The sequence below is a fragment of the Arachis ipaensis genome, chromosome B1 (assembly GCF_059453495.1).
Source record: "Arachis ipaensis isolate K30076 ecotype BB chromosome B1, ASM5945349v1, whole genome shotgun sequence".
Classification (NCBI taxonomy): Eukaryota; Viridiplantae; Streptophyta; class Magnoliopsida; order Fabales; family Fabaceae; genus Arachis; species Arachis ipaensis.
The window spans coordinates 41,082,090-41,154,178 of NC_142436.1; the positions used below are offsets into that span (position 1 = coordinate 41,082,090).

The 72,089-nt window shown below is 38.9% G+C and overlaps 1 protein-coding gene, 1 non-coding gene and 1 pseudogene across 2 annotated transcripts; 1 reads left to right on the plus strand and 2 right to left on the minus strand.

Moving 5' to 3' along the window:
• The first annotated feature begins 14,030 nt into the window (after positions 1-14,030).
• LOC148576319 (uncharacterized) lies at positions 14,031-36,869 on the plus strand. Its single transcript, XM_088502701.1, has 2 exons — positions 14,031-15,673; positions 36,764-36,869. Exons 1-2 carry the CDS (start codon positions 14,031-14,033, stop codon positions 36,867-36,869), a joined length of 1,749 nt encoding a protein of 582 aa, XP_088358827.1.
• On the minus strand, positions 14,163-14,270 carry LOC148576320 (small nucleolar RNA R71). The gene has a single exon (XR_015902902.1). It is a non-coding gene; the product is annotated as a small nucleolar RNA R71 (small nucleolar RNA).
• Positions 36,870-71,550: 34,681 nt separating the features above from the next.
• LOC148576321 (uncharacterized) overlaps positions 71,551-72,089 on the minus strand; it is a 1,315-nt pseudogene continuing 776 nt past the window's right edge.

Below are 72,089 nucleotides of genomic sequence, written 5' to 3' on the forward strand. Positions count from 1 at the left end.
GAGAGGAATCCTGTGAGTAATGGGACGCCTATGAAGAAGGGTGTTCTTGAAGTTGATACTCTGAATGCTATATTGGCTCAGAACAAAATATTGACTCAGCAAGTCAATATGATTTCTCAGAGTTTGAATGGAATGCAAGCTGCATCCAACAGTACTCAAGAGGCATCTTCTGAAGAAGAAGCTTATGATCCTGAGAATCCTGCAATAGCAGAGGTGAATTACTTAGGTGAACCTTATGGAAACACCTATAACTCATCATGGAGAAATCATCCAAATTTCTCATGGAAGGATCAAAAGCCTCAACAAGGCTTTAATAATGGTGAAAGAAACAGGTTTAGCAATAGCAAGTCTTTTCCATCATCCACTCAGCAACAGACAGAGAATTCTGAGCAGAACCCATCTAGCTTAGCAAACTTAGTCTCTGATCTATCTAAGGCCACTGTGAGTTTCATGAATGAAACAAGGTCTTCTATTAGAAACTTGGAAGCACAAGTGGGCCATCTGAGTAAAAGGATCACTGAAATCCCTCCTAGCACTCTCCCAAGCAATACAGAAGAAAATCCAAAAGGAGAGTGCAAGGCCATTGACATAACCAAAATGGCCGAACCCAATGAGGGAGAGGAGGACATGAATCCCAAGGAGGAAGACCTTCTGGGACGTCCAGTGATTAATAAGGAGCTTCCCTCTGAGGAACCAAAGGACTCTGAGGCTCATCTAGAGACCATAGAGATCCCATTAAACCTCCTTATGCCATTCATGAGCTCTGATGAGTATTCCTCTTCTGAAGAGAATGAGGATGTTACTGAAGAGTAAATTGCCAAGTTTCTTGGTGCAATCATGAAGCTGAATGCCAAATTATTTGGTATTAAAACTTGGGAAGATGAACCTCCCTTGTTCATTAATGAACTAAGTGATCTGGATCAACTGACATTGCCTCAGAAGAGACAGGATCCTGGAAAGTTCATAATACCTTGTACCATAGGCACCATGATCTTTAAGGCTCTGTGTGACCTTGGTTCAGGAATAAACCTCATGCCCCTCTCTGTAATAGAGAAAATGGGAATCTATAGGGTGCAAGCTGCTAAAATCTCATTAGAGATGGCAGATAATTCAAGAAAACAAGCTTATGGACAAGTAGAGGACGTGTTAGTAAAGGTTGAAGGCCTTTACATCCCTACTGATTTCATAGTCCTAGATACTGGAAAGGAAGAGGATGAATCCATCATCCTAGGAAGGCCTTTCCTAGCCACAGCAAGAGCTGTGATTGATGTGGACAGAGGAGAACTAGTCCTTCAATTGAATGAGGACAACCTTGTGTTTACAACTCAAGGATCTCTCTCTGTATCCATGGAGAGGAAGCATAAAAAGCTTCTCTCAAAACAGAGTCAACCAGAGCCCCCACAGTCAAACTCTAAGTTTGGTGTTGGGAGGCCACAACCAAACTCTAAGTTTGGTGTTGAACTCCCATATCCAAACTCTAAGTTTGGTGTTGGAGAGTTTCAACAATGCTCTGAACATCTGTGAGGCTCCATGAGAGCCCACTGTCAAGCTATTGACATTAAAGAAGCGCTTGTTGGGAGGCAATCCAATTTTTATTTATCTAACTATATTTTTCTTAGTTATATGTCTTTGTAGGTTCATGATCATGTGGAGTCACAAAATAAATATAAAAATTGAAAACGGAATCAAAAATAGTAGAAGAAAAATTATACACTGGAGGAAGCACCTGTCTGGCGTTCAACGCCAGAATAGAGCATGGTTCTGGCGCTGAACGCCCAAAATGGGCAGTGTCTGGGCGCTGAACGCTCAAAATGGGCATCATCTGGGCGCTGAACGCCCAGAACAAGCATGGTTCTGGCGTTCAGCGCCAGAAATGGCCAACAAATGGGCGTTGAACGCCCAAAATGGGCACCAACCTGGCGCTGAACGCCCAGAGTTGTGTGCAAAGGCATTTTACATGCCTAATTTAGTGCAAGGTTGTAAATCCTTAAACACCTAAGGATCTGTGGACCCCACAGGATCCCCACCTACCTCCACTCACTTCTTCTCACCCCTCTTTCACACAATCCCATCCACTCTTCCCCATAAACCTACCTCATAAACCCCACCTACCTTCAAAATTTAAAACCAATTTCCCACCCAAACCCACCCATATGGCCGAAACCTTTCCCCCCCTCCCTTCCCTATATAAAGCCCTCCATTCTTCTTCAAATTCACACAACACAACCCCTCTATACCCTTCTTGGCCGAAACACATCACCTTCTCCCTCTCCTCCATTTCTTCTTCTTCTTCATCTATTCTTTCTTTTCTTGCTCGAGGGCGAGCAAAATTCTAAGTTTGGTATGGTAAAAGCATAAGCTTTTTGTTTTTCCATTACCATTGATGGCACCTAAGACCGGAGAATCCTCTAGAAAGGGGAAAGGGAAGACAAAAGCTTCCACATCTGAGTCATGGGAGATGGATAGATTCATCTCCAAAGCTCATCAAGACCACTTCTATGATGTTGTGGCCAAGAAAAAAGTGATCCCCGAGGTCCCTTTCAAACTCAAAAGAAATGAGTATCCGGAGATCCGACATGAAATTCAAAGAAGAGGTTGGGAAGTTCTAACAAACCCCATCCAACAAGTCGGCATCCTAATGGTTCAAGAGTTCTATGCCAATGCATGGATCACCAAGAACCATGATCAAAGTAAGAACCCGGATCCAAAGAACTATGTTACAATGGTTCGGGGGAAATACTTAGATTTTAGTCCGAAAAATGTGAGGTTGGCGTTTAACTTGCCTATGATGCAAGGAGACGAACGCCCCTACACTAGAAGGGTCAACTTTAATCAAAGGTTGGACCAAGTCCTTATGGACATATGTGTGGAAGGAGCTCAATGGAAGATTGACTCCAAAGGCAAGCCGGTTCAACTAAGAAGATTGGACCTCAAGCCTGTGGCTAGAGGATGGTTGGAGTTCATTCAATGCTCAATCATTCCCACTAGCGACCGATCTGAAGTTACTGTGGATCGGGCCATCATGATTCATAGCATCATGATTGGAGAGGAAATAGAAGTTCATGAAGTCATCTCTAATGAACTCTACAAAATAGCCGAAAAGTCATCCCCCATGGCAAGGCTAGCTTTTCCTCATCTTATCTGCCATCTATGTTACTCAGCTGGAACTTTCATAGAAGGAGACATTCCTATTAAGGAAGAGAAGCCCATCACTAAGAAGAAGATGGAGCAAGCAAGAGAGCCCATTCATGGAGCTCAAGAGGCGCAAGAAGCTCATCACCATGAGATCCCAGAGATGCCTCAAATACAATTTCCTCCACAAAACTATTGGGAGCAAATTAACACCTCCCTAGGAGAATTAAGTTCCAACATGGGACAATTAAGGGTGGAACATCAAGAGCACTCCATCATGCTCCATGAAATAAGAGAAGATCAAAAAGCAATGAGGGAGGAGCAACAAAGACAAGGAAGAGACATAGAAGAGCTCAAGGACATCATTGGTTCCTCAAGAAGGAAACGCCACCATCACTAAGGTGGATTTATTCCTTGTTCTTATTTCTTCTATTTTTCGTTTTCTATGTTATGTGCTTATCTATGTTTGTGTCTTCATTACATGATCATTAGTAGTTAGTAACTTTGTCTTAAAGTTATAAATGTCCTATGAATCCATCACCTCTCTTAAATGAAAAATGTTTTAATTCAAAAGAACAAGAAGTACATGAGTTTCGAATTTATCCTTGAACTTAGTTTAATTATATTGATGTGGTGACAATGCTTCTTGTTTTCTGAATGAATGCTTGAACAGTGCATATGTCTTTTGAAGTTGTTGTTCATGAATGTTAAATATGTTGGCTCTTGAAAGAATGATGACTAGGAGACATGTTATTTGATAATCTGAAAAATCATAAAAATGATTCTTGAAGCAAGAAAAAGCAGCAAAGAACAAAGCTTGCAGGAAAAAAAAAGGCGAAAAAAATAAATAGAAAGAAAAAGAAAAAGCAAGCATAAAAAGCCAAAAGCTCTTAAAACCAAGAGGCAAGAGCAAAAACCAGTAACCGTTAAAACCAAAAGGTAAGGGCAATAAAAAGGATCCCAAGGCTTTAAGCATCAGTGGATAGGAGGGCCTAAAGGAATAAAATCCTGGCCTAAGCGGCTAAACCAAGCTGTCCCTAACCATGTGCTTGTGGCGTGTAGGTGTCAAGTGGAAACTTGAGACTGAGCGGTTAAAGTCAAGGTCCAAAGCAAAAAAAAAAAGTGTGCTTAAGAACCATGGACACCTTTAATTGGGGACTTTAGCAAAGCTGAGTCACAATCTGAAAAGGTTCACCCAATTATGTGTTTGTGGCATTTACGTATCCGGTGGTAATACTGGAAAACAAAGTGCTTAGGGCCACGGCCAAGACTCATAAAGAAGTTGTGTTCAAGAATCATCATACTGAACTAGGAGAATCAATAACACTATCTGAACTCTGAGTTCCTATAGATGCCAATCATTCTGAACTTCAATGGATAAAGTGAGATGCCAAAACTATTCAAGAGGCAAAAAGCTATAAGTCCCGCTCATATGATTGAAGCTATGTTTCATTGATAGTTTGGAATTTATAGTATATTCTCTTCTTTTTATCCTATTTGATTTTCAGTTGCTTGGGGACAAGCAACAATTTAAGTTTGGTGTTGTGATGAGCGGATAATTTATACGCTTTTTGGCATTGTTTTTAGTATGTTTTTTGTAGAATCTAGTTACTTTTAGGGATGTTTTCATTAGTTTTTATGTTAAATTCACATTTCTGGACTTTACTATGAGTTTGTGTGTTTTTCTGTGATTTCAGGTATTTTCTGGCTGAAATTGAGGGACTGGAGCAAAAATCAGATTCAGAGGTTGAAGAAGGACTGCTGATGCTGTTGGATTCTGACCTCCCTACACTCAAAGTGGATTTTTTGGAGTTACAGAACTCGAAATGGCGCGCTTCTAATTGCGTTGGAAAGTAGACATCCAGGGCTTTCCAGAAATATATAATAGTCCATACTTTGGCCAAGAATAGATGACGCAAACTGGCGTTCAACGCCAGCTCTCTGCCCAATTCTGGCGTCCAGCGCCAGAAAAGGATCCAAAACCAGAGTTGAACGCCCAAACTGGCACAAATACTGGCGTTCAACTCCAAGAAGGACCTCTACACATGTAACACTCAAAGCTCAGCCCAAGCACACACCAAGTGGGCCCCGGAAGTGGATTTATACATCAATTACTTACTTCTGTAAACCCTAGTAGCTAGTTTATTATAAATAGGACATTTCACTATTGTATTTGACATCCGGAGTTTTATCTTCGGATCATAGAGTCTTGGTTACTCCGGTTCCCCTTTGGGGCCGAGACCAATGAACTCCATTATCACTTATGTATTTTCAACGGTAGAGTTTCTGCACTCCATAGATTAAGGTGTGGAGCTCTGCTGTTCCTCAAAGATTAATGCAAAGTACTACTGTTTTCTATTCAATTCATCTTATTTCGCTTCTAAGATATTCATTCGCTCTTCAACCTGAATGTGATGAACGTGACAATCATCATCATTCCCTATGAACGCGTGCCTGACAACCACTTCCGTTCTACCTTCGACTGAATGAGTATCTCTTAGATCTCTTAATCGGAATCTTTGTGGTGTAAGCTAGAATGATGGCGGCATTCAAGAGAATCCGGAAGGTCTAAACCTTGTCTATGGTATTCCGAGTAGGATTAAATGATTGAATGACTGTGACGAACTTCAAACTCGCGATTACCGGGCATAGTGACAGACGCAAAAGGATAGTAAATCCTATTCCAGCAGGATCGAGAACCGACAGATGAATAGCCGTGCCGTGACAGGGTGCGTTGACCATTTTCACTGAGAGGATAAGATGAAACCATTGACAAGGGTGATGCCTCCAGACGATTAGCTGTGCCGTGACAGGGCATTTGGATCATTTTCCTGAGAGAAGACCGAAAGTAGCCATTGACAATGGTGATGTATCCCATAAAGCCAGCCATGGAAAGGAGTAAGACTGATTGGATGAAGATAGCAGGAAAGCAGTGGTTTAGAGGAACGAAAGCATCTCTATTCACTTATCTGAAATTCTCCCCAGTGATTTACATAAGTATTTCTATCCCTATCTTATTAATTATTTTCGAAAACCATATTACTATTTTATATCCACCTGACTGAGATTTACAAGGTGACCATAGCTTGCTTCATACCAACAATCTCCGTGGGATTCGACCCTTACTCACGTAAGGTATTACTTGGACGACCTAGTGCACTTGCTGGTTAGTTGTGCGAAGTTGTGAACCATGGTATTGGCATCATGTTTTTGGCGCCATTACCAGGGAAAGAAAGAGCGATGAATTTTACATAATTAAAGTGTAATCATAATTTCTGCGCACCACTTCTGCATGTCATTTATTATGCTAGCCGTGTTTTAAATGATGCCCAGAAAAATTACACAACCACAGAAAAAGAATTGCTTGCAGTGGTTTATGCCATTGACAAGTTTAGATCATACTTAGTAGGATCAAAAGTGATTGTGTACACTGACCATGCTACTCTTAAATATCTACTCACAAAGCAGGATTCAAAACCCAGGCTCATAAGATGGGTGTTGCTTATGCAAGAGTTTGATATAGAAATAAGAGACAGAAAAGGGACAGAGAACCAAGTGGCTGATCATCTGTCCAGGATAGAACCAGTAGAAGGGGAGTTTCCCCCCTCTATTAAGATCTCTGAGACCTTTCCGGATGAGCATTTGTTTGCCATTCAGGAAACACCATGGTTTGCAGACATTGCAAACTATAAAGCTGCAAGGTTCATACTCAAGGAGTACAGCAGGCAACAAAAGAAAAAATTAATTACTGATGCAAAGTACTACTTGTGGGATGAACCCTATCTCTTTAAGAGATGTGCAAACGGAATAATCCGTAGGTGTGTGCCTAGAGAACAAGCACAGAGGATCTTATGGCATTGCCATGGATCACAATATGGAGGCCATTTCGGAGGTGAGCGAACAGCCACCAAGGTCCTCCAATGTGGCTTCTACTGGCCTACACTCTATAGGGATTCCCGAGAGTTTGTACGTAACTGTGATAGTTGCCAAAGAGCTGGTAATCTGCCTCATGGTTACACCATGCCTCAACAGGGAATCTTGGGGATTGAGTTGTTTGATGTATGGGGAATTGACTTCATGGGACCTTTCCCACCATCATACTCAAACACTTATATTCTGGTGGCAGTCGACTATGTATCAAAATGGGTAGAGGCCGTTGCCACACCCACCAATGATACTAAAATAGTGCTGAGTTCCTCCAGAAACATATCTTCAGCAGGTTTGTGTCCCTAGAGTACTAATCAGTGATGGGGGCACTCACTTCTGCAACAAACAGCTTTACTCTGCCATGGTCCGGTATGGGATTCGCCACAAGGTGGCGACTCCATATTTTTTTTTTTCAAATGGGCAAGCTGAAGTTTCTAACAGAGAACTAAAAAGAATCCTAGAACGGACTGTAAGTACCCGTAGAAAGGATTGGGCAAGAAGCTTGGATGATGCTCTGTGGGCTTACAGAACAGCATTCAAGACTCCTATAGGGACCTCTCCATACCAGCTTGTGTTTGGTAAGGCCTGTCATCTGCCCGTGGAACCGGAACATAAGGCCTATTGGGCAACCAGATTCCTAAACTTTGATGCCAAATTAGCTGGAGAAAAAAGATTGCTCCAGCTGAATGAGCTAGAGGAATTCAGATTCACAGCTTTCGAAAATGCCAAGCTTTATAAAGAGAAATAAAAAAGGTGGCATGACAGAAAGCTGTCATCTAGAGTCTTTGAACCAGGACAAAAGCTTCTGTTGTTTAACTCTAGGCTCAGGCTATTCCCCGGGAAACTGAAATCCCGGTGGAGGGGACCATATGTGATTACAAGTGTATCACCATATGGTTATGTGGAGCTTCAAGACATTGATTCTGATAAGAAGTTCATTGTTAATGGACAGAGAATCAAGCACTATCTTGAAGGCAATATTGAGCAAGAGTGCTCAAGGCTGAGGCTAGATTAAAAGCTCAGCAAGGTCCAGCTAAAGACAATAAAGAAGCGCTTGCTGGGAGGCAACCCAGCCATTAGCAAAACTTTTTTTGTTATTTTATTTTATTCTTTATTTTATTTATTTTTAAAATATATGAGCTTAATATTAACAAGGTAAAGAATCAATTGCATAAGTCCACAGGGTTACAGAAGAATTCAGAGCACAAAACAGGGAAAAGGAGTTCACTGGCAAGAAAACGCCAGTAAGAGGCACAATTGGGCGTTAAACGCCCAAAAGGAGCATCTACTGGGCATTTAACGCTAGTAAAGATAGCCATCTGGGCGTTAAATGCCAGAAAGAAGCAGCTTCTGGGCGTTTAACGCCAGATTTACAGCATCCTAGGCATTCAGAAAAACGCCCAGTGACAAAGGGGTTTCTGGCGTTTAACGCCAGCTAGAAGCAACAGCTGGGCGTTAAACACCCAAAACAAGCACCAACTGGGCGTTAAACGCCCAAAACATGCAGCAGTTGGGCGTTTAACGCCAGGATTGTGGGGAGTAGGCAATTTCGTTTTCAATTCAAATTTTTTTCCATTTTTTATGTTTCAATTCATGATTTCTTGCACAAACATGTTACAAATCCTAATTTTTCAAATCCTTTTTTCAAAAGATATCAAATGTATCTTAATTCATAAACCCTTTTTCTTAATCCTCTTCAAATTATTTTCAAATCCTTTTCAAAACAAATCTATCTCTTTTCCTTCTAAAATCTTTTCAACTCATCAATATCTTTTTCAAATCTTCACATCATCTTTTTCAAAATCCAGATTTATCTTTTTCAAATATCTTTCATATCTTTTCAATTTTAAATCACATCTTTTCCTATCATACTTATTTTTTCCAAATCACTTTTTCTATCATATCTTTTTCAAATAATTTTCGAAACCCACCCCTACCCCTTAAATATTGGTTCGGCCTCTCCCCCTCTCCTCCACAAGTTGCGCTTGGCTCTCCCTCTTTCCCCTTCCTTTCCTTTCTTTTGCTTGAGGACAAGCAAACCTCTAAGTTTGGTGTGTTTATCCGTGATCACTAAACCAATACCCACTAAGATCATGGCTCCTAAGGGAAAACAAACCGACTCAAGAGGCAAGAAAGAGAATATTCCAAAACCACTTTGGAATCAAGGGAAGTTCATAACCAAAGAACATTCAGACCATTTTTACAAAATAATGAGTCTAAAGTCAGTGATCTCGGAAGTTAAATTCGATCTGAAAAAAGATGAATATCCGGAGATCCAAGAGCAAATTCGAAACAGGAGCTGGGAAGTCCTAGCCAATCCTGAAACAAAGGTGGGAAGAAACATGGTTCAGGAATTCTATGCTAATCTATGGCAGACGAACAGGTAAAGGATAGCTGGAACCGTATTCTATGACTATAGAACTTTGGTCAGAGGGAAGGTTGTTCACATCCACCCTGATAAAATAAGGGAGATCTTCAAGCTGCTCAACTGCAAGATGACCCAGACTCCTTTAATAGGAGAATGATGAGATCAAACCTGGGCTTGGATAAAATCCTAGAGGACATATGCCTCCCTGGAACTAAGTGGACAACCAACACAAAGGGTGCCCCGAACGAACTCAAGAGAGGAGATCTCAAACCAGTCGCCAGAGGCTGGCTGGACTTCATTGGGTGCTCTATACTGCCCACTAGCAACCGCTCTGAAGTCACCATCAGAAGAGCAGTGATGATTCATTGCATTATACTGGAAAAAGAAGTGAAAGTTCATCAGCTGATTGCTTGTGAGCTTTACAAAATTGCAAACAAGAACTCCAAGGATGCCAAATTGGCCTATCCAAGCTTAGTTTCTCTGTTATGTAAAGATGTTGGGATAAAGATGGGAGTAGATAAGTATATCTCAGTTGAGCAACCAATCACCAAAAAGTCTATGGAAGGACAACAAGTGCAGGACGACCCCATCAAGAGAAAAGCAGAGGAGTTCCTCCCGGAAATCCCTCAAATTGAATACTGGGAGCGCCTAGAAGCATCTATCACCAAGTTGCAAGAAGCTGTGGATCAACTGAAGGAAGAACAGCAAAATCAAAACAGCATGCTCTGCAAATTGCTTAGAGAACAAGAAGAGCAAGGGCGTGAACTGAAGGAATTAAAGCGTCAGAAACTATCTCTTGAAGGGCCAAGCACTCCACAGACTAAAGAGGCATCCACCTCCCAAATTCAAGGTTGTTGAGTTCTAATCTTAGCCTTAACTCTATGATAATTGTTCTTATTTGAGTTTTACCTTAGAAGTTATATATGAGTAGTAGTAATTAGTATCTATATTTTGATTTTATCTCTAATTAAGCTATAATTTATTTTTCTCATCATCATTAAACATGAATAAAATAGCAGATTTTCTTTAGAATAAGGAGGCAATATTTTTTGAGTTTTTAATAAGAAAAATTCTAATTATTTACATGTGGTGGCAATGCTTTTTGTCTTCTGAATGAATGCTTGAACAGTGCATATGTCTTTTGAATTTGATGTTTATGAATGTTAAATATGTTGGCTCTTGAAAGAATGATGAAAAAGGAGAAATGTTATTTGATAATCTGAAAAATCATAAAAAAAAATTATTCTTGAAGCAAGAAAAAGCAGTGAATACAAAAGCTTGCAAAAAAAATGGCAAAAATAAAAGAAAATGAAAAAAAAAGAAAGCAAGCAGAAAAAGCCAATAGCCCTTAAAACCAAAAGGCAATGGTAATAAAAAGGATCCAAGGCTTTGAGCATCAGTAGATAGAAGGGTCTAAAGGAATCAAATCCTGGCCTAAGCGACTAAACCAAGCTGTCCCTAACCATGTGCTTGTGGCGTGAAGGTGTCAAGTGAAAACTTGAGACTGAGCGGTTAAATTCAAGGTCCAAAGCAAAAAGAAGAGTGTGCTTAAGAACCCTGGACACCTCTAACTGGGGACTTTAGCAAAGCTGAGTCACAATCTGAAAAGGTTCACCCAATTATGTGTCTGTGGCATTTATATATCCAGTGGTAATACTGAAAAATAAAGTGCTTAGGGCCACGGCCAAGACTCATAAAGTAGCTGTGTTCAAGAATCAACATACTGAACTAGGAGAATCAATAACACTATCTGAATTCTAAGTTCCTATAGATGCCAATCATTCTGAGCTTCAATGGATAAAGTGAGATGCCAAAACTGTTCGGAAGCAAAAAGCTACTAGTCCCGCTCATTTAATTAGAATCTGAGCCTCACTCAAAAACTCTGAGATATTATTGCTTCTTGACTTATTTATATTCTATTTTATTTGTCTAGTTGCTTGGGACAAGCAACAGTTTAAGTTTGGTGTTGTGATGAGCAGATATTTTATACGCTTTTTTGGGTTAATTTCATGTAGTTTTTAGTATGTTTTAGTTAGTTTTTAGTATATTTTCATTAGTTTCTAGGAAAAATTCATATTTCTGGACTTTACTATGAGTTTGTGTGTTTTTCTGTAATTTTAGGTATTTTCTGGCTGAATATGAGGGAGCTGAGCAAAAATCTGATTCAGGCTGAAAAAGGACAGCTGATGCTGTTGGATTCTGACCTCTCTGCACTCGGAATGGATTTTTTGGAGCTAAATAAGTCCAATTGGTGCGCTCCCAATTGCGTTGGAAAGTAGACATCCAGGGCTTTTCAAAAATATATAATAGTCCATACTTTACTCAAGGATAGCCAACGTAAACTGGCATTCAACGCCAGTTCCATGTTGCAGTCTGGCGTTAAACGCTAGAAACAAGTTACAAGTTGGAGTTAAACGCCCAAAACAGGTTACAACCTAGAGTTTAACTCCAGAAACAGCCTAAGCACGTGTAAAGCTTAAGTCTCAGCCCCAACACACACCAAGTGGGCCCCAGAAGTGGATTTCTGCACTATCTATCATAGTTTACTCATTCTCTGGAAACCTAGATTACTAGCTTACTATTTAAACAACTTTTAGAGGATTATTTTTACCTCATGACATTTTAGATCTAAACTTTGTACTCTTTGACGGCATGAGTATCTAAACTCCATTGTTGGGGGTGAGGAGCTCTGCTGTGTCTCGATGAATTAATACAATTACTTCTGTTTTCCATTCAAACACGCTTGTTTCTATCTAAGATATTTATTCGCACTTCAATATGATGAATGTGATGATCCGTGACACTCATCACCATTCTCAACCTATGAACGCGTGCCTGACAACCACCTCCGTTCTACATTAGATTGAATAAGTATCTCTTGGGTTCCTTAATCAGAATCTTCGTGGTATAAGCTAGAATCCATTGGCAGCATTCTTGAGAATCCGGAAAGTCTAAACCTTGTCTGTGGTATTCTGAGTAGGATTCAGGGATTGAATGACTGTGATGAGCTACAAACTCACAAAGGTTGGGCGTAGTGACAAACGCAAAAGGACCAACGGATGGTAGCCATTGACAACGGTGATCCACCAACATACAGCTTGCCATAGGAGGAACCTTGCGTGCGTGAAGAAGAAGACAGGGGGAAAGCAGAGATTCAGAAGAAAAGCATCTCCAAAACTCCAACATATTCTCCATTACTGCAGAACAAGTATTTATTTCATGCTCTTTTATTTTTCGCAATTCAAACTGATAAATATAATTGATATCCTGACTAAGAGTTACAAGATAACCATAGATTACTTCAAGCCAACAATCTCCGTGGGATTCGACCCTTACTCACGTAAGGTATTACTTGGACGACCCAGTGCACTTGCTGGTTAGTAGTACGAATTGTGAAAAGTGTGATTCATAATTCGTGCACCATCCTCCAACTGAATGAGGACAACCTTGTGTTTAAAACTCAAGGATCTCCTTCTGTAACCATGGAGAGGAAGCATGAAAAGCTTCTCTCACTGCAGAGTCAACCAGAGCCTCCACAGTCAAACTCTAAGTTTGGTGTTGGGAGGCCACAACCAAACTCTAAGTTTGATGTTGAACCCCCACATTCAAACTCTAAGTTTGGTGTTAGGAGGTTCCAACAATGCTCTGAATATCTGTGAGGCTCCATGAGAGCTCACTGTCAAGCTATTGACATTAAAGAAGCTCTTGTTGGGAGGCAACCCAATGTTATTTAATTATATCTATTTTACTTTATTGTTATTTTATTTTTTTAGGTTGATGATCATGTGGAGTCACAAAAACTACTGAAAAATAAAAAACAGAATGAAAAATAGCTTTAAAAATAGCTCACCCTGGAGGAAGAACTTACTGGCGTTTAACGCCAGAAAGAAGCATCAAGCTGGCGTTAAACGCCAGAAACAAGCACCAGACTGGCGTTTAACGCCACAACAGAGCATGGAAGTGGCGTTAAACGCCAGAAACAGGCTACATTTGGGTGTTTAACACCAAAAACAAGCAGCAAGCTGGCGTTTAACGCCAGACATGCATGCTAAGGGCGTTTACACGCCTAATTGGAGCAGGGATGTTAAGTCCTTGACCCACAGGATCTGTGGACCCCACAGGATCCCCTCAGGATCTATGGACCCCACAGGATTTCCACATTTTCTTCTCTCCTCTTCACACCTTTTCATAACTCTCTTCTACAAATACCCCTCACCAATCACCTCAATCACTCTTCCCCATCACCTCTTCCTCTAAAAGGACTCTGAAAAGGAAGCTAAGGGAAGCTAAAGCACAACTCTCTGGAGAAAATCTGGCAAAAATTTTCGAAAAAAAATGAGACATGGCCGAAAATAATAACAATGCAAGGAAGATGCTTGGTGACTTTACTGCACCAAATTCCAATTTACATGGAAGAAGCATCTCAATACCTGCCATTGGAGCAAACAATTTTGAGCTAAAGCCTCAATTAGTTTCTCTAATGCAACAAAACTGCAAGTTTCATGGACTTCCATCAGAAGATCCTTTTCAGTTCTTAACTGAGTTCTTGCAGATCTGTGATACTGTTAAGACCAATGGGGTTGACTCCGAGGTCTACAGGCTTATGCTTTTCCCGTTTGCTGTAAGAGAAAGAGCTAGAATATGGTTGGACTCTCAACCTAAAGATAGCCTGAACTCTTGGGATAAGCTGGTCACGGCTTTCTTAGCCAAGTTCTTTCCTCCTCAAAAGCTTAGCAAGCTTAGAACGGATGTTCAAACCTTCAAACAGAAAGAAGGTGAATCCCTCTATGAAGCTTGGGAGAGATATAAGCAACTGACCAAAAAGTGTCCTTCTGACATGCTTTCAGAATGGACCATCCTAGATATATTCTATGATGGTCTATCTGAATTATCTAAGATGTCATTGGACCATTCTGCAGGTGGATCCATTCACCTAAAGAAAACGCCTGCAGAAGCTCAGGAACTCATTGACATGGTTACAAATAACCAGTTTATGTACACTTCTGAAAGGAATCCTGTGAGTAATGGGATGCCTCAGAGGAAGGGAGTTCTTGAAATTGATACTCTGAATACCGTATTGGCTCAGAATAAAATATTGACTCAGCAAGTCAATATGATTTCTCAAAGTCTGAATGGATTGCAAGCTGCATCCAACAGTACTCAAGAGGCATCTTCTGAAGAAGAAGCTTATGATCCTGAGAACCCTGCAATAGCAGAGGTGAATTACATGGGAGACCCCTATGGAAATACTTATAATCCTTCATGGAGAAATCATCCAAATTTCTCATGGAAGGATCAACAAAAGCCTCAACAAGGCTTTAATAATGGTGGAAGAAACAGGTTTAACAATAGCAAGCCTTTCCCGTCATCCACTCAGCAACAGACAGAGAATTCTGTGCAGAATCCATCTAGCTTAGCAAATATAGTCTCTGATCTATCTAAGGCCACTCTAAGTTTCATGAATGAAACAAGGTCCTCCATAAGAAATTTGGAGGCACAAGTGTGCCAGCTGAGTAAAAGAGTCACTGAAACTCCTCCTAGTACTCTCCCAAGCAATACAGAAGAGAATCCAAAAAGAGAGTGCAAGGCCATAACCTTACTTGGTGTGGCCGAACCCAAAGAGGAGGAGGAGGACGTGAATCCTAGTGAGGAAGACCTCCTGGGACGTTCAGTGACCAATAAGAAGTTTCCCTTTGAGGAACCAAAGGAATCTGAGGCTCATCTAGAGACCATAGAGATTCCATTGAACCTCCTTTTACCATTCATGAGCTCTGATGACTATTCATCTTCTGAAGAAGATGAAGATATTGTTCAAGGGCACGTTGTCCAGTATTTAGGAGCAATCATGAAGCTGAATGCCAAGCTATTTGGAAATGAGACTTGGGAAGATGAGCCTCCATTGCTCATTAATGAATTAAATATCTGGGTTCAGCACACTTTGCCTCAAAAGAAACATGATCCTGGTAAATTTCTGATTCCCTGTAACATAGGCACCATGAGCTTTGAGAAGGCTCTGTGTGACCTGGGGTCAGGAATCAACTTAATGCCACTCTCTGTAATGGAGAAACTAGGGATCTTTGAGGTGCAAGCTGCCAGAATCTCATTAGAGATGGCAGACAACTCAAGAAAACAGGCTTATGGACAAGTAGAGAACGTATTAGTAAAGGTTGAAGGCCTTTACATCCCTGCTGATTTCATAATCCTAGACACTGAGAAGGAGGAGGATGAATCCATCATCCTTGGAAGGCCCTTCCCAGCCACAACAAGAGCTGTGATTGATGTGGACAGAGGAGAGTTGGTCCTCCAACTGAATGAGGACAACATTGTGTTTAAAACTCAAGGATCTTCTTCTGTAACCATGGAGAGGAAGCATGAAAAGCTTCTCTCACTGCAGAGTCAACCAGAGCCCCCACAATCAAACTTTAAGTTTGGTGTTGAACCCCCACATTAAAACTCTAAGTTTGGTGTTGGGAGGTTCCAACAATGCTCTGAATATCTGTGAGGCTCCATGAGAGCTCACTGTCAAGCTATTGACATTAAAGAAGCGCTTGTTGGGAGGCAACCCAATGTTATTTAATTATATCTATTTTACTTTATTGTTATTTTATTTTTTTTAGGTTGATGATCATGTGGAGTCACAAAAACTACTAAAAAATCAAAAACAGAATAAAAAATAGCTTTAAAAACAGCTCACCCTGGAGGAAGAACTTACTGGCGTTTAACGCCAGAAAGAAGCATCAAGCTGGCGTTAAACGCTAGAACAGAGCATGGAAGTGGCGTTAAACGCCAGAAACAGGCTACATTTGGGTGTTTAACGCCAAAAACAAGCAGCAAGCTGGCGTTTAACGCCAGACATGCATGCTAAGGGCGTTTTACACGCCTAATTAGAGCAGGGATGTTAAGTCCTTGACCCCACAGGATCTGTGGACCCCACAGGATCCCCACATTTTCTTCTCTCCTCTTCACACCTTTTCATAATTCTCTTCCATAAATACCCCTCACCAATTACCTCAATCACTCTTCCCCATCACCTCTTCACCACTCACATCTATCCTCTCTTCCCCAAAAACCCCACCTACCTCCAAAATTCAAACTCTTTTCCCTCCCAAACCCAACCCTAATGGCCGAACCCTAAACCTTCCCCCACTTCTATATAAACCCCTCTTTCCTTCTTCATTTTCACACAACACAACCCTTTCTTCTTCCCCTTGGCCGAATACATACCTCTCTCCCTCTCCTTCATTTTTCTTCTTCTTCTCCATCTTTCTTTCTTTTTTTGCTCGGGGACGAGCAAACATTTTAAGTTTGGTGTGGTAAAAGCATAGCTTTTTGTTTTTCCATAACCATTAATGGCACCGAAAGCTAGAGAAACCTCAAGAAAGAGGAAAGGGAAGGCAATTGCTTCCACCTCTGAGTCATGGGAGATGGAGAGATTCATCTTAAAGGTCCATCAAGACTACTTCTATGAAGTTGTGGCCAAGAAGAAAGTGATCCCTGAGGTTCCTTTCAAGCTCAAAAAGAATGAGTATCCGGAGATCCGACATGAGATCCGAAGAAGAGGTTGGGAAGTTCTCACCAACCCCATTCAACAAGTCGGGATCTTAATGGTTCAAGAGTTCTATGCAAACGCATGGATCACTAGGAACCATGATCAAAGTGTGAACCCGAATCCAAAGCATTGGCTTACCATGGTACGGGGGAAATACTTAGATTTCAGTCCAGAAAATGTAAGGCTGGTGTTCAACTTGCCAATGATGGAAGAAAACGCACGCCCCTACACTAGAAGGGTCAACTTTGATCAAAGGATGGACCAAGTCCTCATGGACATATGTGTAGAAGGAGCTCAATGGAAAGTTGACTCAAGAGGCAAGCCGGTTCAATTGAGAAAACTGTACCATAAGCCTGTAGCTAGAGGATGGTTGGAGTTTATTCAACGCTCAATCATTCCTACTAGCAACCGGTCTGAAGTTACTATAGACCGGGCCATTATGATCCATAGTATCATGATTGGGGAGGAAGTGGAAGTTCATGAGATTATACCTCAAGAACTCTACAAGGTGGCTGACAAGTCCTCTACTTTGGCAAGGTTAGCCTTTTCTCACCTCATTTGCCACCTTTGCAATTCAGTTGGAATTGACATAAAGGGAGATATCCTCATTGAAGAGGACAAGCCCATCACTAAGAAAAAGATGGAGCAAACAAGAGATCATGGACCTCAACAAGAGCATGAGGAAATTCCTCACCATGAAATCCCTGAGATGCCTCAGGAGATGCACTTCCCTCCACAAAACTATTGGGAGCAAATCAACACTTCCCTAGGAGAATTAAGTTCCAACATGGGACAACTAAGGATGGAGCACCAAGAGCACTCCATCATCCTCCATGAGATTAGAGAAGATCAAAGAGCTATGAGGGAGGAGCAACAAAGACAAGGAAGAGACATAGAGGAGCTCAAGAGCACTATTGGTTCTTCAAGAAGAGGAAGACGTCACCCTCACTAAGGTGGACCCATTCCTTAATCTCCTTATTCTTATTTTCTATTTTTCGTTTACTATGCTTTATGTTTATATTTGTGTCTTATTACATGATCATTAGTATTTAAGTGTCTATGCCTTAAAGTTATGAATGTCCCATGAATCCATCACCTCTCTTAAATGAAAAATGTTCTAAAAACAAAAGAACAAGAAGTACATGATTTCGAATTCATCCTTGAAACTGGTTTAATTATTTTGATGTGGTGACAATACTTTTTGTTTTCTAAATGAATGCTTGAACATTGCATATGTCTTTTGAAATTGTTGTTTATGAATGTTAAATATGTTGGCTCTTGAAAGAATGATGAAAAAAGAGACATGTTATTTGATAATCTGAAAAATCATAAAATTGATTCTTGAAGCAAGAAAAAGTAGTGAATAGAGAAGAGCTTGCAAAAAAAAGGAAAAAAATGGCGAAAAAAAATAGAAAGAAAAAGAAAAAGCAAGCAGAAAAAGCCAAAAGCTCTTTAAACCAAAAGGCAAGAGCAAAAAGCCAATAGCACTTAAAACCAAAAGGCAAGGGTAATAAAAAGGATCCAAGGCTTTGAGCATCAGTGGATAGGAGGGCCTAAAGGAATAAAATCCTGGCCTAAGCAGCTAAACCAAGTTGTCCCTAACCATGTGCTTGTGGCGTGAAGGTGTCAAGTGAAAACTTAAGACTGAGCGGTTAAAGTCGAGGTCCAAAGCAAAAGAAGAGTGTGCTTAAGAACCTTGGACACCTCTAATTGGGGACTTTAGCAAAGTTGAGTCATAATCTGAAAAGGTTCACCCAGTTGTGTGTCTGTGGCATTTATGTATTCGGTGGTAATACTGGAAAACAAAGTACTTATGTATTTTCAACGGTGGAGTTTCTACACACCATAGATTAAGGTGTGGAGCTCTACTGTTCCTGATGAAGTAATGCAAAGTACTATTATTTTTCTATTCAATTCAAGCCTATTTCTTCTCTAAGATATTTATTCACACAAAAGAACATGATGAATGTGATGATTATGTGACGCTCATCATCATTCTCACTTATGAACACGTACCTGACAAACACTTCCGTTCTACATGCAAACAAGCTTGAATGTGTATATCTTAGCCTTCTGATCGTGAGATCAGAGTCTTTGTGGTATAGGCTAGAACTATTGGCGGCCATTCTTGAGATCCGGAAACTCTAAACCTTATCTGTGGTATTCCGAGTAGGATCTGGGAAGGGATGGCTGAGACGAGCTTCAAACTCGCGAGTGCTGGGCATAGTGACAAACGCAAAAGGATTACTGAATCCTATTCCAGTATGATCGAGAACCGACAGATGATTAGCCGTGCGGTGACAGTGCAATTTGGACCATTTTCACTGAGAGGACGGAAAGTAGCCATTGACAATGGTGATGCCCTACATAAAGCTTGCCATAGAAAGGAGTATGAAGGATTAGATGAAAGCAGTAGGAAAGCGGAGGTTCAGAAGGAACAAGAGCATCTCCGTACGCCTATCTGAAATTCTCACCAATGAATTACATAAGTATCTCTATCTTTATTTTATATTTTATTTATCTTTTAATTATTAAAACTCTATAACCATTTGAATCCTCCTGACTGAGATTTACAAGGTGACCATAGCTTGCTTCAAGCCGACAATCTCCGTGGGATCGACCCTTATTCACGTAAGGTTTATTACTTAGACGACCCAGTGCACTTGCTGGTTAGTTGTGCAAAGTTGTGACAAAGTGTGTGAATTATGTTCCGAGCACCAAGTTTTTGGTGCCATTGTTAAGGATCACAATTTTGTGCACCATATGGTAACCTCGGAACGGTTACTTGTTCGAATGAGGTCAAAGCTACCTAATTGGTAGGGCTTGCCTTGCGCATCCTTCCTCCATTGTGCTCCATCTACACAAATGTCTGTGAGCACTTGGTCCAAACTTTGGTCGGTGTTGACCCTTCTAGTATAAGAGTGTGGGTCTCCTAGCATTTATCGTAATTTGAGCTCCACTCTTACACTCTCCAGGCTGAAATCCAAGAGTCTCTCTCGGACTATGGTGCGCTAATTTTTAGGGCTTGGGTTCATACTAGTATCATGCTTTTTGGTGACCCAAGCATTGGCATAAAACTCTTGTACCATTAAGATTCCAACTTCTGGGATAGGATTGGTTAGAACTTCCCAATCTCTTCTCTAGATTTCTTGTTGGATCTCCAGATACTCATTCTTTTTTAACCTAAAGGGGACCTCGGGGATCAATTTTTTGTGCTTCACCACATCATAGAAGTGGTCTTGATGAGCCTTGGTGAGGAATCGGTTCATTTCCCAATGTTCGGAGGCGAAAGCAATGACTTTTCCTTTCCTCTTCCTAGAGGGTTCTCCGACTTTGGGTGCCATACTTAGAAATGGTAGAAGTCAAAAAGCAAAACTTTTGCAACACCAAACTTAAGAACTTTGCTCATCTTCAAGCAAATAATAAGAAAAAGAGGGGAAGAAAGTGTTAGGGAGAGAAGGGAAATTTGGCTAAGTGGGGGATAAGAAATGGGAAAAGTGTGTAGAGTGTATAAGGGAAGAAGAAGAGTGTGTTTAGGTAGGAGGAGAATAAGAGGAATGAAGGGGTATTTATAGGGGTGGGAGGGTTAGGATTTCGGTTATGAGGGAGGGAAGAATGGGGGGGTAAAGGTTTGAATTTGAATTGGGTGGGGATGGTGGGAAATGGAATGATGGAAATTATGATGGGTGTTGGGAAAAGAAAAAGTTGATGTGGATATGATTGGTGAGGGTGTATGGGGAAGAGAGAAAGTGGAGAGTGGGTTTCAAGGTTTAGAAAAGGAGGAGAGAGAAGAAAGGTGGGGTAGGTGGAGATTTTGTGGGACCTACTTAGCTGAGAAGGTTATAGAATTCAAGCTGTCTGCCCCCTACCTGGCGTTCAACAACAGGAATGGGCGTTGAACGCCCATAGGGGGTAAAGGGTTAGGGCTGGCTGCCCCCTGTAGGGCGTTGAACGCATTGAACACCATCTTTCGGGTTTGGGGAGTGGAACGCCCAGGATGCTCCCTTCCTGACATTTAACGCCAACTCTTTGTCCCTTGGGGCGTTGAACGCCGAAGCCCCTCCTTGTCTGGTGTTCACCGCTAGCAAGGGGGTTACTCCAGGGTGTTCTGTTTTCAGTTCTGCATGCTTCTGTCACTGTTCTAAGATCTGTATATGATCACCAGCATAAAAAAGTAAAGGATAAACTATACTATCAAACTTAAAATAATTGAAAAGGAAATAAAAACTCCATACTAATGGTTGGGTTGCGTCCCAACAAGCGCTTCTTTATCGTCACTAGCTTGACGGACAGCTCCACTACGGAGATAGGTAGTGGCTCAGAATGTCACCCTTATAGTGAACTTTTGTCTTGTATTCTTGTGGATGAGCTCTACATGCTCAAGAGACAGGATTCTACTTACTGTGTTTGGAAGGACTGGACATTGGGTGAAGATAACTTTCATGCTAGGTGAAAGGCCTTCAGTGGGGATCTTCTTATTCCTCTAGCCTTTAGGTACCTTCTTCTTAGTACCTTCATTCCTAGTGTTTGATGAATGGTGCCCAACACCAAACTTAGAGTTGGTGTCTGGGGGCTTTGTATAGCTCTGCACAGAGAGAGAAGGGGCAAACACTATGTGTTGCATAGTGGTACCAACTCTGTCAGAGGGAGACCAAGGATTGGGGATCTTGAATAAGATATGATCCTCATATAGTCTAAGGACTAGCTCTCCTATTTCTACAACAAGTATGGCCTTGGCAGTGGCTAGGAAAGGTCTTTAACCTTTACTAAGACATCCTCCACCATACCATACACCCCTTTTTAGGGTCTTGTTTGCCAATTCTAAAGAGATTTTGGCACGATGCTCCTCTAAGATTCCTAGCCTCTTCACTACAAACAGAGGCAATAGATTGATTCTTTACCCAAGGTCACATAGTGCCTTTTCAAAGGTGATGGCCCCTATAGTATAGGGAATCAAGAAGCTTCTAAGATCTGGCATCTTTAGAGGCAGCTTCCTCTGAACTAAGACACTGCATTCTTTGACAAGCACTGGAGGTTCCTCCTCTAATGCCTTTGTTCCAGGAGTTTGGCATTCAACTTGATGAGGATTCCCAAGTACCGAGCAATTTGCTCTTCCCTAGTCTCCTCTTCCTCATCAGAGGAGGAGTATTCTTCAGACGCCACCATTTGCAATAGGGCGTTTAAGGGAACTTCTATGGTCTCCTCATGAGCTCTGATTTCATTCAGTTCCTTAATATAAGGGTCTTCATTGGGAGTTGAACCCCCAGCTACTCCCTTTTTGGCGTTCAACGCCAAAAGGTGCTTCTTAGTTTCGGCCTCAGCTATTATACTAAGGACCTTGCACTCTTCTCTTGGATTTACTTCCGTATTATTTGGAAGAGTGTTGGAAGGGATCTTTGGAATCCTCTTACTCAACTGACCAATTTGTACCTCCAAATTCCTAATGGAGGATCTAGTTTTTGTAAAGAAACTGTGAGTGGTCTTAGAGAGATTGGAGACTATAGTAGCCAAGTCAGAGAGGCTCTGCCTGGGAGTTTCCATTTGTTGCTGAGAAGGTTCGAATGGCTTGTTGTTGAACCTATTCTAGTTCATGCCACCTTGATTGTTACTGAAGCCTTGTTGAGGCTTCTGCTGATCTTTTCACCCAAAGTTAGGGTGGTTCCTCCATCCCTGGTTGTAAGTATTCGAATAGGGATTGTTGTTGGAGTTTCTGGAGGGGTTTCCCATATAATTTACTTCCTCTAGTCTGATCCATGTGTTATCATCTGTATCCACTTCATAGGCAGTCTCTAGGCAGGAGGCTTCTGAACTCTATGTCCCACTCAAGTGCTGAGTGATCATGTTGATCTGCTAGGACATGAGCTTGTTTTGAGCTAGGATGGTGTCTAAGGTGCTCACCTCTAGGATGCCTCTCTTCTAAGTTGCCCCATTATTTACAAGGTTGCTCTCAGAGGTGTACATGTATCGGCTGTTGGCAACCATATCAATAAGCTCTTGCACCTCTTCAGCCATCTTCTTCAAGTAGAGAGATCCACCTGCAGAATGGTCCAATGCCATCTTGGACATCTCAGATAGACTATCATAGAAAATATCTAACATGGTCCAATATGAGATCATGTCAGGAGGACATCTCCTGATCAGTTGTTTGTATCTTTTCCAAGCTTCATAGAGGGATTCACCCTCTTTCTGTCTGAAGGTTTGTACTTCCACTCTCATCTTGCTTAGCTTTTGAGGTGAAAAGAATTTGGTCAAGAATCCATTGACCACCTTCTTCCAGCTGTCCAACCTTTCTTTAGGCTGAGAATCCAACCACAGCCTTGCTCTGTCTCTCAATGCAAATGGGAAGAGCATGAGTTTGTAGACTTCTGGATTTACTCTATTGTCTTGACAGTGTCACATATCTGCAGGAAGTCAGATATGAACTTGTTTGGATCTTTCTGTGGAAGTCCATGAAACTGGCAGTTTTGTTGTACCAGAGTGACCAGTTAAGGCTTCAACTCAAAGTTGTTTGCCCCAATGACAGGAATGGAGATGTTGCGCCCATAGAAGTCAGAATTGTGTGTAGTATAAGATCCTAAGACCTTTCTTGTGTCACCCCATTGTTTCGATTATCTGCCATTGTTGTTTCTTCAGCTTCTTGTTCAAGAGCTTCTGTTAGGTTCCTTACAGATCTGCTAGCCTGAGCTTGTTGCAAACACCTTCTCAGAGTCCTTTCGGGTTCAGGATCTAGATCAAAAAGAGGTTCTTTATCCCTACTCCTGTTCATAAACAAGAAAAAAGAAACAAAAAAGGGAAGAAGAAAGGATTCTCTATGTCAGAGTATAGAGGTCCTTTGTTAGAAAGATAGATGAAGAAGAAAAGAAAATAAGATATCTTTTGAAAGAAGAGGAAGTTTTTGAAAATAGAGAGGGAAAGAAAAGAGAAATTTTTGAAATTAAAGAGAGAGAAAGAGTTAGAAGATATTCGATAAAGATGAGAGAGGAAAGAGTGAGAGTATTTTCAAAAATAGAAGAGATAGAGGAGGTTAGAAGATTTTGAAAAAAAGGAAAGAAAATTAAGAATTAAAAAGATATCAATCTTTTGAAATTAAATTAAAACAATCAACCAATTAAAAAGATTTGAAACTGAAATAAAAGATTTGATTTTGAAAATGTTTCGAAATTTAAAGAGAAAGAGTTAATCAAAGATTTGAAAATTAAATTTTAAAAGAAAAAGTCAAGCAAGATAAGATTTTAAAATTTAAGAGAGAGAATATTTGATTTTAAAATTCAAAAAGAGAAAGTCAACTAGGAAAATTTTAAAATTCAAAGATTAGAAAAAGTCATAAGAGAGAGAAAAGATAAGATAAAATTTTAAAATTTTAAAGATGTAAAAATTAAAATTGAAAAAGAGAGAAAACTAACAAGATACTACAATTTTAAAAATTGAAATTAAAAGAAAGATAAGATAGTAAAGTTTTAAAAATCAAAGAAAGGAAAGATAAGATAAAGATTTAAAGAAAAGATAAGCAAGAAGAACAAGACACCAAACTTGAAATTTAAAATTAAAATTAAAGGAAGTTTCGAAAAAATGAAAATGAAAAATACTAAAAGTAACCAAAATTAAAAATTTTTTGAATTTAAAGATACTAAGTTTTCAAAAATTAAGAAAGACAAACACTAAAGAACACCAAACTTAAAGATTTTAAAGATCAAAGACACAATTTTCGAAAAGCTTGAAAGAAAAATACCAAAAGACAACAAAATTAAAAATTTTGAGATCAAACAAGAAAAATAGCAAGAACACTTTGAATACCAAGAAAGAAAAGTAAGAACAATTTTTAAACAGACTCAAGAAAAGAAATGAAAACCAAACAGACCCTAAACTTAAAATTTGACACAAGACTCAAACAAAAGAAAAAGATGACTAAAGATGAAAATATTTTTGGAATTATATATTATATTTTTTTTTGAGTTTTCAAAAATTAACTAGAAAAGAAAACAAAAGAAAACTAGTAAAAAGTACCTGATCTAGGGAAAAAGACAACCGTTCATTTGTCAATCACAAACAATCCTCGGCAACGGCGCTAAAAACTTGGTGCACGAAATTTAATTCGCACAACTTAACCGGCAAGTACACCAGGTCATCCAAGTAATACCTCAAGTGAGTGAGGGTCGAATCCCACGAAGATTGCCGGATTGAGCAAACTGTGGTTATCCTGTAGATCTTAGTGATAAACCACTATTTTATGGTTTATCTTGTGCTCAATTGAGTGGTTTTTATCAATTCTTTGCTCACTTATTCATATAATTTGCATGGTTTTACAAATCCTTCCTTATTCTGTGATATAGTTGAAAACATGTTTCTTGGGCCTTTAAACTGTCAATTTTAAATATCCTTTATTACCATTCGATGCCGTGATCTGTATGTTGAGTGTTTTCAGGCTTTATAAGGCAGGAATGGTTTAGAGGATGGAAAGGAAACATGCAAAATTGAAAGGAACACGAAAAATGAAGTTTTGAGAAGCTGGCAGTGACGCGCACACATGGGCGAGGCGTACGCGTGCCTAGCACAGAAGATAAGCGACGCGTACGCATGACAAGGAAATTCGCCAAATGACGCGCATGCGTGACCTACGCGTACGCGTGACATGCGCCACGTGCAGAAAGTGCTGGGGGCGATTTCTGGACTCCTTTTTTGGCCCAATTCCAAGCCCGAGAACACAGAATAGAGGCTGCAGAATGGTGGAATCACGAAAGCATTCAGTCATTCATCAATTCACGACAATTTAGATTTTAGATGTAGTTTCTAGAGAGAGAGAGGCTCTCCTCTCTCTAGGATTTAGGATTTCTCTTAGTTTTAGGTTTAATTCTTCTCAATTCCAGGTTCAATGTTCCTTTAATTTAGTTTCTCTTTTACTTTTATTTATTCTAGCATTCTAGTTTATTTGTCTTCCCAATTTGGTTTATGAACTCCATGTTAGATTTGATTTCTTTATTTAATACAATTTGAGGTATTTCATATTTATGATTTTAATTTAGCTTTTTACATTCTTAGCTTTGGTTGAGTAATTGGAGACACTTGAGTTATCAAACTCCTTTATTGATTGTTAATTGAAAGTTGCTGGTTGATTTGGATCCCTCTAAGCTACTCTTTCCTTAGGAGTTGACTAGGACTTGAGGAATCAAATTGATTAGTCCACTTGACTTTCCTTTGTTTATTAAGGGTTAACTAAGTGGGAGTAATGAACAATTCTCATCACAATTGATAAGGATAACTAGGATAGGACGTCTGATTCTCATACCTTGCCAAGAGTTTTCTTAATTATTAATTTACTTTCTTGAAATTTACTTTTCTTGTTCCTTATTCAAAACCCAAAAAGATACAATCTCATAACCAATAATAAATACACCTCCCTTCAATTCCTTGAGAGACTACCCGAGGTTGAAATACTTCGGTTTATTATTTTTATTGGGTTTGCTTTAGTGACAAACAAGTTTTTGTACGTAGGGATTCTTTGTTGGTTTAGAAACTATACTTACAACGTGATTACTTTTGTGAATTCTTTACTAGCAAAAAATCTGTTCGTCAAAATGGCGCCGTTGCCGGGAAATTACAAACGTGTGCCTTATTATTGGTTATTGTAAATATTTTCTTTTTGCTTGCTTATTTTTTTTTGTTTTTAATTTTTATTAGCTACTATGACCTTGTCGCTATGAGTTTGGTTCCAATTATGATGTAGGGAATGGAAGCTATAATGAGAACATGCATCAAGGTTGGAACAATCAAAGATGGGAAGAGCCACAAGGATTTGATCAACCCTCTTGGCAACAACCCCCTCCAATGCGCTATAACCAACAATCATTCTATGATGCATACCAAGACAATAGTTATGGTGGACCTCTTCGTGACAACCAACCTCCACCAAATTACTATGGTCAAGAGCCATTCCAGGGTGCGTACCAAGATGATGAATATGGTGGACCCCTTTGTAGTTACCAACAAGCCCCGCCATACACTTATGAACCCCCTCCTCAACATAGCTTTGAACCACCATACTCACAAGCCCCCTACTACCAAAAACCCTCATATAATCCGAACCCATATCCACCATACCAACCACCCTACGAGCCATATGAACCATATATAGAACCACCCTAATTCCAATCCAATTACTCCCAAGAACCACCACCTCCATATGCACCATGTCCATATCCATCCACCCAAGAGCCATATGATCCTAATCATGCTATCCGAGCGGAACAAGAATAAAAGGATTGTCTCAAGGAAATAGTGGATCGGTTTCATGCAACCTTTCATCAATTGGACCAAGGGGTAAGCCGAATAACACCCGAAGCTGTCGTGGCTAAGGAATCTCAACTTGAGGACCAAGGATTGAAGTGTGCTGCGCAACAAGTGGAAAAGATGGAGAGTGTTGAACCACTACATCATGAATACGATGAACCACTCTTGATAAACCACTATTTTATGGTTTATCTTGTGCTCAATTGAGTGGATTTTATCAATCTTTCATACACTTATTCATATGATTTGCATGAGTTTACGTTTTCCTTCCTGATTTTGTGCTATGATTGAAAACATGCTTCTTTGGTCTTAATTTTGATATGTTTAATCTTCTCTTGTTACCATTCGATGCCTTGATATGTGTGTTAAGTGTTTTCAGAGATTACAGGGCAGGAATGGCTTAGAGGATGGAAAGGAAGCATGCAAAAGTGGAAGGAATACAAGAAGTTGAAGGAACTGCAAAGCTGTCAGCCTGACCCTCTCGCACTAAAACGACCATAACTTGAGCTACAGAGGTCCAAATGATGCGGTTCCAGTTGTGTTAGAAAGCTAACGTCCGGGGGCTTCGATTTGATATATAATTTGACATAGTTTCCCTGACGATAAGTGACACGAATGCGTGATCCACGCGGACGCGTCGCAGTGGCAAAAATCAGCGTGTTTAAATTCGCAACCAGCGAATTCTGGGCAGTTTCTGGCCCAGTTCTCGGTTCAGAAAACACAGATTAGAGGCTATAAAGTGGGGGAATGCATCCATTAAGAAGTCCTCCATTATTAACTTTTCATAATTTAGATGTAGTTTTTAGAGAGAGAGGTTCTCTCGTCTCTCTTAGGATTTAGGATTAGGATTCCTCTTAAAGGAATTAGGATTTCTTATTATTTCAACTTATTATTTCAACTTCTTCTCAGGTTCAATATTCCTTTTATATTTTTATTTATTCTAATGCTTTTATTCGTATCTGACTCATGTTACCAATTTGGCTTATGAATTCTTCGCATTTAGATTTGAATGTTTTATTTAATATAAATTGAGGTATTTCAGATTTAACTTTGCTTTGCTTTATTTATATGAATGCTTTTAATTTAATTTAGATTTTTCCCTTTTGGCTTTGGTTGATTAATTGGTAACTCTTGAGTTATCAAACTCATCGTGATTGATAATTGTTATTTTTGCTAATTGAATTGAATCCCACTAACTCTAGTCCTTTCTTAGGAATTGACTAGGACTTGAGAATCTAACTAATTAGTCCACTTGACTTTCCCTTGCTTTAGTAAAGGTTAACTAAGTGGGATAAAAACTCAATTCTCATCACCATTGATAAGGATAACTAGGATAGGACTTCCAATTTTTATACCTTGCCAAGAGTTTTATTGATTATTAATCTATTTTCCCTGCCATTTAAATCACTTGTTCTTTATTTTAAAAAATCCAAAATTCTACCTTTTCCATAGCTAATAATAAGAACACCTCCCTGCAATTCCTTGAGAAGACGACCCGAGGTTTGAATACTTCGGTTTATAAATTTTATTGGGTTTGTTACTTGTGACAACCAAACCGTTTGCACGAAAGGATTTTCTATTGGTTTAGAAGCTATACTTGCAACGCGATAATATATTTGTGAATTTCTTTACCGATAGGAAATCCGGTTCGTCAAAATGGCGTCGTTGCCGGGGAATTGCAAACGTGTGCCTTATTATTGGTTATTGTAAATATTTTTATTTTACTTGTTTATTTGTTTTTGTTTTTCCCTTTTATTTCTATTAGCTATTATGAATTCTCACCCCTCTCGCTTTGAGTTTGGTTCTAAATTTGTTGAAGGGAGTGGAAGCTATAACGGGAATATGCATCAAGGTCTAAGCAATCAAAGATGGATGGAGCCAAGAGGATCTGATCAACCCTTTAGGCAACAACACCCTCTAAGATATCATGGGCAAGGACCACTCTACAATTCATGCCAAGACAATAGATATGGTAGACCCCCTTGTAGTTACCAGCAAGCTCCATCATATGCCAATGAACCACCTCCTCAAAATAGCTTTGGACCACCATACTCACAAGCCCCTTTCCACCATTCACCTCCATATGATCCTAACCCGTATCTACCATACCAACCACCCTATGAGCCAAATGAACCATACACAGAACCATCCCCATTCCAACACAACTACTCTCATGAACCACCACAATATACACTATCTCCTTATCATTATCAAGATGAACCACCTTCCTACCATGAACCGTTTCTCCCTACAAATGAACCCTCCTATCCACCCCAAACCTCCATGGAGAAAGCACTTACCGATCTATACTCTACTATACAAGCTTTCATCACCCAAATCGGACCACCAAATACCTTTAACAATCAACCCTCAAGCTCTAGTGCACTTCCTTTTCAACCACAGAATGATCTCTCCATCCCATCACTACCATCCATGGAAGAGCACCCACATCCATCAATCCAAGAGCAACATGATCCCAATGATGCTATTGACATGGAACAAGAGAGAAGGGATCATCTTCGTGAATTCATACTTCATAAGGAGCTAGAGGAGGCCCTAAAGGTGAAGGTAGTAAAGACCCTTGAAGATGAAAGAATAGTTGAAAGGGGTTGTCATGGAAAGAAAATCATCAAGGATGAGTATGATTTTATATTAAAACTACTGGACAAAGCAGTAATTATTGAAGAGGAAAAAGTGGTTGAAGACTTGGGAGATGCTGAACCTCCATGGGAAAGTCAAGACATAGAGCCTCCTTCCAAGACGGTTGCATTTGGTGTTGAGGAGGGTGTACAACCTCCAAGGCATGTCATGCTTAAGGACTTGGAAGAGGTCGATCAGGAGATGAAGATTCAAGAAGAAGAAGCACAACCTCCCATGCCCTTGGAAAGCAGTGAAGAGTAGATTGAATTGGAAGAAAGCTACCAAGAGGAAGAGGTTGAAATTGAAGAAGCTTACAAGGAGGTGGAAGTTGTCAGAGAAGAGCACAAGGGAGTGGAGCTTGCAAGTTCATTAGAAACACCTCTCCCAAGGCCATTACCGTCCAACACAACGTTCAAGTGGGTAAAATTCTTATCCTTGACCTTTACCTTCCCACTTGAATATGGGCTACTGGAGATGGATGGTCAACTTAGAGCTCTTTGTGGTATTAAGAGTAAGAGGAAGATGGTCAGTGGTAAGAATTGTCCTGCAAAGTTTATTATGGTTGGAAGCTTTAAGTTTAAACGCAAAGGTTGGTGTAGAGCTCAATTGAATGGGTCTGGGAAGTTGTTTGGACGCTTCAGTGAGAATTCTAAGGCCGAACCACCCAGATGGAATCATGATAATCAACTTGAAGACGGGTGTAGAAACAAGATTTGGGATCCAGGAATATATGAGGATCAACTTTGGGAGCTCAAAGCTTGTGAAGAACCCCATCAAAGCTTGAGGAATTTACTTAGTACTGATAGAGCTTATTGGAAGTCCAAGCATTAGTGGAAATTTCAAGACGAGTTCAAGCACAAGCCGCCATGACAAGGACCTCAGAAAATGTCCAACTTAAAGACTTTAACTAAAAGTGCTAGGTGGGAGACAACCCACCATGGTATGATCGTCCCTTTTTCAGTTTTAATTATAGTCTATTTTGTTTGTTTTTGAGTTTTGATTGGACCTGGAATCATGCATAACATTCATATTAGCATTGCATTCTGCATACTGCATTATTATATAAAAAAATCGCACGCGACGCGACAGCGTCGCCGACGCGTCTGCGTCACCAGTGCATTGGGAAAAAAAGAAAATTGAACAGAGAGTCACGTGAAAGTGTGGCTGGAGGCATGCCTTTGGCACAATACGCTCACGCAACCGCGTCGCCGATGCGGACGCGTCATTTGAAAAATAGCTTCCCCACGCGTCCACGTCACCCACGCGAACGCGTGGCTCTGTAAAATTGACGTAAACGGGTGTTTGGCAGCAAGTTAGGCTAGAATGGGGCTGGAACGGTGCTAGAAGCACAAGCCTTACCACACGAATGCGTGCCCCACGCGTCCACGTCGTTTTGCAAATATGGCCATCCACGCGATCGCATCAACCACGCGACCGCGTCACCCAAAAATTTGGCAAAAAGAGTTTTCGAACAGAGAGTTACGCGAACGCGAGGCTGCACTCAGGCTAATCGCACAAATCAGGCCACGCGACCGCGTAACCCACGCGTCCGCGTCACCTGATAAATATCACACACCACGCAAACGCGTCACCCACGCATCCGCGTCACCCGCGTCGCACAACTTATCCTGATCAGCGCCAATTATCTTATCTTTTCTTTTCTTATCCTAATTTTTTTCTATCTTTTCTTCTTTCTTCTTTCTTTCTTACTTCATCTCTTTAACTTCTCATCCCTCTTCACTTCCATTCTATTTCATTTAATTTATTTGTATACTTTCATTCATTGCATTATTTTCATTGGTGTTAGAAATTTATTTGGGTCATTATTTTCTATATTTTTGTGGATTATTAAAGGAATTGTTTGACAATTATATATTACTTTTTAAAGGGTTTCTTGAATGTTTAATTTAATACTTTCAATAGCTTATTAACCATGCTTGCTATGTGTTTGTGAAAAAGACCGTATGGCATTGTGCACTATTTTTCGATTTCTTTCTATCTACTACTCTAAATGCTTGCTTTTCACAAAACCCTTTTTATATTTTATTACTTAAATATAATTGTTATTACAAACATGTTGTTAATTTGAAAGACTTGGTAATCTAACTTGGACATTGAATGCTTGATCTATGCTACTCATGTCTTTGCTAGCATGCCAATAAACATCTTGCATTTAATTGTCATTACATGCACTTACTATATTTCCATTGATGAACTTTTCACATGTAGTCATGACCATGTATTAACGTCATTCTTCTTTATTGTGCATTGTTTACCACCCTTCCCGCTCTCTTCCTTGCTCTAACCCTTAGCTTTAAAAGTTACTTTCTTTTTTTCTTTTCAGGATGGCCACCAAGAAGTGTAAAGAGAAAGCTACTCCCAAACCACCGGCAAGGAAAGGAACAAAAAGAGCCTCAGCTGAGGAACCACAACCCCCATCCACTTGCACATCTTAGCATGCACCGAGGACGGTGCAATCTTTAAGTGTGGGGAGGTCGATACCGATCTCCATGGGTTAGTTATTTTCTTCTCAACACCAATGTCTTATTTTCTTTATTTGTTCATTGTTGCATTTGCATATTTAATTGCATGTTTGTTTGATTTTATGCATTTAGTTACTACTTGGTTGAAGTAATATTTTCTTTTTCAAGATATTTTTATAGTATTTCACTAATTTAAATTGAAAAATTTGTGTTAAACTTGTTTGGAAGTTGTATTTAGAACATGGTTTTTGAGCCAAAGAACACACAACCTGTGAGATTTTGAGCTTATTTATATGGTTACATTATTTAACCATAAATTTTTATTCTTGTGTGTTTACTTCTCTATAATTGCAATCTTTGCTTTGTTCCATTCTATATGTCCATTATTTAGTGTATTTACATGCTTGCATATAATTGAGGCCATTACTTATTTTTGCTCACTTATTCCAAATAAGCCTACCCTTTTATGTCACCCTTGTTAGCCACTTTGAACTTTTTAACCCCCTCTATTCCATAACTACATTACTAGCCTTAAGCAGAAAAACAAAATAAAAATCCCAAGTTGAATCCTTGGTTAGCTTAAGATAGATATTATGTATAATTTAAGTATGGGGAATTTTATGGAAACATGGGATGATAGAAAAAAAAAGGGAATTAAATTGAAAAAGTTATTTGAAAATTTGGGAAGCATGCTCATGTGAAATCAAAATAATTAAATTACCATGTGCATTGAAAAAAAATATATTAAGTAATTAAATAAGGGAATACAAAAAAAAAAGAAGAAGAAAAATAATATTACCCCAAATGCAAAATAAAAACAATCAATGCACATGGGACAAAATTCAAAAATAAGTTTGATACATGAGTATGTAATACAAAAGTGGGAAAAATTTGGGTAGCTAGGTAAAGTATTTTAAATTATAGAAAGTATGTATATGTTAGGTGAGATCTTAGACTAATCAAGGATTTACTTTGTTAGCTCACTTAGCCTTATATATATATATATATATATATATATACTTACCTTTACTTCAGCCCCATTACAACCCTGAAAAGACCTCATGATGTTTGCATTGGTATACTAAATATTTGTTGATTGGTTAGATAAAGAACAAAGTTTAGAAAGCATGATTAGAGAAGAGTAGAGTGAATTACCCTATACACTTGAGAGACTAGAGTGATATACACTACCAGTGAGGGTTCAATGCTTGATTCTATGTTCCCTGCTTTCATGAGCTATCTTCTTACAAGTTTACTTGTTTTTACTGTATGGTTTGAATTAGCAGAATTTGATTTATGTTTGTCTTGGAGAACCTATTTATTTTTAACCAAGTAGGTAGAAGCATTTCACATTTAGTTGCATTCATATAGATAGGATTGCATTTCATACATTTTACCATTCCTCTTCACTCCTTTATAGCTTCTCTTGAGCTTAGCATGAGGACATGCTAATGTTTAAGTGTGGGGAGGTTGATAAATCACTATTTTATGGTTTATCTTGTGCTCAATTGAGTGGATTTTATCAATCTTTCATACACTTATTCATATGATTTGCATGAGTTTACGTTTTCCTTCCTGATTTTGTGCTATGATTGAAAACATGCTTCTTTGGTCTTAATTTTGATATGTTTAATCTTCTCTTATTACCATTCGATGCCTTGATATGTATGTTAAGCGTTTTCAGAGATTACAGGGCAGGAATGGCTTAGAGAATGGAAAGGAAGCATGCAAAAGTGGAAGGAATACAAGAAGTTGAAGGAACTGCAAAGTTGTCAGCCTGACCCTCTAGCACTAAAACGACCATAACTTGAGCTACAGAGGTCCAAATGATGCGGTTCCAGTTGCGTTGGAAAGCTAACGTCCGGGGCTTCGATTTGATAAATAATTTGCCATAGTTTCCCTGACGATAAGTGACACGAACGCGTAATCTACGCGGATGCGTCGCAGTGGCGAAAATCAGCGTATTTAAATTCGCAACCAGCGAATTCTGGGCTGTTTCTGGCCCAGTTTTGGGTCCAGAAAACACAGATTAGAGGCTATAAAGTGGGGGAATGCATCCATTAAGAAGTCCTCCATTATTCACTTTTCATAATTTAGATGTAGTTTTTAGAGAGAGAGATTCTCTCGTCTCTCTTAGGATTTAGGATTAGGATTCCTCTTTAAGGAATTAGGATTTCTTATTATTTCAACTTCTTCTCAGGTTCAATATTCCTTTTATATTTTTATTTATTCTAATGCTTTTATTCGCATCTGACTCATGTTACCAATTTGACTTATGAATTCTTCGCATTTAGATTTGAATGTTTTATTTAATATAAATTGAGGTATTTCAGATTTGACTTTGCTTTGCTTTATTTATATGAATGCTTTTAATTTAATTTAGATTTTTTCCTTTTGACTTTGGTTGATTAATTGGTAACTCTTGAGTTATCAAACTCATCGTGATTGATAATTTTTATTTTTGCTAATTGAATTGAATCCCACTAACTCTAGTCCTTTCTTAGGAATTGACTAGGACTTGAGGATCTAACTAATTAGTCCACTTGACTTTCCCTTGCTTTAGTAAAGGTTAACTAAGTGGGATAAAAACTCAATTCTCATCACCATTGATAAGGATAACTAGGATAGGACTTCCAATTTTCATATCTTGCCAAGAGTTTTATTGATTATTAATCTATTTTCCCTGCCATTTAAATCACTTGTTCTTTATTTTAAAAAACCCAAAATTCTACCTTTTCCATAGCTAATAATAAGAACACCTCCCTGCAATTCCTTGAGAAGACGACCCGAGGTTTGAATACTTCAGTTTATAAATTTTATTGGGTTTGTTACTTGTGACAACCAAAACGTTTGCACAAAAGGATTTTTTGTTGGTTTAGAAGCTATACTTGCAATGCGATAATATATTTGTGAATTTCTTTACCGATAGGAAATCCAGTTCGTCAACCCTCATATCATGAACCCTTCCTCCCAAGCAATGAACCCTCATATCCACCCCAAGCTCCAATGAATAACACTCTAAGTGTTCTTCTTCAAGGGCAAGGAAAGATGGAAAGGACGACACAAGAGTTCATAGCTGCCTTGACCGAGGTAGTAAATCGATTAGCTTCCCAACATTTAGACATTCAAGAAACTCCCATGGCTACATGTGGAGAATCAATAGAAGAGTCTAGCCTGAAGGAGACACTAGAAACTCTAGTGGACAATAAGGAACATGACTTTGTATTGGAACAAGTGGAGGAAGCTGTCATGGTTAAAGAGGAAGAAATGGTTGAAAACTTAGGAGATGCAGAACCTCCATGGGAAACTCAAGTCATAGAGCCTCCTTCCAAGATGTTTGAATTTGATGTTGAAGAGGGTGTACAACCTCTGAGGTATATCATGGTTGAAGACTTTGCAGAGGTTGATCAAGAGATAGAGATTAAAGAAGAAGAAGCACAACCTCCCATGTCCTTGGTAAGTAATGAAGAAGAGATCGAATTGGAAGAAAGCTACCAAGAGGAAGAGGTTGAAATTGAAGAAGCTTGCAAAGAGGTGGAAGTTGTCAAGGAAGAGCTTAAGGGAATGGAGCTGGAAATCACCTTGCCAAAGTTGTTTTGCTTCATGATGCCTGAGCCATATGGATTGTCTTGTTCTTCCTGCTAATTGCCAACTATTGAACTTCATATGCACTTGACTTGACTTGCTGATTCTGCTGGTAATTTTTTTCCGGGAACGTTCCTTTTACTGCCGGAATGCTGCCCAATTTTTCTGAAAACTGTTTTACTTACCTTCCACTCATGAATTGACTTTAGTGCTTTTGTAATTATGATTTATTTGGTTTAACCAAAGTCACTTCATGAGATGCTGGGCCAGCATTCCCATTCCTTTTGGTTCCCTTTCTACTTGAAATGCATTGTTGATGATTTTTATTCTTCTTACTGCTTCTTCCCTTACATGATTTATCATCAATAATTTGCATTGTCTGCTTGAATGTGAGTTGCTTGTTCTTCACTCTTGTGAACTTCTTTTAGCTAGGAACTACAGTACCGCCACTAATTTTACCTTACCTTTCTAACTCTTGACTTCATTGACTTCCTAACTTTTCTCTTGGTTTTACACTAACTCTTTTCAACCCCTTTCAAGGCATGTTTATTATTGTTTCTTGACAAACAAGCATTCTGAATTTTATTTAATAGATTCTTGGATTGTGATTTCTGATTGATTTCTTTGAATCCTACCTTGCATCTAGTCCAGAATTCTATATCTTTATGACTCACTTCTTGCTTTAGCTTTCATTCCTCTTTTACCTATCCATTGCTTGTTATGCTTGCCCATTAATTGCCTATTTGTTTCCCTGTTTTATTTTTTAATCTGTATCCTGGAATTTCTATTTTTCAGGATGTCTGATCCAAAAGGAAAGGGCAAGACTAAGGCCAGCATCGGTAAAAAGAAAAGAGGACAGTCATCTGTCGCTCTATCAGATATTCTAGGGGATGATTCCTGACGTGAGAAAAACTTTACTCCACAGGAAAAAGAAGATCAACTAGTGCCTGCAACTAACCCAATCAAGTTTGTAAATCGCTACTGTGAACTGAAATTTTCGGTCTTTGCAGATAAGAGGCACCTATATTTGGAAAAGACTCTCAGAATACCAACTGAATTACAGCAGTACGCTATAGAGCAGATCAAACAGAGAGGTTGGTTCTTTCTAGAGAGGAATTTGACAGAGGTTAACGTATCCTGGGTCCGTGAATTCTACTGCAACTATTACAAAATGACCCTAGATGCAGTGCAGCTAAGAGGAAAATAGATCTTGGTTACTGAGGAAGCCATAGAAGATATCCTGCACTTCCAGCCAAAATAAGACGAAGCAGATAGTTACCAGAAGGCTAAGGAGTCCATTAGGCTTATGAGCTTTGATTGGGATGCTATGAGGCGCACCATAACCATTGATCCTGCTGTTCCCTGGGCTATGGGTAAGTCGACGGTAACTCCAAAGGGTATTAATATTATCTATCTTAATGATGAGGCTCAGCTATGGCAACAAATACTGAGCAACTATGTTATGCCAAGTACTCACGAGTCAGAAGTGCCGGCTGCTATGATCATTCTCATCTGGTGCGTTATGGAAGGCAAGGAACTGTACCTTCCACGGTTCATCAGGAAATACATGGCTAGAGTCCATGTCAGAGACACCCTACCTTTTCCCTATCTAATTACCCAGATGGCTTGCCGAGCTGAGGTGCCTTGGGAACTTGAGGATGAGAAGCCACCGGTTGCCGAATGCAGAAAGATTATTCCACATGGCAAACGGTTCGAAGCTTTAGGCCACAGACCACCTTCTCTTATGACCTCTATTGATGTGGCCACATCCTCTGCTGCACCCTCAGCGCCTGCCGCACCTCCCGCATCAACAGCACCTTCTTCCGCTTCCCAGCCCATCTACCATCTAGTGCACCGCCTCTTTGAGCGCATCGATCAGATGGAGCACCACGCTCAACAGCGTATTGAGCAGTCTGAGGGTCGCAACAAGCGGCGCCATGAGCATCTGAAGCTGATGATGAGGAATGGGCATACTGATATCCCCTCCAAGCCCGACACACCATCGGAGCACTCTGAGGAGGCAGAGGAGGATGAGCAGGATGAGGAGGCACAGGAGGCAGACCAGCAGCAGGTACAGCACGAGGAGCCTCTGCTTGAGCCGCCGGCAGAGCCTCAGGCCCCTACACAGCCAGAGCCCACAGAGCCAGCAGCACCATGATGGATATTTTGGAAAACGAATTCCAACACCCAAAACTAACCAACAAGTGTACCGGGTCATATAAAGTAATAATAACTCACATGAGTGAGGTCGATCCCACAGGGATTGAAGGATTGAGCAATTTTAGTTTAGTGGTTGATTTAGTCAAGCGAATCAAGTATTAGTTTGAGTGGTTTGTGATTGACAGAAGCTAAATTGCATGAAATTTAAAGGAAGGGAGAAGAATTGCAGTAAATTAAAGAGAACAGAAGATAAAAGTGCTGAATCTTAAAGAACAAGTAATTTAAATTGCAGAAGCTTAGATTGCAAGAAACGTAAATGACTGAATCTTAAAGTGTAAGAAATGTAAATTGCTTGAATTATAAAAGGAATTGGGAGCTGGGATTGCAGAATTTAAACAAGAAAAAGTAAATTGCAATAAACAGAAGAGCAAAAGATGAATTGAATTCAAGTAGATCTCAAACAGAAGAGTAAAATACTTGAAGAATTAAAAATAGAAAGTAAATAGAGCTCAATTGCAGAAATTAAGAGAGAGATTGAAGATCTCAGGAGTGGAAGAGACTAGAAAACAAGTCTAGATCTCAAATCCTTTCTTGATCCAACAAGAACAATTGCAAAAGAAAATGGAAAAGTAGATTGCAGAAAAAGTAGAAGAGAAGAAACAGTAAGCAGAATTTGAAATGTAAATCAAAGTTTCTTAGAATTATGCAAAAAGATTAAACAAGAGATCTCAAGGTAAGATTGAAACAGAATTTCTTCGATTCTCCACCCAAGAACCAAGACAAGAAGTAAAGAGTGCTCAAGCAAGAACCAAGAAGAAGAGAGATCAATTCTCCTTCCAAGTTCTCAGAAATCCAAATTCAAAGTAAAACTCTCAAAATTACAAAAGATGAAAATTCTCAAAGAAGCAAAAAGGTATATTCTAAATCAAACTAACACCTATTGATACACTTCCTAATTTAGATCTAAGAATTTGGGTGGGCTCTAAAATTTGGTGAAGAAATGAATTAATTTAGATTTTTAATGGATTTTTGGCCCAAGTTGCACCTCCCAGGGGATGGCTCAGTTCAAATACCAAACTGAGCGCCCAATGTGCTTTTGTGTTGCCCAATTTGATGCGCCCAGCCTTGTTCAAGTTGATCTTCAATAGAGCTCAGTTGGAAAATTGAACTGAGCTCTATGTCTTGCCTTGGTGTGCCCCATTGTGCGTGTCACAGCTCCTTTCTCCATGTCAAGGTGCGCATGACATCTCCTTGGTGTGCTTCTTGTTGCGCCAAAGTGTGGGGATGGGGGAAGAGTAGTGCTCAGTTGGGAAAACCAACTGAGCTCCCCATTTGTAGTGCCTTGCTTTGGACTTCAAGCTCCCAGGTTCGAATCCGAGTGGAAGCAAATGGATGCAAATTTCCTTGGAAGAGTGGACGCTCCTTCCTTGCCTTTCATAAAGCTCCTTGGTTCGAACCTTGGGAGAGCCATCTTGGCTCATTTTCTTTGCACCAAAAGTAGCGCTCCTCCCTTGTTCTCCATGGAGTTTCCAGGTTCGAATCCCAGCCTACCCACCTTGGCTTATTTTCTTTGCAAGCTTGGTAGTGTGAGATCCCTTGTTCGAACCTTGGAGGAAGCTTTTTGGCCAATTTCTCTTATTTTCCTTGCAAGGAGCATTCCTTGCTTTCCTTGGGTCATGGGTTCGATACTTTGTAGCTTCACTCCTTGGAGTTTTGCTTTGAATTAATTTTGGAGAACCCCCGATAAAGCTCACTTAGTGAACTGAGCTTTATGTCTTTGTATTGCTTTCTTTGGTGCTCAGTTAACTAAGTGAACTGAGCTTTGTGCCTTGCTTTCTCCTTTCTTTTCTTGTGGAGCTCGGTTCACTCTCTCAACTTAGCTCTCCTTCTTCCTCAATGTTGCTACGCTTTTCTTCTCTTGGGCACGCTTCTTGCTTCCTTTGGGCACATTCCTTAGGCCACGCTTTTCTTAATTTCTTCTTTCTTCACCTACAAGTAGTCAAAACAACCAATCAAAGTATCACCAAATTCACAAGGTTTAAAATTCATTCATAATTCAATTAATTTTTTCTTAAACCTCATGATTTTGTATCAATTAAAGGGTGGTTGGTTGATTTAATAAAATATGCAATTCCACTCCAAATTACTTACTTACAATGCAAAAAAGTGCATAAAACCTAATAAAAACAAAGAAAAAGACTAGTGAAACTAGGCTAAGATGACTTGTCATCACAACACCAAACTTAAAACTTGCTTGTCCCCAAGCAAGCATTAGACGTAAGAGAAGATAGAATGAAATAGAGAAGTATACATGCCCTTATTAAGCAGATAGTTGAACTTGGTTCATGGGATTTCATGCAGATCAATAGTAGCTCATTTATTACTTGCTGTTAAACAAACAATATTTCTTCAAAGATTCACTAAGGTTGCTGCTACAATGCCTTACTTTTTGCTTACTTCCCTTGTTAGCTTTTTCCTTCTTTCTTTTGCATTAGAGAGCTTATTACTTATTGAAGGCTTGGTGGCAAATGTTGCAGTGGTCTTTGGCTTAATTTCACTCAACATTTCTTCACCACAGACACATGGCTCACCTTTTTCTTCCTAGGATCATTGATGCCCAACATCTCTTTGGATAACTAAGTGTTTTGTAGCTAGGTTGTTCTTTATTGTGGACTTTCAGTTGGCAATCCTAAATCAGTTGATCTAAGTGGCCAAGTTTTGAAATACTCCTTAGAACTTACTTATCCAAGCATAACCTAGTACAAAAACACCACAAGCATGTGTCCTAGGGTCCAAGCTATTGGTGTCTAGCCTTATTGTTTGTTTCTTTGCCACTTTTTGGCTTTTCTATTTCTTTTTCTTTCTGATTTGATTCATTTTCAAGGGATTCTTTATTAATTCAAGGCTTTATAGCAGCAAACTAGTTTAGACTTCAAGGAGCATGTCATTATGCAGCATTTATTTTGTGAGCTAACAATTGAATCAAACACATACCACCACTAACTTTCATTCTAACTTTTGCAACATTGAACAATTACTTTTCTAATTCAAGACATCTCTCTTTTATTCAGACAGCAAGGGAACAAAGCAAAGTTCTTAAGCTAATGAAGGATGACATTTATTATGCAGATAACTTTTAAACTAAAGAAAAATTGCAGATAGCTTTCTTTAGCATGGAATTTTACTTACAACTAAATGATTATTCTAGCAAGGCATGAAGGAATCCCTGAATTAAAACATTTCATAACTACAAGGATTAAGTATAAATACAACCTGTTGGGTTGCAGCTTTTCATTCTTCCTTCTGTTATGCTCCTTCTGAATTATAATGCAAGTGTTCTTTAATTTGTTGGCTATTTTCCTGCATACTCCTCAAACATTGCTTTCTTTTTAAGCCTTATCCAGTTAATCTGCCAAGCTTGTTTATGGGCTCTTGAACTTGCTATGGTGTGTGAACACCAAACTTAGTTCCTTGCCAATATTTCTCATGCAACAATTTAACTATATGTGAAATCTTTTTCCTAACTAAAGGTAATAAAACTAAAAACTATGAAACAGCAAATAGTTAACTAGTTTATCTAAATGTTTGAAGCTGGCATTATGCAGGAAGTGAGAATGCCTTTTATGATGAGATTTTGGTGGAACACCAAACTTAGAATCCATCATTCTCCTTTATATTGTTTTGGTGTGCAACACCAAACTTAGCTTCTTGTAATATAGATAAAGCTAATTAACCTTTTTATTGAAATAGTTATGAAAAGAAAACTACCTCAGGTTGGGTTGCCTCCCAACAAGCACTTCTTTATTGTCATTAGCTTGACATCCTTCATTCTTGCTTAGCTCAGGTTCTGAACCTCTTTTTCCTTGTCCCATTGCCCTCCTAAGTAAGGCTTTGCTCTGTGCCCGTTTGCTGTGAAATGACTCTGTGTAGCTTCATCTAGCAACTCAAGACTTCCATAAGGAAAAACTTTTGTCACTAAATATGGGCTAGTCCATTTAGACTTGAGCTTGCCAGGAAAAATCTTGAGCCGTGAATTGTACAGGAGTAATTGTTGTCCTGGTTTGAACTCTTTCTTTGAGATCTTCCTGTCATGCCACCTTTTGGCTCTTTCTTTGTATGTCTTAGCATTTTCATAGGCTTCTAGCCTAAATTCATCCAACTCATTGAATTGTAGTAACCTTTTCTCCCCTGCTGCCTGAGAATCAAGGTTGAGGAGTTTAGTAGCCCAGAAAGCTCTGTGTTCAAGCTCTACAGGGAGATGGCATGATTTTCCATACAATAGCTGAAAGGGGGACTTTCCAATGGGAGTTTTGAAAGCTGTCCTGTATGCCCAGAGTTTATCTTCTAGCTTCCTAGCCCAATCTTTTCTTGTGCTTCCCACTGTTTTTTCTAAGATCTTCTTCAACTCCTTATTTGCCAATTCAGCCTGGCCATTAGTTTGAGGGTGGTATGGTGTGGCCACTTTATGGATTACTCCATATTTGTGGAGGAGTTTCTCCATCTGTTTGTTGCAGAAATGACCACCACCATCGCTAATAAGACCCTTGGGCACTCCATATCTAGTGAAAATGTGCTTTTTAAGGAATTGAAGGACAATCTGTGCATCACAGGTGGTTGTGGCTATGGCTTCCACCCACTTTTTAGTTTTGTTCTTGTTTTTCTTCCCTCTTTTTATTGATCCTTTCTTCTTGCAATTGGGCTTCACTTTGGGATTCTTCTTTTTGATGACTGACACATCAATGCCTTCTTGAATTTCCTCATTACTCTGCACAGTTTCTTTCTCTTTTTGCTATGCTGCATTGTCTACTTCTTGCTTTGGAAGGTAGCTGCTGATCGTCTTGTTAATTTCTTCCTTCCACTGTAAGTTTTCCTTGTCAGTTTCCATGCAGTCTCTCTTTTCATCTATGAGCTGTATCTCTGAAAATACATTCAGGGTGACGCTTTCATCATGCATTCTGAGGGTCAGCTCTCCTTGCTCTACGTCTATAATGGCCCTTGCAGTGGCCAAGAATGGTCTCCCCAGTATAATGGAATCACCTTCATCCTCATCTGAATCTAAGACCACAAAATCTGCAGAGAAGATGAATTTGTCCACCTTTACTAGAAGGTTCTCAATCACACCCCTGGGACATATCACTGACTTGTCCACCAATTCTAGAGACATCTGTACTGGTTTTACTTCTTCTATGCATAGCTTTTTCACCAGTGAGGAAGACATTAGATTGATACTGGCCCCTAAGTCACACATTGCCTTGTTGATGGTCATACTGCCAATGGCACAAGGTAGAAATAAACTTCCAGGATCTTCAAGTTTAGGGGGGAGTCCTTTTTGAATTAATGCTCTGCATTCTTCTATGAGCAGTATAGTTTCATTTTCTTGCCAGCTTCTCTTCTTGTTAATAAGCTCCTTCAAAAACTTGGCATATAGAGGCATTTGCTCAAGTGCCTCAGCCAAGGGTATGTTGATCTCTAATTTCTTGAAGATTTCGAGAAATTTAGAGAAGTGTTGGTCCTTAGTCTCCTTGTTAAATCTTTGGGGATATGGCAATGGAGGTGTGAAATTCACTCCTTGACTGTGATCCTTAGTTGGCTCTTCAATTGCTTCCTTCCCTTTTCTTGAAATTTTTGGTTGTTCCTCCTTTTCTTGGGCTTGCTTTGAAGTTTGTTTTCTTGCTATTACATCATCATCATTGGCTTTCTCTTTTTCACCCTGTTTCTTGTCATCTTCTTTTGGCTTCTTGGTTGCTTCTTCATTTTTCACCAAGATTTTTCCACTCCTTAGTTGTATAGCTTTGCATTCCTCTTTTGGATTAGGAATGGTGTCGCTTGGGAGTGAGCTCAAAGGTCTCTCAATAGCAATTTGCTTGGAGAGCTGTCTAATCTGTCTCTCCATATTCTTCATGGAAGCCTCCTGGTTCTTTGTTGTCATCTCTTGGTGCTTCATCATTTTCTCCATTAAGATCTCCAAGTTGGTAATCCTCTGAGAATCTTGTGAGATTGGTTGGTTGTGGGGTATTGAGGGTTGAGGATAAGTATTTTGATTGGTGGCTTGGTTGGTGGATGGATCATGGTTAGAGTTGGGGTAAGTGTTTTGTGATTTTCTGTATGTGTTTTGGTTATTGTTTTGCTGATTGTTGTGGTTTGTGTTTTTCCAACTGTTTTGGTTTAAGTTCCTTTGCCATGGTTGTTGAGTTTGATTGTGATTGTCTCCCCATCTGAGGTTGGGATGGTTCTTCCATGAGGGGTTGTAAGTGTCACCATAAACCTCATTTGCCCCAGAATTTTGATTGTGCATATACTGGACTTGTTCTTGCTGTTGATCCTCTTGAGTTTCTCCATTTGTCACCCATGTGGATGATGGTTGGCTTGTGTTGATTGCTGCAACTTGGAGGCTATCAATCCTTTTGGCCATTTGCTCAAATTGTTGTTGAATTTACTGCTGCATCATTTTGTTTTGAGCTAAGATTGAGTCCACTCCTTCCAACTCCATCACTCCTTTCCTTTGTGATGGTTGGTGTTGCCTTTGGTAAGTAAAGAAGTACTGGTTGTTAGCCACCATATCAATGAGATTTTAGGCTTCCTCTGCAGTCTTCATCAATTGTAGAGAGCCTCCTGCTGAGTGATCAAGAGCCTCCTGAGATTTCAATGTCAACCCTTCATAAAAATTCTGCAATCTGTTCCAGTCACTGAACATTTCAGGAGGGCACTTCCTAATTAGAGCCTTGTATCTCTCCCATGCCTCATAGATAGGTTCAGTGTCCATTTGTGTGAATGTTTGCACTTCATTTTTCAACCTGATGACCCTTTGAGGTAGGTAAAATTTGGCAAGGAACTTGCTCACTAGATCATCCCAATTGTTGATGCTATCTCTTGGGAAAGATTCCAACCATTGAGTAGCTTTATCTCTGAGAGAAAATAGAAATAACAATAGCTTGTAACTGTCAGGATGCACTCCATTGGTTTTGACAGTGTCACAAATCCTCAAGAAAGTAGACAAGTGTTCGTTTGGATCTTCAAGTGGTCCTCCTCCATAAGAACAATTATTTTGAACCAAGATGATGAGTTGTGGCTTTAGTTCAAAGTTATTTGCATTAACATTTGGGGTAAGAATGCTACTCCCACAATGTCTAGGATTTGCAAATGTATAGGAAGCCAAAACTCTTCTCTGTGGTGGATTGTTGTTGTTATTTGCTGCTCCTCCTGGTGGATTTGTTGGATTTGTTGAGTGTTCCTCCATATCTTGGAACTCTTCTTCTGAATCCTCTTCTCCAACAATGTTTTTCCCTCTTTCAGCTCTTCTTAATCTCCTGAGGGTTCTTTCGTCTTGTTCACAAAAGGTGGGTATAGCTTCTCTTGTCCCTGACATACAAACCAAACATAAAAAAAATCACACAAAACAGAAGGACAGTAAAACTTCAATCCATTGCTAGAATGAGATTTTAGTTAGCTTAACCAAAAATTCAAACAGTTAGTATGTTAGTTAAAAATTAAAGAAACAGAAAAGAAAAAGTGCTTGATCTAGATCTCCACTTCACTTAATCATTGTCAATCTAATCAATCCCCGACAACGGAGCCAAAAACTTGATGGATATTTTGGAAAACGAATTCCAACACCCAAAATTAATCGGCAAGTGTACCGGGTCGTATCAAGTAATAATAACTCACATGAGTGAGGTCGATCCCACAGGGATTGAAGGATTGAGCAATTTTAGTTTAGTGGTTGATTTAGTCAAGCGAATCAAGTATTGGTTTGAGTGGTTTGTGATTGAAAGAAGCTAAATTGCATGAAATTTAAAGGAAGAGGGAAGAATTGCAGTAAATTAAAGAGAACAGAAGATAAAGGTGCTGAATCTTAAAGAACAAGTAATTTAAATTGCAGAAGCTTAGATTGCAAGAAACGTAAATGACTGAATCTTAAAGTGCAAGAAATGTAAATTACTTGAATTATAAAAGGAATTGGGAGCTGGGATTGCAGAATTTAAATAAGAAGAAGCAAATTGCAATAAACAGAAGAGCAAAAGATGAATTGAATCCAAGTAGATCTAAAACAGAAGAGTAAAATACTTGAAGAATTAAAAACAGAAAGTAAATGGAGCTCAATTGTAGAAATTAAGAGAGAGATTGAAGATCTCAAGAGTGGAAGAGACTAGAAAACAAGTCTAGATCTCAAATCCTTCCTTGATCCAACAAGAACAATTGCAAAAGAAAATGGAAAAGTAGATTGCAGAAAAAATAGAAGAGAAGAAACAGTAAGCAGAATTTGAAATGTAAATCAAAGTTTCTTAGAATTATGCAGAAAGATTAAACAAGAGATCTCAAGGTGAGATTGAAACAGAAGTTCTTCAATTCTCCACCCAAGATCCAAGACAAGAAGTAAAGAGTGCTCAAGCAAGAACCAAGAAGAAGAGAGATCAATTCTCCTTCCAAGTTCTCAGAAATCCAAATTCAAAGTAAAACTCTCAAAATTACAAAAGATGAAAATTCTCAAAGAAGCAAAAAGGTCCATTCTAAATCAAACTAACACCTATTTATACACTTCCTAATTTAGATCTAAGAATTTGGGTGGGCTCTAAAATTTGGTGAAGAAATGAATTAATTTGGATTTTTAATGGATTTTTGGCCCAAGTTGCACCTCCCAGGGGATGGCTCAGTTCAAATACCAAACTGAGCGCCCAATGTGCTTTTGTGTTGCCCAATTTAATTGATGCGCCAGCCTTGTTCAAGTTAATCTTCAATAGAGCTCAGTTGGAAAATTGAACTGAGCTCTATGTCTTGCCTTGGTGTGCCCCATTGTGCGTGTCACAGCTCCTTTGTCCGTGTCAAGGTGCGCATGACATCTCCTTGGTATGCTTCTTGTTGCGCCAAAGTGTGGGGGATGGGGGAAGAGTAGTGCTCTGTTGGGAAAACCAACTGAGCTCCCCATTTATAGCGCCTTGCTTTAGACTTCAAGCTCCCAGGTTCGAATCCGGGTGGAAGCAAATGGATGCAAATTTCCTTGGAAGAGTGGACGCTCCTTCCTTGCCTTTCATGAAGCTCCTTGGTTCGAACCTTGGGAGAGCCATCTTGGCTCATTTTCTTTGCACCAAAAGTAGCGCTCCTCCCTTGTTCTCCATGGAGTTCCCAGGTTCGAATCCCAGCCTACCCACCTTGGCCTATTCTTCTTGCAAGCTTGGTAGTGTGAGATCCTTTGTTCGAACCTTAGAGGAAGCTTTTTGGCCAATTTCTCTTATTTTCCTTGCAAGGAGCGTTCCTTGCTTTCCTTGGGTCATGGGTTCGATACTTTGTAGCTTCACTCCTTGGAATTTTGCTTTGAATTAATTTTGGAGAACCCCCGATAAAGCTCACTTAGTGAACTGAGCTTTATGTCTTTGCATTGCTTTCTTTGGTGCTCAGTTAACTAAGTGACTGAGCTTTGTGCCTTGCTTTCTCCTTTCTTTCCTTGTGGAGCTCGGTTCATTCTCTCAACTTAGCTCTCCTTCTTCCTCAATGTTGCTACGCTTTTCTTCTCTTGGGCACGCTTCTTGCTTCCTTTGGGCACATTCCTTAGGCCACGCTTTTCTTAATTTCTTCTTTCTTCACCTACAAGTAGTCAAAACAACCAATCAAAGTATCACCAAATTCACAAGGTTTTAAAATTCATTCATAATTCAATTAATTTTTGCTTAAACCTCATGATTTTGTATCAATTAAAGGGTGGTTGGTTGATTTAATAAAATATGCAATTCCACTCCAAATTACTTACTTACAATGTAAGAAAGTGCATAAAACCTAATAAAAACAAAGAAAAAGACTAGTGAAACTAGGCTAAGATGACTTGTCATCACACCACACCCTTCAGGAGGACGATGTTGTGATATAAGTGTTAGGAGGTCGCCACCTCTGGCGGATTCTATTTTTGGTAAACTATTTTAGACCTTTTATCCTATTTTGCTTTATTTTCTTTTTGCTTTATTTTATTTTATTTTATTTTTTCTTTTATTACTTGCACATTTTCTTTTATTGTACTTTTGTTTATTTTTACTTTGTTACATTTTGCACTTTGGGCTATATATATCTTAGATATTTAGCTTGAATTACACATTTAGTTTATTAGTTGTGATATAGAAAAATGTGGATTATTGAGCTTAGTTTACCCTTTTGGCTATGAGAAATTGATTTTATTGAATATAGAGAATAAACTAGAAATTTTTAGCTTTTCACAATCACAACATCTCAGTTGATATATATATATATAGTAATAAATGTTGGTCAATTGAGGAATTTTACAAGGAATGTATTTATTTTTAGGAAAGGCATTTAAGATTCACATTGAATTGAGTTAAACCCTTTTAGTAACTTGCATGAGTTAGCTTAATTGGAATATGGTTTTTGAGCCAAAGAACACACAACCCGTGAGTTTTTTAGCTTAATTGTATGGTTACATTATTTAACCATAATATATTATTCCTGTGTGTTTTCTTCACTATGATTGCAGACTTTACTTTGTTGAATTCTATATATGTCCACTGTTTAGTGTATTTACATGCTTGCATATGATTGAGGCCATTATTTGTCATTAGTTCACTTATCCCAAATAGCCTACCATTTCAATCAACCTTGTTTGCCCCTTCGAGCCTTTTAATCCCTTTTTTTGTTCTATATTTTACTACATCACTAGCCTTAAGTGGAAAAACAAATTAATTATCCCAATTGAATCTTTGGTTAGCTTAAGATAGAGATTGTGTATCAATTAAGTGTGGGGAACCATGGGAACTTGGGTTGATAAGAAGGTATTGAATACAAGATATTAGGAATTTGGGTGTATACTCATATGAGACCAGAAAAATTAAAAAACTCATGTGCATTGATATGTTATGTTTTCTTTTATGATTCAAAAAAAATTTTTTTTTCTATAATTAAATAAATGAATAAGGGGACAAAATTACCCCAGTGTTAAGTTTAATAAGAGATCAATGCATATGTGATAAAATTAAAGATAATTTGGTACATGAATATGTAATACAAAAGTGAGAATTATGGGTAGCTAGGCATGAATTTAGAAGTACATAGAGTATGTGTATGTTAGGTGAGAGCTTAGGCTAGTCAAGGATTCAATTTATAGCTCACTTGGCCATACATATATCCTCACCCTTGCCTTAACCCCATTACAACCTTGAAAAGACCTCATGATGTTTGCATTTGTACATTAAATATTTGTTGATTGGTTAGATGAAGAGCAAAGTTTTAGAAAGCATGATTAGAGGAGATTTGAGTGGTTTAACCCCAAACACTGAGTGATTAGAGTGTATATACAATTCTAGTGAGGGTTCAATAGCTTATTTTCATATGTCCATATTTGATCATTACTTGTCTTGCAAGTTTGTGAACTCTTTTGGTTGACTCAACTCAATTGTGAATGTGTTTTAAAGAGATTTAGCCCTTGATTGTACATATATGATTTCCTTGAAATTTGACTCAATTTGACCACATGTATCCTTATATATATATATATATATATATATATATATATATATATATATATATATATATATATATAGGTAGCTAGTAATTAGAATAGCATGATGCATGTAGGTAGCTTGCATTTAGATAGATTGCATTGCATAGGTTCCACCATTCTGCCTTCACTCTTTTTCAATTTCTCTTGAGTTGAGCATGAGGACATGCTAATGTTTAAGTGTGGGGAGATTGATAAACCACTATTTTATGGTTTATCTTGTGCTCAATTGAGTGGTTTTTATCAATTATTTGCTCACTTATTCATATAATTTGTATGGTTTTACAAATCCTTCCTTATTCTGTGATATAGTTGAAAACATATTTCCTGGGCCTTTAAACTGTCAATTTTAATTATCCTTTATTACCATTCGATGCCATGATTTGTCTGTTGAGTGTTTCCAGGCTTTATAGGGCAGGAATGATTTAGAGGATAGAAAGGAAACATGCAAAATTGGAAGGAATGCGAAAAATGACGTTTTGAGAAGCTGGCAGCGACGCACACGCATGGGCGACGCATACGCATGCCTAGCGCAGAAGACAAGCGACGCGTACGCGTGACTGACGCGCACGCGTGACAAGGAAATTCGCCAAATGACACGCACACGTGACCTACGTGTACGCGTGACATGCACCACGTGCATAAAGTTGCAAAAAGCGCTGGGGGCAATTTCTGGGCTCCTTTTTTGGCACAATTCCAAGCCTGAGAACACAGAATAGAGGCTGCAGAATGGGGGAATCACGGAAGCATTCAGTCATTCATCAATTCGCAACAATTTAGGTTTTAGATGTAGTTTCTAGAGAGAGACTCTCCTCTCTCTAGGATTTATGATTTCTCTTAGTTTTAGGTTTAATTCTTATCAATTCCAGGTTCAATATTCCTTTAATTTAGTTTCTTTTTTACTTTTATTTATTCTAGCATTCTAGTTTATTTGTCTTCCCAATTTGGTTTATGAACTCCATGTTAGATTTGATTTCTTTATTTAATGCAATTTGAGGTATTTCATATTTATGATTTTAATTTAGCTTTTTACATTCTTAGCTTTGGTTGAGTAATTGGAGACACTTGAGTTATCAAACTCCTTTATTGATTGTTAATTAAAAGTTGCTGGTTGGTTTGGATCCCTCTAAGCTAGTCTTTCCTTAGGAGTTGACTAGGACTTGAGGAATCAAATTGATTAGTCCACTTGACTTTTCTTTGTTTAGTAAGGGTTAACTAAGTGGGAGTAATGAATAATTCTCATCACAATTGATAAGGATAACTAGGATAGGACGTCTGATTCTCATACCTTGCCAAGAGTTTTCTTAATTATTAATTTACTTTCTTGCAATTTATTTTTCTTGTTCCTTATTCAAAACCCAAAAAGATATAATCTCATAACCAATAATAAATACACCTCCCTGCAATTCCTTGAGAGACGATCCGATGTTGAAATACTTCAGTTTATTATTTTTATTGGGTTTGCTTTAGTGACAAACAAGTTTTTTGTACGAAGGGATTCTTTGTTGGTTTAGAAACCATACTTACAACGCAATTACTTTTGTGAATTCTTTACTAGCAAAAAATCCGTTCGTCACTTAGTCAGACGAATAGAAAGGTAGTTTTGATTGTTGTAGGCGCATAAATAAAAGAGAACAAACACAATAAATGGATAGGACAAAGACAGTAATTAGCTATGGTTAAGGCTTCGGAGGTGCTTCCTCTTCTGAGTTAACACATCATACTCTCTACTTCAACGATGAATGATTCCTTCAATGGCAAGGCTGTAAATGATTAAGCAATGGGTTGGGGTCATTAATCTCCTCAGGTCCAGATCAATCTGGGAGAGGGTGAAGTGCACGCAAGTCAATCCCTTTATTGATCTTACTCAAAATGCCACTGACAAGGTCGGATCTTCCGGATCAGAGACTGTTGCTCTTATGGTTCTAGCCCTTAAAGCCACAAGAACCTCAACTGCTCCGGACTAACGAGGTTATATGTCACATACCCAATTAGTCCAAATAGTTCTGTTGGAACCCGTGATGCATCCTCAAGCTGTAGCTCAATACTATCCGGGTCAGGATTCGTAAAGAACTCATGTAGAACAAGGAAGAATGTCACATTTCACCCTAGATTCATAAGGTTGAATAATGTCAATTACATCATAGAATAGAATCAAACATGGATTGAAGTAGAAAAGTAATTATATTAATTCATAGGAATCAAAAGAGCTCCTAACCTTAACCTTAACCTAGGAGGTTTAGTTGCTCATACTGTACAAAAGGTAAGTTCGAGTGTGGTGCAGAAGATCAAAAGTTCCCAAAATATGAAAAAATGTTATTTACAAATGTGATATTCTTTCTATATATACTAAGCTAATAATTAAGAATTACAAAAATGAAGTAAACTAAGTAGAACGGTGCGAAAATCCACTTCTGGGCCTATTTGGTAAGTGTTTGGGCTGAGCTTGACTTCCATCTGGAAGGAATGGGCATTGGACGCCAACCTTGGTCCTTTTAGAGCGTTAAACACCCCTTAGGGGGTAGAATGGGCATTCAACGCCCATTTTGGGCAGTCCAATCTGAAGAAAATGACAAACGAATTTTTGCTAGTAAAAAATTCATAATAAATTCCTGTTGCAAGTATAGTTTCTAAACCAATAAGAATCCTTTCATACAAAAAAATTATTTGTCACTAAAGCAAACCCAATAAAAATTAAACCGAAGCATTTAAACCTCGGGTCGTCTCTAAAGGAATTGCAGGGAGGTGTAGTTATTATTGGTTATGAGATTGTATCTTTGTGGGGTTTTGAATAAGGAACAAGAAAAGTAAATTACAAGAAATTAAATTAATAATTAAGAAAGCTCTTGGCATGGTATGAAAATTAGAAGTCCTATCCTAGTTATCCTTATCAATTATAATGAGATTTGTTTATTGCTCCCACTTAGTCAACCTCTAACTATGAAGGAAAGTCAAGTGGATGAATCAAATTGATTCCTCAAGTCCTAGTCAACTCCTAAGGAAAGACTAGCTTTAGAGGGATCCAAATCAACTAGCAACTTTTAATTATCAATCAACAAGGGAGTTTCATAACTCAAGAGTCTCTAATTACTCAACCAAAGCTAAGAAGAGAAAAATATAACTTAAAACCTTCCCAAGTATTTTATCAAACACTTGGAATGTACGACATAAAAGCATAGAAAACTAGCAAGGAATATTAAATCTAAACAACCAATTGCAAGCATCAATAATAACAAATAAAGGAAGAAGCAATAATAAATATGAAATACCTCAAATTGCCTTAAATAGAAAATCAAATCTAACATAAGAATGCATAAACTAAAATAGCAACATAAGGAGATCAACAAGAGAAATAGATAAACTAAAGTGCCAAAATAAATAAGAGTAGAAGAGAAACTAAATTGAAATAGAGTAGAAATCTAAAATTGAAAATAGCTAAACATAAGAATCCTAAAACCTAGAGAGAGGAGAGAGCTTCTCTCCCTAAAAAACTATATCTAAACCTTAAATTCTGTGAATGAAAGTTGTATGAATGAATCAATGAATGTAATTTCCCCATTTTGTAGCCTCTAATCTGTGTTTTCTGGGCCAAAAACTGGGTCCAAACTCAGCCCGAAATCGCCCCCAGCGTCTTCTACGTTTTCTGCATGTGGCGCATGTCACGTGTACGCGTTAGTCACGCGTATGCATCGCCGTGCAATCTCGCTTCTCACACGTACGCGTCAGGTGCGCGCACGCGTCGCCATGAAAATGTCCAAATCACGCGCACGCGTGAGCCATGCATGCGCGTCGCTCCTCGCTGGTTGTCTCCTTAGTTTCTTGTGTTCCTTCCATTTTTGCAAGCTTCCTCTCCATCCTCTAAGTCATTCCTGCCCTATAAAGCCTGAAAACACTTAATGCACAGATCAAGGCATCGGATGGTAATAAGAAAGGATTAATATTAGTAATTTAAGGCAAAAGAAGCATATTTTCAATCATAGCACAGAATTAGGAAGAAAAATGTAAAACATGCGAATTATATGAATAAGTGTGAGTTTAGTGGATAAAATCCACTCAATTTAGCATAAAGTGTACCACGAAATAGTGGTGCATCAGATCTCCCCATACTTAAACATTAGCACGTCCTCATGATAGGCTCTAGAGAAGCTACGAAGCAGTGAAGAGGAATGGTGGAATTTATGAAATGTAACCTATCTATATGAATGCAACTATATGCTAAGATATTTCTATCTACTTGGTTGAAAGTAAACAAGTTCTACAAGACAAACATAGATCAGATTCCACTAATTCAAATCATACAATAAAAGGCAGGTAAACTTGTAAGAAGATAGCTCATGAAAGCAGGGAACATAGAATCAAGCATTGAACCCTCACTGGTAGTGTATATGCACTCTAATCTCTCAAGTGTCTAGGGTTAATCACTCTACTCTTCTCTAGTCATGCTTTCTAAAACTTTGTTCTTCATCTAACCAATCAACAAATATTTAGTGTACCGATGCAAACATCATGAGGTCTTTTCATGGTTGTAATAGGGCTAAGGTAAGGGTGAGGATATATGTATGGCCAAGTGAGCTATAATATGAATCTTTGACTAACCTAAGCTCTCACCTAACACACACACACTCTATAGAGTTCTAAAATCATGCCTAGCTACCCATAATCTCAATTTTGTGTATTTCACATACTCATGCATCAAATTTTCTTTAATTTCACCACATATGCATTGATCTTTTATTAAACTTAATATTGGGATAATTTTATCCCCTATTTATTTATTTATTTATTTATTTATTTATTTGTACTGTAATAAAATAATTTTTTTGAACATGAAAACAAACATGACACATCAATGCATATGATTTTTCTGATGTCATATGAGTATGCATCCAAATTCCCAATATCCAAATAAAGTAGAAACAGAACACATTCCTATTAACCCAGGTTCCCACAATTTTCCACACTTAATTAATACACAATCTCTATCTTAAGCTAACCAAAGATTCAATTGGGGTGATTAATTGTTTTCTGCTTAAGGCTAGTGATGTGGTAAAATATAAAACAAAGGGGGGTTAAAAGGCTCAAAGTGGCAAACAAAGGTAATTGAAATGGTAGGCTATTTGGGATAAGTGAGCTAATAACAAATGATGGCCTCAATCACATATAAGCATGAATATACTAAATAATGGACATATAGAATGGAACAAAATAAAGATTGCAATCATAGAGAAGAAAACACACAAGAATAAAATATTATGGTTAAATAATGTAACCATATAATTAAGCTCAAATCTCACAAGTGTTGCGTTCTTAGCCATAATTCATCTTCCAAATTATAATCTTCAAACAAGTTTAACACAAAAGTTTTCAATTTAAATTAGTGAAATATTATAAAATAGGGTCTTGAAAAGAAATTTATTACTTCAACCAAGTAGTGGTAAAATATGCACAAACTCAGGCAAACATGCAATCAAACATGTAAATGCAACAATGAACTAACAAAGAAAATAAAATATTGGTGTTGAGAAGAAAATAACTAACCCACGGAAGTCGATATCAACCTCCCTACACTTAAAGATTGCACCGTCCTCGGTGCATGCTAGGATGTGCAAGTGGACGGGTTGCTCCAACTGATGCTTTTCTCCAAAGATTGTGCAGATGGACTTGTCTGTCGTCCCAATGAGAAGCTTTTCCTTTCCCTTCTCGGTGGCCATCCTAAAAGAAGAGGAAAAAGAAGAAAAGTAATCCAGAAATAAAGATAAGGAAACAAATAAAGTATGGGTGGGTTAATTCCAAATAATAAGGTCTCAACTACATGGTAGCTACAACATGCAAGTGAGAAAACAGTAGAAGCAAATGGCATATCAATAGTGCAAAAATTACAACAATGGGGAAAAGATAGTAGGTAATGAGGGACAATATAAATTCATGTCAATGCAAAAGGAATACAAGTATTATAAAGGATTGGCATTGACAGATAAATAATATCACCCAACAGTGTAAAACAAGTCACTAAGCACCAAAGTAATGCAAGAAAAGACGCAATCAGTTGAATAAGAACATTTAACACCAATGGTAAAATAGGAAATTATAAAAGGAGATAAAAATATGAATAAAATTAAAATGTAAAGAGGGAAAGTATGCAAATGCAGTATGTAAAAGAGAATGAAAGAGAATAGGGATAAGAAGAAAGTGAGAAAAGAAGAAGAAGGAGTAAGAGAGGAGAGAAGAAAGAAGAGAAATAGAAAGCAGGAAATGGAGTTGACGCGCGCGCCGGCATCACGCGTATGCGTGAAAACTGAGGTGGCCATGCGACATGTACGCATCGTCCACGTGTACGCGTGGATGGTCTGAAAGCAAAAGGATGCGCACGCGTCAGAGACGCGTACGCGTGGGTGTTTTTTATTTTGTGCTTCTAGCACAGTTCCAGCGCGAGGGCAGCACAACTCTCGGGTCAATAACCCATTTACGCCGATTGCCATATCCACATGTGGATTTCCCAGGTTGCAAGGGACGCGCACGCGTGGGTCGAATTGTGTGCAGAGCACACCAGCCACACAATTTCATCACAACTTTTTGTTCGTTGGATGGAATAGCAAAATTTGGAATCGACGCCCACGCGTGGCCTACGCGCACGCGTGGTTTTCCCCTTTTGTTTTTTTACAGAATGAAAAATGCAGAATACAGATGATTCTGTAGAAATTATGAATGAACACTAATAAAAATAAAATAAAATAAAATAAAACTAAGAATAAAAATGAAAGATCATACCATAGTGGGTTGTCTCCCACCTAGCACTTTTAGTTAAAGTCCTTAAGTTGGACATTTGGTGAGCTCCTTGTCATGGTGGCTTGTGCTTGAACTCATCTAGGAATCCCCACCAGTGTTTGTAATTCCAATAGCCTCCGGGATCCCACACTAGTTGCATAAAGCCTTCAAGCAAGTTAAAGCAAGCGACAAGGCCCCAAGAGTGTTGATTGCTAGAATGAATTCCAGGGTCCCAAACCTTGCTTTTACACCCGTCTTCAAGTTGATCGTCAGGATTCCATCCGGGTGGTGAGCAATCGAAATTCTCACTGAGATATCCAAACAACTTCCGAGACCCATCCAATCGAGCTCTATACCAATCCTTATACTTCGATTTGGAGCATGCAACCATATTGAACCTTGCAGGACAACTCCTACCACTAACCATCTCCCTCTTACTCGTAAAGCCACAAAGAGCTCTAAGTTGACCATCCATTTCCAGTAAACCATATTCAAGTGGGAAAGTGAAGTTTAAGGATAATAATTTTACCCACTTGAATGTTGTATTGGATGGTAATGGCTTCGGGAGAGGTGTTCCTAATGATCTTGCAGGCTCCACTCCCTTGTGCTCTTCTTTGAATTCTTCCACCTCTTTGCATGCCTGTTCAACTTCAACCGCAACCTCATCAAATTCTTCTAATTCTTCCCCGTCACTCAAGTCATAAGTTGGAGGTTGAGAAAATTCCACCTCCGCATCACCTTCAGATTCACTCAGAGAAGGCTTTTCAAAATCAAGGGGTCCAGTCGCGGATGCAAGTTCATCACTAGGGGGTAGTGATGTGGGAACTTCATCACCAAAGGGATTTGTTTCATGTTCTATTCCATCCAATTCTTCATAAGGGACATGCCTTGAAGGTTGTGCACTGTCCTCCTCAACATCAATTTCAAGCTTATTGGAGGAATACTCTACAACTCTAGATTCCCATGGAGGTTCAGCATCTCCTAAGTCTTCAACCACTTCTTCCTCTTCAGCAATTATAGCTTCCTCCAGTTGTTCCAATACAAAATCGAACTCCTCCTTGATGTCTTCCTTCACTAATTTTTCAACTACTCTTTCATCTTCAAGGGTCTCCACTTCCACATTTTGGGTCTCCTCGTGCTTCTCTTGTTCCGTGTCAATAGCATAATTGGGATCATGTTGCTCTTGGATTGATGCATCCACACGGGATATAAGATCTTGGAGAGTAGAGGTGAGACTAGTGAGAGTAGAGGTAAGTGTGGTTTGAAGCTCTATTTGCCCTTGGCGAATAACACTAAAGGTATGGGTGGATAGGAGGGTTCATTTGTTGGGAGAAAGAGCTCATAATGGGAAGGTGGTTCTTCTTGGTAAGGATATAGAGATGGTGAATATTGAGGTGGTGGTTCTTGGTATGGTTCATATGGTTCGTATGGTGGTTGGTGTGGTTGATAAGGGTTAGGGTCATATAGAGGTGAATGGTGGAAAGGGGCTTGTGAGTATGGTGGTTCAAAGCTATGTTGAGGAGGGGGTTCATAGGCATGTGGTGGTGGTTGTTGACACGTACAAGAAAGACTACCTCATCCATTCGATCAGTATGCATTAGGATTGGAATTATACCTGTATGAGACCGAAGGAGGTTGTTGCCAAGAAGGTTATCCGTAAGCTTGAGGCTCCTCCCACCTTTGATTGTCCCATCCTTGATGCATGTTCTCATTATAGCTTTCATTTCCTGCAACATAGTTTGAACCAAAATCATAGCCAAAGGAGTGAGAGTTCATAGTAGCAAATAAAAGCAAAAAATAATAAAAATAAGCAACTAAGCCCTAAAACTAACAAAAACTAGCAAACAAGCAAAAAGCAAATATTTACAATAACCAATAATAAGGCACACGTTTGCAACTCCCCGACAACGGCGCCATTTTGATGAACGGATTTTTGCTAGTAAAGAATTCACAATAAATTCCCATTGAAAGTATAGTTTCTAAACCAACAAGAATCCTTTCATACAAAAAAAATTATTTGTCACTAAAGCAAACCCAATAAAAATTAAACCGAAGTATTTGAACCTCAGGTCGTCTCTCAAGGAATTGCAGGGAGGTGTAGTTATTATTGGTTATGAGATTGTATCTTTTTGAGGTTTTGAATAAGGAACAAGAAAAGTAAATTGCAAGAAATTAAATTAATAATTAAGAAAGCTCTTAGCAAGGTATGAAAATTAGAAGTCCTATCCTAGTTATCCTTATCAATTGTGATGAGAATTATTCATTGCTCCCACTTTGTCAACCTCTAACTATGAAGGAAAGTCAAGTGGATGAATCAAATTGATTCCTCAAGTCCTAGTCAACTCCTAAGGAAAGACTAGTTTTAGAGGGATCCAAATTAACTAGCAACTTTCAATTATCAATCAACAAGGGAGTTTGATAACTCAAGAGTCTCTAATTACTCAACCAAAGCTAAAAGGAGAAAAATCTAACTCAAAACCCTCCCAAGCATTTTATCAAACACTTGGAAGGCACGACATAAAAGCATAGAAAACTAGCAAGGAATATTAAATCTAAACAACCAATTGCAAGCATCAATGATAACAAATAAAGGAAGAAGTAATAATAAATATGAAATACCTCAAATTGCCTTAAATAGAAAATTAAATCTAACATAAGAATGCAGAAACTAAAATAGCAACATAAAGAGATCAACAAGAGAAATAGATAAACTAAAGTGCCAAAATAAATAAGAGTAGAAGAGAAACTAAATTGAAATGGAGTAGAAATCTAAAATTGAAAATAGCTAAACCTAAGAATCCTAAAACCTAGAGAGAGGAAAGAGCCTCCCTCCCTAAAAAACTACATCTAAACCTCAAATTCTGTGAGTGAAAGTTGTATGAATGAATGAATGAATGTAATTCCCCCACTCCACAGCATCTAATCTGTGTTTTCTGGGTCGAAAACTGGGTCCAAACTCAGCCCAAAATCGCCCCCAGCATCTTTTGCGTTTTCTTCACGTGGCGCATGTCACGTGTACGCGTTAGTCACGCGTATGCGTCGCCGTGCAATCTCGCTTCTCACGCGTACGCGTCAGGTGCGCGCACGCGTCGCCATGAAAATCTTCAAATCACGCGCACGCGTGAGCCATGCGTGCGCGTCGCTCCTCGCTGGTTGTCTCCTTAGTTTCTTGTGTTCCTTCCATTTTTGCAAGCTTCCTCTCCATCCTCTAAGTCATTCCTGCCCTATAAAGCCTGAAAACACTTAACGCACAGATCAAGGCATCAGATGGTAATAAGAGAGGATTAATATTAATAATTTAAGGCCAAAGAAGCATGTTTTCAATCATAGCACAGAATTAGGAAGGAAAATGTAAAACATGCGAATTATATGAATAAGTGTGAGTTTAGTGGATAAAATCTACTCAATTTAGCATAAAGTGTACCATGAAATAGTGGTGCATTAGAAACGTATAGACCACTATATATTGCTAGAAAGCTCTGGAAGTTAACTTTCCAACGCCATTAAGAACGCATCATTTGAACTTCTGTAACTCCAGAAATGCGTGTTTGAATGTACAGAGGTCAGACTCTGACAAGATCTGCTATGCTTTCCTTGCCTTTGAATCAGGCTTTTGCCAGAACTTGCCAAATTCATCCAAAAATCACCTAAAACATAAGAAAAACATAAAAGCTCAAAGTAATACCTAAAAAGTAAATTTTTCAATAAAACCTACTAAAACATAATTAAAACTTAACAAAACATATTGAAACACTAAGAAAATGATACCAAAAAGTGTATAAAATATCTGCTCATCAACGGACTGATGGAATCAAAAAACTATATTTGGCCTAGTCCCGAGTAATGTCGGGTTGCAAGTAGTCAACTAACACATGAGCTCAGGGTCTGCATTGGATAGACATGCATCATGATTGTTTGTAGAATATTTTTTATGATCTTGTATTGTGCTTGATTCTCTACTTTATGTTCTGTGATTTGTCCATATTCGTGTTTTGTAGCTTGTTTATGTTTGTTTGCTGTTACTAACTAACTATGACGAGATTGACCTTAATATAAAACATGAGTGCAAAATTGTAAGGAATTAGAAAAAACTGTAAGGAATAATATAAAAAGGGATTAAGACAAAAATGGTAATGAAATGAAAGAAAGCTAAGACCGTATAACCTGGGATTCAAATGATTATGCGTACGATTACCCCTACACTAGAGCCTTGTCCTAGGACCAATATAGGAATTATTTTTCTTTGTAGTACCCTGTTGGGAATCGTAAGTTCTTACCCCTTTTCCTTCATTGTTCTTACAGGCAGAGCCCATGACAATGCTCGTTGAAGAGATGGTGCTGCCCTTTTTTACCACATCCCCTTTTTTGCTGTCCTTTTTTATGGAGCTTAGAGTGTTTCTCCTTCTCCCCGATAGTATTTTCGTGAGAGGAAGATTGTTCTAGCATGAGTACCAAACTAGAGACTTTTTTAATGGTCAGGACTCAGGGGTCTTATGTTTATAAGAGTCTGTATTATATATATGTAATGTAACACACTAAAAAAGTCTAAGTCTATGTTAATACTTCATATGTTTATATGACTAGTGTTACTTTTACTTTCTTAATGTATGTATAGGGTCTGTGTGACTATCTTGTGAATTATGTTTATTTCTTTTTTTCTGCTTTATAATTTATTATGCATGAAATTTATTTTTGGCAATGCATAGGAAAAAATTTATTTCAAAAAGGCATTCACGTTTCTAATGGCACATCAGGCTTATATGCTTTATTAATAATGAGTTAAATCCTATAGGAGAACAGATCAGTAACACCTTGCTTATGAACATGACGTGTTAGAAATTGAATCATTACAATAGACATGCATCATATGCATTTATTTGATTTGTTTAGATATGTATAATTATTTGATTTTTCTACTTGTTTATCTATCTACTACTTGAATTATTTGTGCATTGTTGTAATTGATGTTGGATATTTTGCTTGTATTTATTTTCCTGAGAAGGATAAGGTAAGATGAGATGATAGTTGTGAATTGAGAAGATTGTGACGTACCAAATTGACAGTGAATTGATGAGGTTATGATGCACCCACTTTACAGTAGATTGATAAGATTGTGAAGTACTTAACTTATAGTAAATCTTAATGAGTTCCTTCCAAATCATTTAGTGAAGACCTTAGGCATTGCAATCCTACTAAGTTAGAGATTAAGAATGCCTTGAGGTTTCATGTTCTATTATATAGTCATTATTTGGATTCATTACCCTACTGACTTGCTATTTATTTCTCTTTTTTAAATCTTGGCTTGCTTCTCTGATAACTAAATCGATATGACGAATTCCTACTCCTTCGAAGTGACTAGTTTAATTTTAGTGGTCTCCTCTCGTTAATTATGTAAACACCGTGTGTATTTATAGTTTAGGAAAAAGGATAGATAGGTCCCTGACTTTTTAAATTTTTGACAAATATATCTCTGACAAAATTTAAATACAAAAAAGTCCCTAACTTTAATAAACGGAGGATTATTTAATCCTTCCGTCTGTTTGCCTCTCATACACCAAACGGAACTGGCTGACGTGGTTGAAACGGTGTCCAGGTGTCCGTTACGGTGCCACGCTGGAAGGAGAATAAAGTTCGATGGACGAATAGGTCCTTACTGATAAAAACGACGTTGTTTTGCAAAGGTAACTGAGATTTAAATTGGGTTTTCTGAAGTAACATACGCAGTAGTTGTTCATATCTGTTCATGGTGGTGTTGCTTATATTGATGGCCAATGATGGAAGCTCATCAATCATGAGACAACGCGGAGGTGGTGGCAAATGACAGGAAGGCTCGGTTGTGAATGCAGCCCCATGTTCAGTGCAAGCTGGGGATGAGAAAGATGGCATCGCTCCAAAATGCTTCTGTGGGATGTATGCCATATTTTACATGTCGAAGACAACTACCAACCCTAACAGACTATTTTTCGGATGACCGTTCTTCAAGGTAAGCTCACAATTTTTCATGTATATGGATGAAGTTGAGAGTTCTTTTTACCAACATATTTTCATACTATTTGAATCGATTTAGGTGAAATAATCATATTGCAAATTCTTTGTGTGGTTGATGACCACATTGGAAGAATTGGGTGCATAGAGCCAACAAGGGAATTGGGTGACAATCAGAGCTTAGATGTTGAAGAACATTTTGGTAAGAAAGAATTGGTGAACAGAATGGCTAATCTAGAGCAAAGAATAATTTACCTAGAGAACAAGAAAAGCAGTAACGTTTGGGTCATAGTTATAGGCTTGATTGTTGTAGTTGTTGGTCTTTGTTTATTTAGGATATGAAAAATATGAAAAAAAATGTGGATTGTAGTGAATTATGTCTGTTGACTATTTTGGTTAATATGAATGAAAGAATGAAGATTTGAATTATCCATATCTTGTTGCCTTGAAATAGATATAGAATGCGTGTAAATTAATGTTTGTTTTCATTCAATGAACCTAAGCCAGAAACAAGCCATATATAATTCATTCAATCAACAATAATTCATTCATTCAACCTAAACCATAACATAGGAATATTGTCATACCATATCATAATAACGTCTGGAAAAAGAAAATGTAGCAGGTATATTAACCCTCGGTTTCCAAAATACTAATTCGAAAGCAACTAAATTGGCTAAAAGAAAGTTTGCCAATATGTATTACAACCAAATATTGCATCAAAAAACTAATATTTGTTTTCAAAATAAGTTAGAAACAAGCACGTCACTTTTCTGGTTCTTGAAGCCTGGATTTGGGATAAACTTGAACATTCCTGTTGTGGCACAACTTGTTGCTGCCAGGGTCTCGTTTGATACTCCTCCACTCGATCTTGTTGTCATACTTGTTGAAGTTGGTGTAGCAACTTGAGTCTGAGTTGTGGTTGGTGCAGGTGGCCTTTTGATTGATTGCTTTGGCCTAAATTTAGCTGGTGCTTTGAAATGAGTCTGTGTTGTTGTCTTGATTGGTGCTGGGCTGAATGATGCTGTCTGTGCTGGAGTTGTTATTGTTGCTACAGCTGGTCTTGCTAGAGTTGCTGATGGGTTTGGTAAGGCTTGATTTGGGACCATTGGAGTGTCATGTGCTTGTTCAACTGGAGCTTCCTATTGTGTATTCTGGTCAGCCTGCAACATTTATAACGAAGACACATAAATCTTTTAACTTTTCTGTCGAAGACACATAAATCCTTTAACTTTTCTATTGAAGACACATAAATCCTTCATCATTCATAATTAAGACAACTAAATCCTCAAGTGTTTTGTTACCTCAGGCTCTGGAGCAGATTGGGATAATGGAAGTTCCACTAGTGCTTGACTACTTGAGTTCTGGTGCTTTGGTTTCCTGGTTTTAGGCTTCCAGTTAGGATTGGATTGTGCTCCCCTGCACGTCTTGTAGTTGTGACCCTTTTCGCCGCACTTGCTGCATGTTATGCGAAATATTTTTCTTACCTTGTCCCCTTGGATCAAATCCTCTATTGGATCCTTCTGTCTTTTATGCACCTTTGGCCTACCAATCGGCCTCTTGATGAGTGGATGATCTGGCTTGATATAACATGTTCTATGCCAATATTCTTCACTGGGAACTGGTTGGATAGAGTGTGCATAAGTCAGATGGATGGATGATGAATCCATATTTGACGATGTATTTTGGTTTGATTCGAATGGATTTCATTACATAAACTCACACTTATTCACTAAAATAGCATGCTTTTGTATTTTCTCCCTAAATTGTGCTTGATTATGAGAACATGCTCTTTTGTGCTTATTTTGACTAATTTTATTCTATTTACCTTCCATTCGATACCTTGATGTTATTTGTGAGTGATTTCAGATGAACAAGGTAGAAATGGCTTGGTGGGAATTGAAGAGGAGCATGCATTTGGGAGAAAGCATGAAGAAAACAAAGGAGGAGAGCTCAATCATGCGTGCGTGCGCACAAGGATGCGTGCGTACGCACAAAAGAAATCAGCATGCGTGCGTACGCAATGGACTCCATGCAAAGCCATTTGTGCACATAATCTTCTGGCTTGTCATGCTTCTTCCTAATAGCAGCAATCGCATGAACATAAGGCATTCCTATAATTCAACAATCAGATACAAGTTTAAAATACATTACTCATTTAACAAGTTTTTAATCAAAGAATAAGTAAGTCAACATGTTAGTTGCCACATATTGCATGAACAAGTATGCCTCATCAAATCAACATCGACTCTTGATGTCTTGCGACTCACTTCAAACCGCTTCCTCTCGTTGTCACTTGTCCATTCTGCATTCCATTTGTTGCTGTAACAGCCCAGACCACCCGCTAGCACGATATTGTCCGCTTTGGCACACAAGGCCTCACGGTTTTGCTTTTGACGATAGGGATGCTAGCCGAAGCCCCCCACACTCACTCGTCAAAATGCGTCATGCTATGGAGAGGTATCCACACCCTTATAAGGCATGCTTCGTTCCCCTCCCCAACCGATGTGGGACCTTACAATCCAGCCCCTAAGGGAGTCCAGCGCTCTCGCTGGCACATCGATCCGGGTTCTAGCTCTGATACCATCTGTAACAGTCCAGACCACCCGCTAGCACGATATTGTCCGCTTTGGCACACAAGGCCTCACGATTTTGCCTTTGACGATAGGGATGCTAGCCGAAGCCCCCCACACTCACTCGTCAAAACGCGTCATGCTAGGGAGAGGTATCCACACCCTTATAAGGCATGCTTCGTTCCCTTCCCCAACCGATGTGGGCCTTACAATCCACCCCCTAAGGGAGTCTAGCGCCCTCGCTGGCACATCGATCCGGGTTCTGGCTCTGAACCATCTGTAACAAGTCAAGAAAATCCGAGATAGGATGCTTACGGCGCAGAGTCGTCAAAAGAGTTACGCCGATCAAAGGCGGAAGCCCTTAGAATTTGAGGCAGGAGATCATGTTTTTCTGAAAGTTACTCCGACCACAGGAGTAGGTAGAGCGATTAAAGCAAAAAAGTTGAATCCTCGATACATTGGTCCATTTCAGATCTTGGAGAGGATTGGGCCGGTGGCATATCGGGTGGCTCTATCACCCCATCTTTCAAACCTGCACGACGTATTTCACGTGTCGCAGCTTCGAAAGTACACTCCTGATGCTAGCCATGTGTTAGAACCCGAATCGGTTCAGTTAAGAGAAGATTTGACGCTTCCAGTGGCTCCAGTCAGAATTGATGATACTAGTATCAAACGGTTGCGTAGAAAAGAGGTTTCATTAGTCAAAGTGGCTTGGAGTCGAGGCGGTGTTGAGGAACACACTTGGGAACTTGAGTCGGAGATGCGAACGGATTATCCGCACTTATTCTCAGGTAATTGAATTTGAATTTGAATTTTGTGGGCAAAATTCCCAATTAGGTGGGTAGAATGTAAGACCCGGTTAATTAACGGCTAATTAACCCATATATGAGAATTTATTCTAGAAAGCCAAAAATGATATTTTTATGGCTTAATATGATAGAGGAAATTGAGACGAGAATTTCGGTACCAATTTTATGGAAATCGGACCAAGATTGGACCGAACGGGCTAAACCGGTCCAACTGGACCCAAAGTGGGCCCTTGGCCCAACATAACTAAACCAAAACCCTAGTTTTCAGCACTCTCTCTCCTCACACAACACTAATACACGCTGAAAAAGAGAGGCCATGGAGGGAAGAACACTCTCTCAAGTTCTATCTCTCACTTGATCTTCAAACCACCATAACTTTTGATCTAGAGCTCCGATTGCCGCTCCGTTTGCGGCCACGCGTTCACCGCGGAGAGCTCTACAAAACCCATACAATTAATCTTGAGGTAAGCCACGTTTTACTGTTCGAAATTCCAGCCCTTGATTTCGAGTTTCATGAGTAAAAATGTTGAGATTTTGGGTTCTTTGATATTATAGGACCCAACTCTCTTGAAGGAGAAGGTTAATCTTGTCTCTTTGGACCTTGGGTGTGGTAAGATTCTCAACCCTAGTGTAATTTGTTGTTCTATGAGGTTTGGGCATTGAGATGTTGTGTATGGGTATGATGATTGTGGCTTAGGTTGTGTATATGTGAATATTGGAGCTTGATTGGTGATTTTGGAAAGCTTGGAAGAGGGTTTTGTGTGATAAAATATGTTCTTGGAGGTGTTGATACCTTGAGAGCTTGTGGACAAGTGGTTTGGAAGTGCTCCGGTTGAGCTTGGGAAATTGGCTAAGGTATGGTTTCGGTTTCCCGTATCTAATATGTAATGTGGTAGGAAATACTTAGGCTAGAGGCCCTAAGATAGACATTGAATTGATGATGTTATGGAATGGTTGAGATATATGATGTGATCATATGTGTGATTATGAATATTGATGCCTTGATTGTGTGATATGTGAGAAAATGCATGTTGTGATATATGCTTGATGAATGATTGAGGTTGAATTGATGGGTGGTGCCATATTGTTGGTGAGTATGATGATTATGTATAATGATGGTTGATTGGAAAATGATATTATTAGAAATTGGGATGAGAAGGATGTATGACATAATATTGTGTTTATCCTTTGGCCTTTTGATTGAGAAGTGTTAAAATGGTTGGAGTTAGTTTTGAGAATTTTGGTAAAATGTCAATGCGTGAGTTGAGGATGGCTTGTTGTTGAATTTGGTACACTTTGATTGATTTCAAAGAAAAGGGATGAAATTGGCATGTTTTAATTGATTTTGAAAAGAGTTGAAAGTGGCTTGTTTTGAAAATGGCACCTTGTGGTTTTAAATGAAAATATGGTTTTTGGGCATACTTTGACGGGACATAACTTGGACTACGGATCTTTGATTTGTGCCAAATCTGTTTAGAAATGAAATTGGATCTGGGATGTCCATGCCGTTCGAAGAACGGGTGAAAAATGATTTAAAATGAGAGAGTTATGACCGTCGGAAGATTGGGGGTTGAATCTGTGAATTCTGCAGCTTTTAACTTAGAAAATTTTTAGCAGAATGACCCCTCGCGTGTAGGCGCATTTGGCGCGTATGCATCGTTCTTCAAGAAAGCATCATCCACGCGTGCGCGTGAAGTGCACGTACGAGTGGCCCTGTTTTCATCCCAAAGTTGATTTTTGAGTTTTAAAAGCCAAACTTCATACTTCTAAGCCTCCAATCTCACTACTTATGTCTTAAATCATTATGATATGCCTAGCATGAGAAAAAGGGCTAGTGAATGTGGTAACTTGTGAGTGAAGCAAGGGAAAAATGAATGATCCATGAGGATCAAAGATGATTATGTGAGATGTGGAGGATGGCGGTAGAAGTGCTTGTTATGCCATGGGCCGAATGGCCGTAATTGTTAATGAATTGGCTGGTTATGGATTTAACCGTGAGTCGGATGGCTGGATTATGCCGTGTGGCGGCGGAGCCATGTTTATGGCTAAGTATAAATGCATATATGCTGTTGAATGAATTGTGAATGTTGGCACTTCCACCATTGGAGATGAGGGTTTCCCTGGGTAGTAGCAGTGGCTAGCCACCACGTGCTCCAGGTTGAGACTCGAAGCTCTTTTGACCCTATGTCGTAAGTGTGGCCGGGCACTGTGAAAGGCCCGGATGAGCTCGCCCCCGTAAATATTCACCAGTGAGGGTGATGGATATGGATCATGTTTATGATCAAGTTTATGATGAGTATAACTTGAGTTGGGGATGCACGACAGAGGGACAGTCCAATGATTAGCTACCAGGACTTGTCGGGTTGGCTCTATAACCGACAGATGATATCATCAGCCACTAGGGACAGGCATGCATCATAAGCATACTACATGAATTGTTTGAGATTGCCTATTTGACTGCATATTACTTGCTAATTGTCTAAATGCCTTATCTGTTCCTATTTGTAAATCTCTTGTCTGATATAACTGTGTTTGCTATATTATACTCCTGCTGGTGGTTGGGAGGTCTGAAGGAATTGGAAAGGGAAGTATTAGTTAGACTGAAGAATCTTTAGTCAGTTGCCACTTACGGTTTAGCTTGTTTATAAGCTTTGATATTATCTGGAGGAAGCTCTAGGATTGCCTTCGGCTTTCCTCTATTATTATGTATTATATATGTGGAAGCTGTTACTGTGCTGGGGACCTCTGGTTCTCACCCATGCGGATTTTGTGGTTTTCAGATGCAGGACGCGAGGCTTCTCGTTGAGGCATGCTGGAGACTTCTGGATTAGCGAAGATCCTTTGTTCTCGGGACTCTGTTTTGGGTTATATATCTTGTTTAGATACTTTTATCTCCATTAAATAATACAAACTGTGATGACTCCTTCTAGAGGGGATTTTTGGAGAATAGGTTTTCTGTATTTGTGTCCCTTTGGGTTTCCTTTGGAGTTTCCTTATTTTATCATATGTATATATTGCTATGCTCGGACCGGTTCTCTTCGCAGCCGGGTTTTGAGTCTTGATATTCTTGTTTTTGACACTCTTTATATATATGATCTCGCGTTAGCTTATCCCGGTTCGTTACGTTATCGATCGGAGTGTTGCTCGTTCGAGTTACGGTTTTTGTTTACCCCCTTTTTCTACAAAGGCTCCTAGTTATAATCAATTATTCATACTACTATACGTACTAAATTTTTGTTTTAGAGGTCGTAATACCTTACCATCTCTGAATTATGACTTAAGCATAAGACTTTGTATGGTAGGGTGTTACAGTTTCGGAGTATGCAAGTTGTTCAACCCCCTCCCCCCTGAGTTTGTAGAGACCATGGAAAAGCTTAAGAAGATTAATGAAGAGGCATGAGGGTATCTTACAAGATTTGATCCTCGGGTGTGGGTGAAGGCTTACCTTAACCATGGGCCGAAGGTTGATTCTTTAACAAATAATATGTGTGAATCCTGAAATGTCAAAATAGGAAAGTACAGAGTGAAGCCCATTCTTACAATGTGTGAAGAGTTGTGCTGTTATGTCATGAGGAGAATGACGAAGCATATCACTCTGCTATCAGCATATCCTGGAATGCTTGCTCCGGTACAGTAAAAAAGACTTGGCCGAATGATTAAGCCCAGCAACTATAACAGCCCAGACCACCCACTAGCACGATATTGTCCGCTTTGGCACACAAGGCCTCACGGTTTTGCCTTTGACGACAGGGATGATAGCCAAAGCCCCCCACACTCACTTGTCAAAACGCGTCATGCTAGGGAGAGGTATCCACACCCTTATAAGGCATGCTTCGTTCCCCTCTCCAACCGATGTGGGCCTTACAATCCACCCCCCTAAGGGAGCCCAGCGCCCTCGCTGGCACATCGATCCGGGTTCTGGCTCTGATACCATTTGTAACAGCCCAGACCACCCGCTAGCACGATATTGTCCGCTTTGGCACACAAGGCCTCACGGTTTTGCTTTTGACGATAGGGATGCTAGCCGAAGCCCCCCACACTCACTCGTCAAAACGCGTCATGCTACGGAGAGGTATCCACACCCTTATAAGGCATGTTTCGTTCCCCTCCCCAACCGATGTGGGACCTTACAATCCACCCCCTAAGGGAGTCCAGCGCTCTCGCTGGCACATCGATCCGGATTCTAGCTCTGATACCATTTGTAACAGCCCAGACCACCCACTAGCACGATATTGTCCGCTTTGGCACACAAGGTCTCACGGTTTTGCCTTTGACGACAGGGATGATAGCCAAAGCCCCCCACACTCACTCGTCAAAATGCGTCATGCTAGGGAGAGGTATCCACACCCTTATAAGGCATGCTTCGTTCCCCTCTCCAACCGATGTGGGCCTTACAGAAACCACATCTCTGACTTGCATATCCTTAAAACGGTTGATGAAATTTTTTCACATATGCATCACACAATTTTGATGTGGTGCCTCTGGCATCTTTCATTGCTTCAAGAAGACTCTGAAAATAGCATAATATCATCTCCAAATTATAACACATTCTAATGCAATTTAACAAATTATAATGCAATTTAACAATTTAACAAAAAATAAAAATACACCAACTTCAACGATAGTATCAAAAGGATATCACCAAGTGAAAAATTTTTGAAAGCAGCCCTTGCCTTTGCCGGGGAAAAAGGGAAAACATCACTAGAACTAATAAGCAATATATAGTATAGTAAAGTAGTATTTCTCCATTGAAAAGTAGTATGACTTGGCTAATGAGAGTAAAAGCTTGTTCATTGATTTAAAAACCTTTTAACACATTAGCAGAAGCAATTCACATACATACAGTTCTTCACAACAAACAATATATTGTCACACTTAATAACAATAAATCAAAAGGTTTGATAACAAACAAGTATCTAATACTCTCAAAATTCATCCAAAGGCTTATTTGATAGAACGAAGACCTATCACAATTGATTAACCATGATCAAACATGGCAGTGTCATATGAAGAGAGCAATCCAAATTAAAGATCAACACCTATTATTTAATTATTTGTAGCTAAAAATCAGTCGCAAGTCTCACTAACTCAAGTTTCTAGATTTTTGAAAAATTAAATCAAATGCACCGAATAAATACAATACATAAATGTACAATATAATACGTAATGCTAAATGAACTAATGCTAACTAATGTCACTGGTATGATGAAAACTGAACTAATGCTAACTAATGTGAGAAAACTGAACTAATGCAATTTAACAAAAAAAAAAAAGTAAAAACAGAACAAGCCTCAATTTTTACAGTTTTAATACAAATAATCTAAATTGCAGAATACAAAAAATTAACTAGATTTCAAAAAACAAGCATAATTTTATAAATTAAATTCTCATAATAGAAGCATAATGAATTAGATTTCAGAACATAAGTATAAATAAATAAATTACTAACTTTTGTTGATCTGACATAAAGTTACATCCGTGCACACTTGCATTCCCAAGATCTTCTTGTAAGAGAGTTAAAAACTATTTCCATGACTCCTTTGTTTCTGATCTGACAACAGCATAAGCAATGGTATAGATATGATTATTGGCATCTTGTGCCATCGCTAAAAGTAATTGTCCACCGAAGTACCCTTTTAGAAAGCATCCATCCAAACTTATTAGAGGTCTACAGCCACTCTTGTCAAAAACTAGTGTGGATTGTGGAATTGGTATCACTTCTAAGAGTACAGTAGATCTAGGGTTGCTGCGTGAGAGTTCAAATAGATAATCCCTCAGCTTTCCATATTGCTCACTTTAGCTTCCGACAATTCTATCTATTGCCTCCTTTAGTGCCCTGTAAACCATCTTATCATGAGGATGTATGCCAAACTCATCTTTCAAAAAATCACTAACCTCCTTCCTAGTCATCTGAGGATGGATAGCTAGCCTTTTTTCAATTTTCTTACTCAGCCAGTGTTGGTCAGCAACATTACTGCCCATGTCCCTTGCACATGTATGCTCAGATTTAAAAGTTTTAACCTGGAAGCACCTAAGAGAATTATTGTAGGATACATGTACAACCCATGGACATTCTTCTCCTTTGCAGCCTACCCGAACCCTTTCTTTATCATTTTTAATCCACTGGAGCTCCCTACCCTCAGATATGAACAAGTCCTTCACTACTTCTTTAAAATCATCAACAGTTGCAAACTTGGTGCCTACTTCAAAGTGGCCTTCTCCAAATCCATACTCATCATTGAACTCGGGCCAGTGTTGCTTCTTAGCTTCTTCATCAGAAGAAATAGGGGTATGCAAATCCTCTTAATGGTATTCATAGTCATACTCTAAATCCG

Bases quoted from the DNA above. Each gene is read 5' to 3' on its own strand.
- LOC148576319 (XM_088502701.1), top strand. From the start codon at position 14,031: ATGCTTTTCCCGTTTGCTGTAAGAGAAAGAGCTAGAATATGGTTGGAC. The intron at 15,674-36,763 runs GCCCTTCCCAGC...TCTATTTTTCAG, and splicing joins GAATCCATCATCCTTGGAAG to GATGTCTGATCCAAAAGGAA.